Consider the following 72,089-nt stretch of genomic DNA (forward strand, 5'->3'; position numbering starts at 1 on the left):
TAGGCTATGTCACTATTTGTTCCAGAACACAGCTGAAATACCCTTTTTTTCTGGTGGACCTCTTCAGCTGAAGTAAAAGTTTCTTTAAAAAGCCACTGGAGAACACACTATGCCAAGACAAAGACCATGCACACTGTTTTACGCTTAGGGAATAATTGCCATTTTTTAAACAAGGAAGTACTGTATTTTAAAAGTAGTAACCCCTAAAAGTATGCATGAGTACTTCTAAAGCTCAAGGAAAATTGCAGCCACAAAACTCAGAATTCTGCACAAATCCTCCAAAAATCTAGATACGTTGACAAGGCAGTATGCTCTGACAACGTAGAAAGACTGTGTTAAAAATGGCAGCAGGGAAGCGAGGAGCCGAGACCTGGCAGCCCAGAGCTTCCGATTTCACCAGACTTGCTGGGACTGGGAACTTCATGAGTCAGCACTGCAAATGGGTCACCACAGGAAACCCGACAGTGGTGCATGTTGCCTCCATGAGGGGTCATCAGCTGCTGGCTCTGAGCTGACAACAATCTCCAGGAACTCAAAATGCCTGCACTAGTTCATCGGTCAGGGTGGGGAAGTGTGGAAATCAGAGCTATTTAGAGTCTCATCAGCAGTCCATGTTACACTGAGTCCACTGCACCTGAAAGACCATTATGATTTTCTATTCCACTGGAAAGAGCACACTTCCTAATTGTCAAAATCTCCATAGGTGTGTGTGTGTGGGGGGGGCTATTGTAACAGGAAAGATCAAGGACAACTGCTTCTTTCTGAAGAAATACAAGTAGTATGCATTTCAGGAGGAATACCAAGGATTCATGCTGTGAGTAAAGGAAGACTTGGAAGATGCAGGGGTGTGAGTTCTGTTGTGTCTCTGAATAACTCAACTCAAATACAGGGGCTTAGTCAACCTTGGATGATGACAGTAGATTACCATTAACTTTATCAGAGTGATGGCAATCACAGCTATCACTGCAAATACGGTATTTTTCTGGTGCAAGTCACCGGAGCCCCTTGCACCAGGTATGCATGTGTGCACCTGTTGAGTGAGTGAATATTTTTTCCTCAATTTAAATTCATGAAGACCATGAGAGGGTGATGGCTTCTATCTGGCAGGTGCAGCAGAACACCCTCTCTGTCTTCCCTCAGGCTTCTTCATATTCTCCTCATCTGTGTCTTCATGGAGTCTACAGAGGCCTCTTTGTATCCCAGAGAACATCATGCTAGCATTTAAAGTGATTGCATTATGCTAATTCGACCTGGTAAAGTAGTGTTCCATTAGTAAAACTTAGAAGGACAAACACATGTTGACAGGTGATGGACAACCCCATGAATAGTCAGGGCCCTGCCATATCAATAAAATTGCCAGGGTTCTCAACCTTGTCAAAATATCCCCTATAAAGTGAGAGAAAAGTAGAGATAGCTTTTTTAGTGTGGCTAAGCAAGCTGCACATGAAAGATTCACTTCAAATTTCCCATCCCACTAACCTTTTGAATATCTTTCTTTACAGCAGAGGTCAGAAACTTTTTCTCCAAAAGTCCAGGTAGTAAATATTTTATATTTATGCACCATATTCTCTCTTTTGCAACTGTGGTACTCAGCTCCGCCATTGTAGCATAAAGCAGCCATAGGCAAGCAGCGAATGGGCATGGCTGTGCCCCGATAAAACTTTATTGATAGGTAACATGCTTTATTTGGCCAGTGGGTGGGCATAGTTTGGTGATCTCTGTTTTACGATATGCCAGGAAGTCCCAGCACACCAAGCTTACTGACTATAGAATTATAGTTTAAATTAGCCAGGCCCTCCCATTGGAAGAAACTGAAGCCAAATGAATAGCAGGCTAGGTAATGTAGTTCTCAGACCTGCCTCCCTGGTCTAAGCTAAATGTTTTACAGATGGGGCACACTATCAAATGATTTAGAGACCACGTTTTAGTAGTTGATATTCTGTGAGTACTGAGTATTAATTCTTAGGATTTCTGACGTATAATGTTCACATAGAGGGATAGCATGTGTATGCACACACACACACTATTAAGCACTGGAAACACTCACATCTCAAAGTTTCAATGCTTCTTGCTTTATGGCTAGGTGAAATATTTTAATGAAATGTGCTTTTGGGGGTGACACTGAAATTTGTTGGGAAAACATAATGATTCCCCTTCAGTTTCACATATCTCAGCATGAAATTTCTATGATCCTTCTAGCACTGTTCTCCAAATCAAAGTTTCCATCACTTATAATGTTAATGATTAAATAATCACAGTTCAGTGTGTGTATTTAGCTGACTCTGTTTTCATCATTATCTTGCATATCAGTATTGCACATCTTGAATTATCGGTGTATCATACCTGAAGCTCACATCTGTTCGTCTTGCACTGAATACAACTGATGCTTAGAATAATGCTCAGCAAGATTATCAGCACAGATCTAGATGACTGTGATTTTCTGTGACAGGGACCTCTCAACATGACAAAAGAATACAAGATCATCATTTTACCTCTAGACAGACCTTACAATACTTCAATCACTCCCAGACAGGTAACAAATTCCTTTTCCCATTTCTGCTGGGATGTTGTAAGTCTTATTACTTCTTTTTTATAGGCCATTGATTTTTCTTACGCACTCCATGTCATCATTACTGTCTGAGGAATGTGAATGCACCCTTGTTATTATAAACTATTTTAGTTTTGCTTTAATGAGTTTTCCCCAGCAAATGTTAAGAATCAGGAATCCTTAAACTTTCGGCCTGCTCTTCTATTTACTGTTTGTATGACTTTAGGCAAACACTTCCCCTTTCTGGGCCTTAGCTTTTCAGCTATAAAAGTAATAAACTGTTACAAACATTCCACAACAACACTCTCTAAATCCATGAAACCCTGTCAGTGGTATTAAACCACTTGCTCTTTCCTATAAAGTTTAACATGTCCATCTAGAAAATGAGAAGTGTTTAAAGTTGTGATTAACTTAAAGCTAATCATCATCATATTTTTCTTACAATACTTGAAGACATTTCATTTAGACCTTGCATTGCATTCTATGTTTTAAATAATGTGGGGTGTATTAGATAATGTTGACTACTTCATCCTTTTGCACTCCTTGGGTTTCCACAATTATGCTACATGTCTAACCACTCCTTCTTAGGTCTCTTTTTCTAGCTCCTCAACTAGCCTTCCCCTAAATTCCACAGGGCTCTGCCCTAGATCTTACTACTTATAGTCCTCCTGGACAGGCTTATCTGCACATGCTTTCAGGTGCCAGCTATACGTTGATGACTGCTAGTCAACATATCCAACTCATATAGCTCTGGAGTTGTACTGTAACAGGGTGCAGCCAAGAGGGGAGCCTCAAATAGGGATCTGTAATAAGATCCAGAAGAGCATGGAGATAATTGGCTCCACACCACAGGGCCACACCTGCCCAGAATCTGGCAGCTGTAGCCAATTGTGAGAGGAGCTGGAAATGGGGCTTCAGAGGAAGATTGGCGCTGGGATTTAAACCAAGACGCGGCAGCCATTTCAGGGGGGAGAACCATGCGCAGCCCTGCAAGACAGAACCACACAGCTTTAGCAGAGTGAAAACTCGCAGCCCTGAGAGGGAGAACCACGTGGCTCTGGCAGAGTGGGGACTCCCGTGGTGCGGGGAGAGAGGACCATGGGCCTTTGCCAGAGTAGGGACCCCCGCAGCTTTAGGAGATACGGTACTCTGGACTGGGCAAAGGGGGAAGGAAGGAAAGACTGTGTCTGTTTGTGGGTGCTTTAAGGGACTTTAGGATTTTTGGTGAAGACATTAGGTCCCTACTTTAAGTTTGCATAGCATTAATTAAACGTTTCCATTCCTTTTCACAAATCTCTGGCATTGAGTGACATCTTTCCTCTGGCAGCAGACATAACGGACCTGGGGGCTTCTTTATATCGTCTCAGGCTCCCCCCTTGTTTGTTCTGTAACAGTACCTCCTTGTTCTGCTGCCTATGAGATAAGGACAATCGTGTATAGGACAGGCACCTCAGAGGCTGTACATCTCATGCCAAACTCATTACATTTCCCCAAGATTCTGCTTCTTTTCTGTGTTTCCTGTTCTTATTAAATGTTTCTGTCATTAACCCAATTGCTCAAGCTTCACACCTGGAAGTCATCTTTACATCTCATTATCATTTCCTACATTCAACTGAAGTCTCTGAAGAGTATGACTGTGAGAAGTTAAAAGTTAAATAGCTTTGCTTTCCATCACCCCAAATAAAACAGTAAGTTTGGTTCACAGAGAACACAAGCTTGTGAATTCCCTTTGTAAAGGAAGAGTTAACATTTAAAAAGTATGTTCTTCTCCAAATTTGTAATCTACTTCCAGCCTAAAATTAGTGAGATGACTTAAGTGAATTCTCAACCTTCTTGGCTGCATTTTTAAAAAGGTGGACACACTCAAATTCAACTAGAAATACTCTTACTTTTATACAGGTTAAAACAACAAGCAATATGTATTTTGATCTAATTCTAGTCATTTGAAAGAAACAATCTAAAAAGAGGTCCTCTGAGATTTAGTTTTGTGCCAAATAAGAGGATTATGAAGCAATTCTACTGTGTTAGTTTTAATACTCAATTTCCTTCGTACATATAAGGTCAATGATTTGTCACCTATATTGATCTATTTTGTGCCAAATGACTGCAAAAATTCAAAAACACAAATACAGTCTCCCTTTCCCTTGCCTCAAGTTTTGGTTTTCTTTTACTGTATGGGACCCCCCATCAGAAAAATATTTACATAGGAATATACATAGAAATCCTACAAATTCCAGCCACGATGAACAGAATTATAAAGTTTTCTTCAAATTTTTACATAGTGTTTACTATGAGCTAGGCACTCTTCTAAGTATTTAATAAATATTAATATATTTAATTCTCAAAATGAGCCTATAAAATAGATGTCTATAAAGAGGGACAGTGCCCATTTTAAGAGATTAAAAAAACTGGTGTGCAGAGAGGTACATTGCCTAAGATCATGTAACCAGCAAGTAGTCCAGGTGGGATTCAAATCCAGGCTCTCTGGCTATAGAGTGCCCATGCTTAGTTATAATGCCAAAGTCACATTTCTTAACCTGACTTTGATCAAACTCAAATGGCACACGCTATACTTCAGAATTTTTCAGGATAGTCCATTGTTTTATATGAATTTTCAGATGCATAGAGAATCACTATAAAAATCTTCACAACCTCTATACAAATTACTCCTGCATAGTCTCCTTCCTTCTACTAGGCATGAGAGAAATGGTTTCCCTGAGTTCCAACTATCTGTCAGAAATTAGTTCCTGCAAGATATACTTCTGTCTTAAATTTACCTTCCACAAGATCAAGGTGATATTCAAAATGAGATTATTTAGAAGTGGCTCAGGACACAGCACTAGAATGAAATGTAGGGTTCTGAAAAGACTCACAAAGAACAGAACTTTTGTCCTAAAAAAAAGAAATGCTGGGAAATGCAGAACACATGCATTAACAACTTCCAAAGAAATCTGTAGCGCTGCATAAAATGTTCAGAGCCAGAATCTGACCTTGTGGCTTTAAACGCATTTGCGGTATATTTTTATAAACATGAGGTGTGTCTGGTCTGTGAAAGGAAGCCACACAAGAGCATTTACACGAAAGCAATTATTCTAACATATGTTCTAAATGGTGACATATACAGAAAAACAAAAATCAATCTTGGGGACAATGTTTCAATTTTGGACATTATTTCTGATTCTTAAACAATTATTTTCTATCTCCCTAGGCCACTGTACAGGAGCTCATGCCATTCTGTAAAATTTAAGCAAGGCCATTTATATAATTTAACTCATAATAAGCAGGGGAAAGCAAATTGGTAGAATGTAAGTCGACATACGTACTTAAAACAGACAAAACAAATCCTAATATATTATCTTAAAATACTGTGATTATAACAGGGTGCTGCCAAGAGGGGAGCCCCAAATAGGGATTTGTAATAGGGTCCAGACGAGCTTGGAGATAATTGACTTCACACCACAGGGCACACCTGCCCAGAATGCGGGCAGCTGTGGCCAATTGTGGGAAGAGCCGGGAATGGGGATTCAGAGGAAGATTGGCGCTGGGATTAAAACCCAGCAAGGCAGCCATTTGGCATCTCTCTTTTGGGACCACGTGTCTATTTAGGACCACACGGCTTTGGTGTCTTGGTTGGGACCATGAGGCTTGGGTGAGAGTCAGGACCACGAAACTTCGGAAATGTTCCCTTTTGCCACGTGGAGGGAGGATGCTGGGAGGACTGTGTGTATTTGTGGGGAACTTTAGTTTGTGTTATTTCAAATGAATAATAAATTCTTTTCCTTGTCACGAATCTCTGACATTGACAGACGTCTTTGCTCTAGCTGCAGACGTAACGAACCTGGGGGGTTTCCTTTCGGGTAGTAGTATATTGCCTTTGAGGCCCCCCCTTGTTGCTCTGTAACTTGATGTCACTACTGTTTAGCCTATCAGGTTTACACAACTTAAAGAGGGAAAATAATATGACTTTTGTTCACCTTCCTTGTAGCTAACGTTTTGGCAAAACACTTTATACGTAGCTCTTCTCTATCAAACAGATTTTTAAAGAGTCAAAATCAGAGTCCGAACGTTAACGGTCAAGGCTAAGTGACTAACGGCCGGCAGGAACGAAGGTCATCCTGCCTGGCGGCTTCACCAGCATGGAGGTGTGGGAGGAAGGGATGAGTCACTACCTGCGCTAGAGGGAGCAGTCCTGGCAAGATTTCATCCCGACGCAGAGCGGTGGGCATCTTACAGAGTATGTCTTGCAAAGCAGCCTTGTGACTGAAGTATCGGCTGGTCTGCTATGCCTGCTGCCTGCCCAGCGAGGGCCATTGGCGCCTCTTAAATGTCACTACCCCGAAAAGACTAGACATTTTTTTCCCTATGTATGAGGGCTTCAGAATAGTGAAACAGACTCCCCATGGAGTCAGCACTGTGTGCTTCACAAAATATTACAGTACAAAATTAATACATCCCATACGCTCCGACAAAACTCAGCACTGAGTTTCACTCGAACACCTCAGCAGAGAGCATCTTCCAATAAATATTTAATTTTAAGGCACTCTTCTTGACCATCAAGAATTATCTGGATCATCATTAAACAAGCCTGCACTCGGCAACCTTGCTGGTTCCTTATCCAGACTTCTCCTACAGTGCTGGTCAATGAAAGCAAACTCTCCTGTTCTCTACCCACACATTCTCTGGCCGTCCCTGCCAGCACCCTTGGCATAGAGGAGACGCCTGATGCACCCCTGCTTGTTCCAGCCAGCGCTCGCTAACTGTGCGCTCTACACCCGACCTTCTTCACAACGAATGTTAAGACCACAAAAATAGCCCTGTCTTCAAAAAGCTTACAAGCAAGCAGAGGGTATTACCACAATGTAGAGTAGTCCCCCCTCACTCTCCAGGGGCCGTTCCAAGCCCCTGGAAATGCCTGAAATCTCAGATAGTTCCAAGCCCTGTATATACTATGTTTTTTTCCCCCTCCGTATACGCATACCTATGATCAAGTTTAATTTACCAGTTAGGCACGGTAAGAGATGAACAGCAATAATAAGGAAACAGCAATTATAACAATATACTATAATAAAAGTTAGGTGAATATGAGTCTCTCTCTCTCAAAACATCTTACTATCTGTATTTACCTTTTCACTGAAAGCGAACACTTCACAGCTTTTCTTCATACCCGAGTTGTCAACATCCCTGCCGACGCACTTCGGAGCCACACACATGGTGGTACCCAGACAGAGGATGTGGTCACGGACAAAGCTGAGGGACTAACGGCCGACTAACGGCCTGCAGGGACGGCGGTTATCGGGTTATTGGGCGGGGCTGCGTCACGTTCTGTTCCGGAGCGTGGAGGTGAGGGAGGAAGGGACGAGTCACCACCCGGGCGAGAGGGAGCAGTCCTCGCGAGACTTCATCACGACGCCGAGTGACACGTAATGCAAGGCTGTCTCGAGTTATTTCGGGGACTTTCCATTCGATATTTGCAGACCGCGCTGACTGACGGAGAGTAGTTGAATTTGTGGTAAGTGGAATCAGAGATAAGGTGGGGGGTTGGGGGGGTACTGTTCTAGATTTCTGTGCCAGAGCCTGCGTAAAATCCTGAGAGGGTGCGGACAAGGCACATCTACCACAGGTGGCAGGAAAGGAGGCGCCTCAAAGTGCTTACGCCCGACGGGCAGTGGGGCATAGAAGGGAGTGGCAGGTGCAGCATTACCAAGGCATGCGAGAGAAGAGCGTTCAGGGTTTCAAGTAATTTCATTTCGTTTTGAATTTTTTAATAGTTCATTTGTGTTATGTCTTTTTCATTACCCTTTATCCCCCTGTACCACCGCCCCCTCCCCGCTCCACGCAGTCACCACACTGTTGTCTGTTTCCATGTGTTCTTTTCCTTCTTTTTCACTCAAGTAATTTAACAAGAGAGGATAAATGGGGCAAGGGTGGTAGGATAAGAGGAATGAGTAAAGGACTGGAGTGGCCACCCAGGGAAATTTTGAGCAAAGTTAAAGTGTTTGGATTTTATCAGGAACGCTGCAGGAAGGGGCTGAGAGTTATTAAGGAGTGGAGGCCTCCCTGGGGCTTCAGGAGGAACAAGAACGTATAGATCAGAGGGACCTAAAAATTGCTACAGTGACTCGCGGTGGGGGAGCAACAATGGCCTGAGTGGCAGTGAGAAGGGGGAAATAAATCATTGTGAGAGGGACTATGAAGATGGAATAAATAAGACGTGAAACGGGTTAATCACTAAAGAATGAAGAGCCAGTTTTGTCGCCTAGGATTCTGATCTGCGCCACTGAGTGGATCCTGGGTGCCCACCACCAGGAAGAAGGGTAGGAGGAGAGGGGGGCATTTAGTAGATTATGAAAGAGGAAAAAGATTGATGATATCTGAATGTGCTGCGCTTGGTTACATTTTTGGATTATTTGGAAAGGAGGGACAGGACAGAACAATGGAGAATGCATGCTTTTCATAAAAGGGGGTGGTTGTAATTGTGTTTGTCCCATCGTGTTCCTGAGAGAGGTACAGAGTTAATACATGCAAGTTCCTACAACAGGGCCTGATAGGCAAATGTTATTTAGTAATATTATTTGCTGTTATATTTTTTATCCAACTGGAGACGCCCAAGTTTGAAATGGATGTCAAAGCTCATTGGACAATGCTTCTCAACCCTGATTGTGATAGGAATCATCCAGGAGCCTGACTGTCCATGCCAAGCCCTGCCCCTGGTGGTCCCCACGCACAGCTAACAGTGAGAGCACGGGTAGGTGGAGGTTGTAGGTGGGATCATGTACTAGATGAGGTCCCCCCTAATGACTGGACAGAATGGGAAGAGTTCTTAACCCTCAAGGCTCCTGGACCAGGTTCATCATCATTCTAACATGACTAGCTGTTTCTTCAGATTCTGTCATTTTACTTCTCATAATGGGACTATGGACAAATGTAAACCACAGCATCCTGGAAAAATGTAAAGATGCTGGAGTCTTTTGTTTTATATTACCTGTTATGAGTCATGGGAAATGTAGGCAGGCAGTAGCTATCAGTCATGCTGAGGCAGAATTCAAGCAGGCTTTGAGAATCCTGGAAACTGGAGAAAATTCAGATTGGGATCCTTCTGTTGAGGGTGAACCACAGTAGGACATGTGGCAGGGAGCTGAAAATTCTAGAAGCACCATCAAGCTGGTAACTGCAGTAGTGATAGAGCCTTCAGCCTCAAAATAATGTATTTAATTCCTGGGCTCACTGACAAAAGGTAGAAGAATGATGACTAGCTCTTTGGATGTGAAAATAACTAAGCATCCTCCTTACATTTTGAAAAGAGGTGTTGGCTCCAAGTGAATGAGACAGCTATCCTTACAGTATTTTTTTTTTAACCTGGCCCGTTAGATGGCCCATAGGTCATGACATAACTGTTTTTCTTGAAGAACATTGCCGTGAAGACCTACTATGACATGGACTCACCTGAGCTGAGAATAATAGCAGCAAAAAGGGACTTCCTCTTTATTTTCTACCTTCTTATATGTGTACATGAGATTATAGGCCATGTGTGGGTGGCAGTACCTGCTTTGGAGGTCAGAGAGATCCCTATAAATGTCATATGGAGTACACCATACCTCAGGCCCACATATTGTCAACTTAATGGAAAAGCATTAGCAAAGAACACTGTTCCTTAGGCAGGTCTATGTAACTATGCCTTGTTCTGTTATTAGTAGGAAAAAACAAGGCTCAACTAGGCAGAATTAAGTTCGAAATCCATTTAAATCTAAAACCAGTATTTTCCCCACTATACTATGGTATACATTTAAAAACCACAATTACAGCAGTCCAGTTTGGCTAGTTATAGAGTAAATACAGGAAATAAACCAAAAAGAATGCTGAGGGAGATGGTTTGGAAGACTACTCTTTATACCGTGAGTCTTAAGGAAAAGAGTTAAAACTATATTCAGTAAACAATGGAGAGATTGGTATTGCCCAGCATCAGTGATTTTTTAATAACTCATCTACTCTCTTCCACTAACATTTCATAAGTCCTTATGATCTACCAGACCCTGTTGTGGGCTCTGAGTATATGAGTTAATAAAAGTGATGAAGTATTTGCCATGATCAAACCTAAATTCTAGTAGAGGGAGGCAGAAAGTAAACCATGTTAAATTTGTACATCCAGTACTGGTAATTGCTACAAAGTAATGTAAAGTAAGACAAGGAGGGAAGAAGATACAGTGAAGGAGGTGTCCTGTTGAGTATGGTACTACTTTATACAGATGGCTTGTCCCACAAGGGGACATTGGAACCTGATGCCAAGTAAGGGAGTGAGCTATGGGGACTTGCCAGGGGAAAGCAGGAAGAGTGACAAGTGCACAGTTCCCTAGAAGAGAAAGAAGGCACCCACTTATTTCCCTAATTTTGTGATTCTGGCTGCCTACCTATTTCCTTACACAAATGTCTACATTATTGATACAGGATTGCATGTGTGCATGTGTGTGTTTTGTTTTGGATAGATATGATATTTTACAACATAGCCTCTTTTGCAAGAAGAAGGAAAAAAATTAAAAGATATTCTCTATCCTCTTTGTCCTCTAGGAAGATTAGGGTTAAAATAACTGTTTAACAAATCTACCGCTACCATCCCTATCTCCTAAGCTCTACTATTACTTTTTTAGTAGACCAATTTTCTCTTTTATTGTCTGTTGACTGAAGATCTATGGGAGCAGCCCTTTATTGTTATAAGAAACAGTTGCTGCAATTTGGGAAGGCTGAGTTTTCTTTTTGCACACCTAATTATGAAAGGGACCCTGGATGCAGAATGATCAAGGATACCAAACTGCTGTGACGAACACTTCTCTGAGACGTTCAATTCATTAAAAAGCATAACTCACACCTTTCTGAGTAATAGCTCCTTAGAATTGCTGTAAGACAATTATATTCTGCCAAGGTTGATAGTTTCATAGGTACACAACTTTATTTTTTCAGCATTTTGAATAAAAGCACAGAGTTACATGACTTTCTGGACATTTTAAAGGACACAAAGCACCTCAGAGGAAATTGCATCTTGGTTATAGCTTCTCTGAAGCTAGCAAGAGTTTCAGGTTTATTAGTGTCTCTTCAAATTTGGGATATTGTGAATTTGATTTTTTTTATCGTCATATCATTGTAGGTCTTACTCTCTTTACTCTCTTGATACTTTCTCTATTGAATCTAAGTTCAGTGCAACAGGAACACTTCATAATTTACAGCTCTCCTGGAAACAGGGCAAGGGAAATCTGGCAGCAAGTACCGCGGCACAGCATTCTTTCTTGCCTCTGATACAGTAACTTTCAGAAAGATATAAAAATGAATCAAAGAGGAGAAATGTCTTAAATTCAGCCTTGACCCAACTGTTGAACTTGAAACAGGACCAGTTTTATAACACGGTAATGTTGGTAGGATAAGACAGTATGATATGACATTATCCACAAGGCACAGGAAACTTCCCTGCTTAAACTACTAACCTTTTCACAGATGCTTCATTAGTAACCCATGCCATTGAACTACTAAATGTCTCTTTATCCTTACAGTTTTCTTAAAGCACCATTATGGAAGGGCACACATGTGAAACATGGGTTCCTTTGACTTAAGTTTATGTGGCACTTCTCTCTCGAGTACTAGGGTTATGAGATCATGGCAATAGAAAGGAAATAGTAAGAAGGGATAGTTAAAGGTCAGAAAATGATGGCTAAATCACAGTAAATCCATTTCTATAAAGTTTTTCCTAGAGGTAGCCCTATATTAGACAGCAGATGGTTAAAATTCTTGCCATTCCACAATACAACCACCAAGGACAGGAGAAGGCAATCAGGCATCCAGCAAACAGGCTCCTCTCAGAAATACCAACAGAGCACCAACCATTCCAGCCATTTCCATAAAATTACACCTGAATGGAACAGCCACCTGGATGGTTTCCGTCCATAGTAATTCTAAGTGCATGTTTTATGTCTTCTCTGAGAGCACTGTAATAACAAGGTGACAATCTGAATGCAAGTGAAAAGTAGCAAATTAGTCCAACCCAGAAGAATAGGTGTTTTGAAACTAATATTAGGATAGCTGTCTTAAAGGAGGCAACAATTTGAAGGTCTAAGTCCCAAAGAGTAAAAGATAGCCTGTATAATGGAAAGACTGTGAAATAATTGCACATGACCACAAAAGTTTTCACGGCATAAAAAAAATTTGTTCCTTCACTTTTTCCCTTGCTCACACCATGTGTCAGTGAAAGATTATTTTCACCATTATTTCTGTAGCCTTGTTCATTATCCACATGCTTTATCGACATTAATTAGTTAACTGTATGATCCCTGCCAGAGAGGTCAGTGTGATTAACCTCAAGGCAGAGCCAGAGTGCCCAAGGTTAAGTGATTTATCCTTTCCTCCAAGGAGATCAGTGGAGGACAAGATCTCAACTCTAGACTTCTGTCTAAAGCTGTTCCTATTCTGGCTGACATATGTAACAATGAAAACAGTTTTCTTCCCTAGTATGAGGGATTTCAGAAAAAGCCGGAAATTATACATACTTATTGGTAAAAAATGAAATGTTTCCTTGGTGAGATTCTCTGTTCATTTAGAATGAGTACACTTGGATAAACTTTCTAATGTGTGGCCAGTGGAGGAATTTCAGGTTAGAGATCATGTATCTTTCTACAACAGTTCCTACAGTACTTTCAGTATTTATTGAGATCCCATTATGCCACCACAGGAATTTACTAGGCTGCAGGGATACTGATGTGAATTTGAGAGCCAAGGTCTGGTGCTCAGGAAGCTTCCTTTTTAGTTGGGTGACACCAGCAATAAAAACATTAAAGAAACAAGAATGTCAAATAGTGGTAAGAACAAAGAGAGAATTAACACACTTGTAACTGTGCCTGAGTGATTTTTGGATGGATCATTAGGGAACGTGTCTCTGGGAAGGTGGCATTAAGAATGAATGACAAGAAGGAGCTAGCTAGCCATGGGAAGAGAAAACCACAGAGCATTCCAGAAAGACATAAAAGCTAAAGGAAAAGTCTGAAAGTAGAAATGAACTAAGCATGACCAGGGACCTGAAAGCAATTCAGTGTGTCTGGAGTTTCTTCCAGGTGCCTTGCAAAACCCTTGGAGAGCTTCAGTGGTGATGTGACAAAATCTTACTCCTATTTGCAAAACATTACTTTGGTTGTTGGGGAAAGAGCAGAAGAAGGGAAGCCAGTTAGCAAGCTATTGCAGTGGTTCAGGTGACACTTTGATGTGGACCCCAGCTCGTGGGGTCCACGTCATTATGGGTGAAAATGAGACATTCACAGATTACCGAATCCGGTGGAGGAAAAGTGATGGCATGGCTTTTCTCTCAAGGGGAGCAAAAGCCTTAGCCCTCACTCCAATGACCTTTTATTGTCTTATTGGGCACATTACCAGAAGGTCCTCATTAACTATGCACAGGATCACTTTAGGTGGTTGCCTTTTACAGAAAACAAAGGAGAAGATGCTGGTAATCACATCACAGAAGAAGGATAGTTGCAAATGAAAAGGCAAAAGTAGTTGGACCGGTTACACTCATTCTTGGAAGGATTAGCATGGTTTTGGGAAGTTGCTTTGCAGTAAATGTCCTCAATTCAGGGTGAGGGAGTTTTCGCAAAAAGCAAGACTCATAGTGGCCTAGGCACATTGCAGGCCTGATTCCTCACGGGAAAACCTATCTGTGGGCATGGGTCCTGTGCATCTCCAAGTGGGAGCTGGGCCCACGCCATGCAGAGCGGTCTCCCACAACACATGACAGTGACCTGAACTAGAATGGTTGCAGTAGAGATGAAGAGTTAATTGGATGGATTTATATAAGTTTTCATGGTAATATTGACAGGATTTGCTAATAGATATGGACAAATATATATGAAAATATAGACAGTGTAGAATTAAAGACAACTGCTATATCTTCAGTTTGAAAAATGGAAGAGAATTACTAGTAAGTGTTTGAAATCTAAGGCTTGTCACAATGCATTGTAACTTAGGGAATGCATAGCACCAGAAAAATAAAATATCAGGAGCTTCTAACATAGTGTTACAGGGTGCAGCCAAGAGGGAGGACCCCAAATAGGCATTTGAAATGGGGTCCAGAACTCAAGGTGTCCAGGAGATTTTGAGGTGTCTTCACCCCTTCCCCCACAGGCATGAGTTGGGGGAGGGGACACGCAGAGCGAGAACATGCAGGGCAGCTTTGCAGCTAGTCCATGGCATGGTCATTTAGCATACCTATAGCCTTTGGCTGGTCACTTGGATATGCTAAATAGCTATGGCCATGCTCAAGGCCAGGGGGATGGAATGGGACCTGGTAGGCAGGTCCCCTGAGTTACAGTGCCTGTGTAGGAGCTGGGAGAAAATTGGCTCCATGGCATGGGGAGACACCTGCCCAGACCCACGATGGTGACCAGAAAAGCTGGAGAAGACAGCAGATTGAGGGCAAGTGTGCCCAAGTGTAGGAGGAGTCGGAAATGGGGCTGCAGAAGAAGATTGGCGCGGGGGATTTAAACACGGACACGGCAGCCATTGAGAGAGAAACCACGCGGCCTTGACGGAGTGGAGACTCCTGCAGCCCTGAGAGAGGGAGAACCATGTGGCAGCCCTGGAGGAGAGAACCATGCAGTTTTGGCAGAGTGGGGACTCTCCCTTCCTGCAGCCCTGAGAGACAGGACATGCCTGGCAGAGTGGGGACCCCTGCAGCTTTAGAAGGGGGAACCACCACCTGGTTTTAGCAGAGATCCTTGGTGACTCAGCCGAGGGTGCCAGGAATCCAGGGAGGTCTCCCAGTCGAGATGGAGTTCTAACTGGAAAGAACCAGAAGACTACCTAAGCCATGGACTTCTATTTCCTTTCCTGAGATACGGTACTCTGGACTGGGCAAAGGGGGAAGGAAGGAAGGACTGTGTGTTTGTGGGTGTTTTTAGGGACTTTAGGATTTTTTTGATAAAGACATTAGGTCACTACTTTAAGTTAGTATAGCATTAAATAAACATTTTCTTTCCTTTTCATGAATCTCTGGCATTGAGAGACGTCTTTCCTAGGGCGGCGGACATAACAGACCAGGGCCTTCTTTTAATAATAGTATATCGTCCCAGGCCCCCCCCCTTGTGTGTTCTGTAACAATAGTCTAGGATGTCAGCAAAGGCTTCTTTAGGGAGGGACATGTAAACTAAGATATGAAGGGATTAGCTGGAATGGTGCTGTGACAATCACTGGGATATAAAGCCATAGTTCATATCATCATCACACCACAATTTACTGACTACAGCCATTCCGTCTCCTTCAGCTTCTGGAGAGGGAGCATTTTGATTGTTGGGAATAAGGAAATTAAGAACTGAATTTCCTCTAATAGACAAGAACCACATTGTAGCTAAAAGGAAATGATAAGGGAGACACAGGGCAGTTAAGCAAACATCCTGTGTCTAGCAGACGCTCTCCCCTGAGTAGGCTAGATAAGTAGTGCTTTGTAGTTTTTAATGAGAAAATAGAAAACTAGCTAGCTAGAGCCAGGAGATTACTAGGTTAATGAACAAACAGCCTGCCTTCCCGCCTTATGCAAAAATGCTTGGTTTGAAATTCCCGCGCGGTCTCTGTAAGCGAATTGCTAACTGCCACGTCTGCTTCTGTATAACGCTTGCTTGCCCGCCCCTATATAAGAAAGTAGTTGTACGCGCTCGCGGCGGCTCTCGTTTGCAGCTCCTTGTGGGCACTGGACACTTTGAGAGTTCGCCCCTGCGCAGGTTAAACTTGGCCAATAAAATAACATCTTTGAACCCCTGAAAGTCTCCGATATTGGTTCTTGCGTGTGCTGGATGCTACATTGATCAAGTGATTGTCCTTCGGGCAGGTGTCCAGCTCTCAGCCATTCACTTGTGGGTGGGGGAGTGAGCATGTCACGGAGCCTGTAGTTCCCTGGACTGAGAGCGAGACTGTTATGCTAGAAGAGAAGTTGAGTATGACAGCACATTGACTTATGTGTCTAATATAATCCTCCATTCACCTTTGCATTCCCAGAGCTTAACAGACTACTACCAGGCATATAGGAAACTTTCAATGTCAAGTGATTCAATGAATAGAGGCGATTAAAGAGACTGGAGGCAATCTGGGGCTTCTCGTCAGTAGTGAGGAAATGTTTCCCAAAGCAACTACAGCCATCTTCCAAATATTCTACTCCCCCAACTCCATAATCTTTGGAACTGTCTCTCACTACCAGACAGGAACAATATTAGGTTGTAAATAATTTGGTTATTGTTGACACCAGAAATTGTTCATATATGAATCCAGTGCTTCTGAAACTTTATAGAATCTAAGAATCACGTGGGCCATATACAAGTATGTTAAGATACAAATTCCTAGATCTCACCCATGTCAAGACAGCCAAAGTAGAACCTAATCATATAAAATTTGATATAATCTAGCAATTCCATTTTGGGGTGTATATCCAAAATTGAAAGTAGAATCTTGAAAACTTACTTGTACATCTCTGTTCGTAGCAGCATTATTCACAAAAGCCAAAAGGTGGAAGAAACTCAAATGTCCATTAAAGATAAATGGATAAAGCTAAATGTCGTATATACTTGCAAAATATAGAAAGGATATTATTCAGCCTTAGAAAGGAAGAAAATTCTGACCTAAATCACAACAAGGATAAAGACCTTGAGGACATTATGCTAATCAGCTGGTCACAGAATGGCAAACAGTGTATGACTCAATGAACAATTACTTGAGGTCTCTAGAGTAGTCAAATTCAAGACACAGAACGTAGAATGGTGGTAGCCAGGGGTGGGGTTAGCAAGAAATTAAAAGTTGCTGTTCATGGGTATAGAGATTCAGTTTCAAAAATTGAAAAAGTTCTGTAGATGGGTTACACAACGCTAAGTATATTTAATGGTACTGAACTGTACACTTAAAATGGTAAGTATGGTAAATTTTATGTTATGTGTATTTTACCACAATTAAAAATAAAACAATATCCCAAGTGATTAAGATGCAAATGAGGGAATTTACTTTGAGAAACACCACGCTATAGTCAGTCTCTTCCCCAGTCCAGCCTATTGCATATCTAAATAGTCTCATGGATCATTGTCACTGACTTCATTTGGACTTCATCACTTATCTTTTGGATTCCAACAGCCACACACCTATTTTTTGGCTCCAGTCTCATTCCTGTCCCAATCAATGTCCCAACTTTAAAATTATATTCCCCAAACAATGATTTCTGTTTAATAAAGATGGATGATGATTCTGATAGAAGAGCAGAATAGAATGAGTAAACAAAAAACTGCGGAAAATTGTCAAGCGACTACAAAAAGTAGCAGAATTTAGTGTGCTCATATTGGAATGAGAGATTTGAATTTTATCTTTTCTATATTTTAATCTCCTCAGACTTGAAGTCCGCTGTTTAACGTGACCTACAAAGTAATTCTACTTATCCGCTTCACCTTCTGTACTGAAATACAAATGCCGGTGCCTCTCACAAACATGCTTCATGTCCTCTACTCACCTAACTCACACTTTCAGTCCCCTGTTTCATGTGACATGATACCCCACCCCCCCAAAAAAGGAAGTCAAATATGAGAAGAGTCAGGAAGCCTGGTTTCAGTCCAGTCTTCCCCACAAACTAGCTGTGAGAATATAAGCGATTTTCTTAATTTTTCTGGGATCCATGTTTTCCTTCTATAAAGAGAGAGAACTAACTTAGACCAGCAGCTTTCAAACATGACTACCCACAATCAAAAAGAGGTTTTGCATAACAAAGAAGTTTCATAAAACACCTTTAGTGCATGTGATGAACTCTGACACTTTAATTTCCAATTTGTTCTATCCCATATTGTTTCTTAAAAAAAAATCATGGGGGTCCTTGCTGGGTAGTTCAGTTGGTTAAGTGTCATCCCAATGCTCCAAGATCGTGGGTTCAATCCCTGGTCAGGGCACATACAAGAATCAGCCAATGAACTGAATGTATAAATAAATGGAACAGCAGATTGATGTTTCTCTCTCCCCTTTTTCCTTTCCCTCTCCCCCTTACCCCCTTCCCGCCTCCTCTCTTTCTAAAATCAGTAAATACAATTTTTTAAAAATGCTGGTCACAACCCCCTAAGTTGCTTTCACAGCACTCTACTAAGTTATAGCTAAACTTGAAAACCACTAACATAGGTGACATTTCTGGTCTGCTCCAGCCCTAATGCTCTGTGGTAATGAATAAATATGGAACTTCTCTTGCATGTTTGTGTTATTACTGTTATAGATAAATGCTTGGGGAGGAGGTAGGTTGCTAAAGTGCCCTAGCAACTCTGATAAAGTAGCATAGGTTCGTATTAAAATTAATATAAAAATTTATTCATATTAATTAGGAATATTAAAATTTTATAAATTAATAATCCATGCATTAAAAAATGTATTTAAAGATAATACAACCCAATAGAAAAGAAACTGTAGCCCTGGCTGGCATAGCTCAGTGGATTGAGCGCGGGCTGTGAACCAAAGCATCACAGGTTCGATTCCCAGTCAGTGTACATGCCTGGGTTGCAGGCCATGACCCCAGCAACAGCACATTGATGTATCTCTCTCTCTATCTCCCTCCCTTCTCTCTCTAAGAATAAATAAATAAAATCTTAAGAAAAAGAAACAACCTAAAATAAAACTGTGCTTAAAAAAAAAAGAAAAAAAGAGAAATTGTATTCCTTTTCTCATTTTGCTACTGAGCTGAGAATGAAGTACATCTCAAATATTTTTCCCATGAAGAAGAGGAGATACCATGATCGAAGTGATGTCCCCTCCTATCTTGGTTAAATCACTGGTTCCCAAACCTGACTTGACTTGACTATCACCTGAAGAAGTAAAACAAACATCTGCCCACATTCTAGAAGTATTAATTCAGAATATGAAAGGGAAGAACTGAATCACCGATATTTTTCATCTCTCCAGTAGAGGACTGTGAACAATTAGACTAGTTGCTGCAACATGAAAGTTACCACCCTGTGGGTATCTGGTTTCGTGAGTGGCAGAAAAGAACTAGGCCACTGTTGATTTAGCTTTCTGCTTTAATTCTCTTGCCCCTCCCTTCTTTCCTGTTCTGGACTGAATGTTTATATCTCCTCCAAAATTTATATGCTGACGCCCTAACCTGCAATGTGATGGTATATGGAGGCGGGGGCCTTTGGCCGGTACTTAGGTTTAGATAAGCTCCATAGGGTGGAGGCCAGGTGATCAGGTCAATGCCCTTGTAAGAAGGAAAAGAGACTGAAGCTAGAGTCAGTGGGCAGGTGAGAGCCGGGAAGAGAGCCCTCCCCGGACCCCATCCTGTGGGCAGCCGACTTCCAGCCTCCAGAACTAGGAGGATTGAATTTCGTTGGTTCTAGCCATTCGTCTGTGGTGTTTTGTGTTGCAGACCGGGTTCACTTAGATACTCCCCTGTGCCTCACACCTTAATCTTCTCCCTTATCTTCATAATCCGTAGTTGAGAACTGCTATCCAATGAAGTTTCTGAGTGCAAAGGCAGATGAGAAAGGTGACTCTGTCAAGAGTTGATCTAGTTCTGTCAACTCACTGGGTGGGGTAGACTTGTGAACAGCTTGTAGGGGTGTGGGTGTCTCTTTGAAGAACTGATAGCAGAAAGTGGGGGAGGAGGAGGAGTAATAGCCACGTCTCATCACACAGGTAGTGTAGTGAAAGGCGAGCTAAAAATATAGGGACTTCAGCAAACAAACAAGCAGACAAAAATAGCGATGGGCTCAAAAACCAAAGGGAATTAGAAGTTACAATTTGACTTTAACATCAAAAAAACCTAACTCTGGGATAAATTAGACATTTTTAAAAAACCGTTGGAGGGGGACTATGGAGAGGAGGGGAAAAATATACCAAATAATTAAACAAAAAACTTTAACAGACGTTGAAGGGTTATGTTGTTTTTGCTGTTTTGCTCTGTAGATGTGATTTTGTTATGGTGATTAACTTTTCTTAATAATCACATTAATTGAATTTTGAGACACAGGAGGGTTTTTTTAAATTCATGAATTCTCTTTTCAGATGAAAGCTGCTAGCTTTTATGTGCTTCCTTACCGCCACCTGGTGCCTGTTAATATATTGTAAGAGAAAGACAACAGGGTACTACTTAACCAATGTAAGATCAAAGCTAGCAGCTAGCTAATCAGTTTATTAACGAACAACTTGGATGTAGCTCGTTGAGTTGCAAATAAAATTGGGAGCATCTTCATTCACTAACATGGCTTTCTCTAGTTTTCAAAAACTGGAAAAAGGGTTTCCTTTTGTTTTAAGATTAAGATTTTTATGATGTTAAAACATAGTTATATTTTATTATATTTTAATTACCTTACTTGGCAAAAAGGAAGAAGATGGGACAGGTGATCAGCCTTTCTGGAGAAGGCGAAGCCAGCTGTTCAGAGACCCCCAGACACTGTCTCTTACGTTTGTCCCTCCCCACCGAGAGGAGGGAGTGGGCTCGTGCTCCGTTGGTTCAAACTGTGGACAGTCAGTACATCAGAAGTAAACACTCTTTAATGGCAGTGATGGATAATTACAGTAGCTGCTCCTCGAATGGTGATAAAAATGCCATGAAGGGCTTATGGTAAAGCAAGAATCAGGCCTCATTCTCAATTGTGGCAGGTTCCGACCAGCCAGAAAGCCTCACGAGGCAGCCTGTGTCCAGGCAGATAGACACAGATGCTTCATGAGAAAAAGGGTTAGGGAAATGCCACCCTGAAACGTGCTGCGCCCGTTTCTGCCCTGGGTAGGTTGCTCATATGTACTAGTTTCCATACCATTGGGTAAATGCATTGGATTTTATAGCACATGCGTGTGTGCATGTTAGCACACATGTCCTCACATTCTCTTCCTATTAGTCCCAAAACACCAACCTGATAGTTCTGTTTTACTACCTCCCCCACATTCCCATCTTTGTTATTGTTGACATTTTACCGGACTATAAAATCCACATGTCTAGAAACCATTGATAAAATGATGAAAATAGCAGGATATAAAAAGAATGAGCTGTTTTGGAGCCTTGTTCCCTTTGGTCTCTTACCAATATGAGTGCAATCTGTTAATTATGAAACACAGACGATAGGCCAGCAGATCCTGCTGAAAAGCCAGTTTGGGAAACAGCGTGGCTGGTAAGGGAGGTTGGTTCATGTGAAGACTGGGGAGGGAACATTACCGGTACTTGAAGTTGGAAAGAGAGGCTAACATGGGAAACCAAGACTGAGCCTGATTCAGTTTTGCTGAGAAACAGGTGTGTACATTGCCTTTTACTGAGCAATGATCTGTGAGAATGGGTTTATGGACACACTTCTTCAGCAAGAGACAAATGCTGGAAAGGTAAACCTTAGCAAAGGCATAAGTCACTGATTGGGCTCCCACTTTTCTTACCTCTCAGGTTTTATGTAATTGTGGCATCAATGGCTAGGTGTTTTTTCTCTTCTTCACACCTTTTTTCTTTATTTTTCTCTCCCCACCATGTTGAAGATTTATTGATTATAGTGTTTTTTCATTATTGTTTTTTTATATTTTTAAAATTACACTTGGCATATAATATTATATTAATTTCAGGTGTACACCCTAGTGCTTAAACATTCTATAACTAAGTGATCATCCCAATAAGTCTAGTGTCCATCTGACACCATGCATAGTTATTATAATATTATTGACTATATTCCCTATGTTGTACTTTATATCCCCATGACTATAGTTTTCAATTAGTCAACATTTAATATTATTTTGTCTTAGTTTCAGCTGCACAGCATAGTGGTTAGACAATCATATACTTACAAAGCTCATACCCCTACTTAATCAAAATGATAGTAAAGGCTAAGGAGAAAAAAATAAGAAAAACATTTTATCAAACTCTAAATATTTGCCAAGCCATTAAAATAAATACATATTAAAGTTCTTAGACATGAATAATTCTTAAAGCAGAGCCTGATTATTCAAGAGATGCTAACTCTTCCCTCTTTGAATACTTCAAGTATCTATTATTGGCAGAATTCTGACAGCCTCCAAAGCTCTAGCAAAGCTCGCTAAATTGGTGTAATTGAGGAGGAGCCTCATTAACTTAACTAGATCAGAGAGAGTGTCTCTGCCAAAAAATTAACCTCTGTAGCATGGAAATAGGTCCTCTACTTGTAGCTGTCATTCTCCCAGATCACTGGAGTCAGAATGTCACTTGCTTTTTCCTCCACCCACGAAGACTGAGACTCTTGCAGCTTATAGAATGATCTTGCATTTACAGTATTTGGATAATTTTAGTGTCCGTGTACATATTTCCCCAATTATAATCTACACTGTCCCAAGTAGAGCTTTTGACGGATGGATTTTATAGAAATTATCTGTCTCTAAAAATCTGACTTTTACCACTAATGCTAAAGTGCAATCAGTAACATTTATTTTAGGTCTTCAAAATGAGTAGTTACTGCTATTTGGATAAAACAGAGAGGCAAGTTGCTAACTTACTCTTTCAAAGGGGACTTATTTTTTTGTGCTACTGATTCATACAGTGATTGGAAAGAGAAATATAGCATGCAAGAAAAGCTATAATTGTACTTTCTTATTTGGGAATCTTTGGAGAGTGGGGAATTGTACAGCATTTGATTCTTTATTAATACTTATAAAGGGAATATGTCAAATTTGAATACTTTTGTTCACTTCCATCAAATTGGATTCTCATTGCTTTTTTTTTTCACCAGCACTGGCTTTAAAAGCCTACGTTATATTTATAAAATGGGCAGTTAAGTGTTTTACTGATGAGAAAATTTTAAGTTGAAATGAAGATATGTTACTAATAATTATAGAATGATTGCACTGGAAGGCAGTTTAGAGAAAATGTAATCAAATGCTCATTCTGACTCCTCATTTTATTGTTTCACAGATGAGGAAATTGAGTCCCAATGAATTGTTTAATTCCACAGAACTGATCAGTAGGCACAAGCATGGCCTTCTTTTTTAAAGAAGCCAGTAATACACATTGCCTTAGATGGCTTGTATATGCTTTCATGCTACAAAAGCATAGTTTATTTTTAGCCTATCAAAAATGGGTATACTCAGTATATGTCTGGGGTTTAATAAGTACTGTTTGCTAAGGTCTTATGATTACAACATTCGTCATAAATAAAATGGATAGTAAATGAAGCCATTTACATTATTGAGTTCCTTATAGACATTAATACTAGAAATGAAACCAATATTTAAAAATTATTATTGAATTGATTTAATGTTGCTAAGTAGCTTTTTAATAAGTAATTGACACTTGAGATGGAATTATATTTTTATAAGCAGGAATTATTGCAGAAATACACAGGAGCCTTCACAACCAAAGAGAAGACCTCTCAGACTTGAATCCAAGAGGCCAGTCAAAGGCAGAGCGAAGCACTTATGGTGACCTGCCTCTTTTTGAGAAGAGAAATACCCTAACCCCTAGCTCACTCCTTGCAAGAGAAATGTTGTATCTGTGTCATTCTTGAACAAACTGCTTCTTTCTGTAGCTTCAGGATTTATTACCCTGGGAATGGCCCTTGAGAACTATCGCAGCATTTATTATGTGGCCTTATTCCTAAAAGTTTCAGATCCCCTACACTTCATCACGTAGCATGATTTGGTGTGTGTTTTCCTATAGATAAAATAGACTTTACTAGCTTGTATTAATATAACAGAGTTGAGATGAATTCTGGCCTTTTGTTTTAGAAATAAAATTTCCCCTTAGAGGACAGAGAAATAAATTCAGAGAAAAGTCATAGTAGTGTTCAAAAGCACAATATATAAACTGTAGAACATGGTATGTATAGTCGACAGCAATGTACTATACACTGAAATATTTCTTGAGAGTTGATCTCATGTTATATGTTCCTCCCACCATCAAATAAAATTCAAATAAAGGAAAAAAAGAAACATTCTTTAAAATTGCTCCAACAAGTTAACAGCATACACCAAATGAAAACCCCTTCATATTTTCCCTTTCCTTCCTCTCTTCCTGGAGCTGTCTCTGGTGTATTGCAAACCAAGTTGCTTGCGAATGTTCCCTCCAGCTTCTATGCTTAGAAAAATCTCTGTCTCAAGAGCAGGGAGAAGGTCCAAGATGCCTTCCTACAAGCAACTGAGACGTTATTTTCTCATAGAGCACACATTAACACCTTGCTGTATTTAGATCTGCCAAGTCCAATTTCATCAAGTAAGGCCATAGACTCCCCATCACCAACAGTGTTCCATAAGAAAAATTAGAGCATACCCTTTTTCTCAAGAGAGACGCTTGCTGAATTAATTGAGCCCAAACCAGATAAGATGCATTTGGTTTACCTGGAATGACCTGAGTTTCCTTACCTGACATGGAACAACCAGAAGACTGAGTTACAGTCATTTGGTTGGTCAATATCAGTCTGTATCTGAAGTTATGGTCACTTTCAGTGAAAGATAAATTCCAAGGAAAATTCTTACATAAGAGATTTTTTTAAATTTGTAAAAAATGTTTAATAGTATTGAGGATACCTTTGGAGAATATATGTCATAGGAATGACCCTAATGATTTCTTTTTTTCCTAAAAAAGTCTAATTATCCTAAAAATTAAATTAAAATTAATAAGACCTTAACATTTACTTTCATGGGTTGGGTTTTGTGTTTTCAGGTACTTGAGTTCTCCTGTCTGCCATTAAATTTTAGCTCACAATTGCATAGTGTTAAATACCATTTCTAATGATTGAGTAAAAAGAAAAGGAAATTAGAGGTCAGTGTGAAAAAATGTAAACTGTATGATGAAACAGTTTAGTTTTTCTTAAAAATTCTCGGATGGATTTGTGTATTTGATCAATTCAAGGCTGTTACATGTTCTACAAATATTGTCTGAGTGTTCATGCCTGGCAGTGTTCTAGGCTCTGAGACTGCAGCAGGGATCCAAATGGACATTATGCCTTCCTTCATGCACTGTGCATACACTGGAACAGGAGTGAATGTGAGCATCAAGTTAATAATAATCAGATAGCGAGGTGATTAATACTACATAATTCAAAACACAGGTCTGACAGAGAGGCCCCTAGGTGGAAACAGTTATGTATATCCAGAAACGGAAAGCACAGATTTAACAAAATAGTGAAGTTGAGGGAGAAAGATATAAAATGAAGTATAAAAGGCTTCCATTGCACAGAAGGATTTTGGTTTTCATCCTGAATGTAACAGGAAGTCATAAAAGGGATTTTACAGAGCAGAGAAACTCAGTCCTGTCTGTGTGTTTTAAAATGTACATCGTTTTATCCAGGTCTGCATTGCCTCTGTGGGCTCTAGGCACCCATGCCTTTGTGGATCCCTTGCTCCATGTTATAGATATACTTTATTTTACATCAATAAAATACATATATATGTATGTATTTATAGGCTTTATGTAATCACTGTTGGCATAAATATGAATATAATTTAGGATGGACTATATTTGTTTTTTCTTTTTTTTCTAAAATCCAGGGTAGACTATATTTGTTTATCTGTATATATACATATATATAAATAATATATCCTTGTGTTGGTATAGAGATGAATACAATCTAAGCTGCACTATATTTGTTTTTTTATCTCTGATATTAAAACATTTTCATGAGCCCCTAAAATTATCATGTCCTCAGGGCCCTGTGTCTGCTGTACCCAATCCACAAGGCAGCCCTGGTCTTATCAGGAGAGAACAGAGTTTAGTCCAGGTGAACTAGAAAGCTATCCCATGACAACTGGCAAGAGAAGGTGGCAGACACAGGCAAGAAAAATCAATAATACATTAATTTAGTGTTTAACTAAAAAAAATATAACATCAACTCAAACACTTTAAAATATATATCAAGAAACGTAAGCCAATATTTGCTGCTAAAGCAAAACAAACAAACAAAGAAACAAAATTTCACTGTTGTGTGTTTAAAAGGTAACAGGAGGGAAAAGATAAAATGATGAGGAAGCTCAGAAAGGTGCGTAGGGTGGAAAAGATGACATGCTTACTCTTTCAAAAAAAGAGGTTCTCCAGCTATACCCTGCGCAATTGAGAATTCAATTGCGCAGGGTGTAGCCCAGAGGAGGGTAAAAGGCAGGACAGTGGAAGGAGAGGAGGGAGAAACACATGGGAAACAGAACAGGAGAGGGTGAGGGATATTGAGTGGGAACAGGTGTGCAAGTCCTTTGAAAGGTAAGCATGCTGGGCAAACCTAGGAAGCGTAATAAGAACCCAGGGAAAAAGTTCCTCAGGAGCCTGGAGCCAATATATTAAAAATCTTCTAACGATTACCCATAGATAGTCCTTCAGAAGAAACCAACAGAATGTGGGCCATCATCGAGATAGTCATGTTAGGGTGGAGCTTGAAAAAGTAGCATGGGTAGGGTGGTAGACCCCAACTTTGCAGAAGGGTGGGTTAGCAGGAAGCCAGAAGGAGTTTTTAGCTGGAATCACATGTGTGCTTGCTGGAGAAGCTACTCATGGTGGGGAGTGGGGTTTTTTTCCTGTTTTTTTTTTTTTTTTTTTTCTCTAAGTCCTCTGCAATGTTATGTGAAAAACATTCCAAAGAATGTTTTATAAGAAAAAAAGTCAAAGTATTCTCACAGCCACTCTCTTCTTCCCTCTCAAGAGAGTTTGGTGACCTCTGTGCTCTGTTGGGAGAGTACCTTTTTATGCCCTGTCCTTCTTGGAATAGGAGTGACCCCCTGTGAGCACAGCAGGAGATGTGGCTGGCTGCGGTGGGGGCCCTTTCGTCTCTTGACACCTCTGTCTCTACTCTGCAACTGTGGTTCTTCTGATGTGGCAAGTGGGCCAGGCCATAGTGCCCAGGGATTCAGTCTACCACTAAGCTAGCTGTGGTTAACACATACAACCATTTAACTTTAAATAAAGATTATTTTTGATAGTCAGAGTGGGCTTCCACCAATCAGTTGGGGGAACAACAAAGCAAAAAATGAAGCTTCCCTGAGGAAAAAAAAATTCTGCTTTAAGATTGAGATGCCAAGTCTTGCCTAAGACTTTCCATCCTGTCGGCCTGCCCTATAATGTTCAAACTTGCCATTCCCTACGATTCTGCAAACCGGTTCCTTGAAATAAATGTTTTAACGTACACATCCTAGTGATGCCATTTTCCTGGAGAATCCTGCCTGATACAGATCTTGGTACTGGGGATGGTTTTAGAGGAACAAAATCTCAAGGATGAGTTTTCTGAGTTGGTTCCGGGGATTTGGGAATTGGTTCCCTAAGCTAATCGGATTGAAAGGCACTAGAGTTAAGCAGGGTGCTGCTAGTCCACAGAATGAGGTGTGCATAAAGGTAATGCAAAATGCCACCGCTGCACACCACTAATCAGGTGTCTATAAAAGGTGAGGTTCTGGGTGGCCATGTATTGGGTATCTTAGCATGTTTTTGTCGAACTAATCAATATAATAATGAAGGTGACTCATTGCTCCTAATTGTGCTGGAGGAAGGGGGAAAGAATAAGTTCAGTGCTTCAAATTCCCAGCTCATTTGCAGCATAAATGACCTGAAAGGTTCAGTGTATGACCTGAAATGTTCAATGTGTGCCCTGAAAGGAATTCTTACCTCCTGTAGCTAAGGGGCTGAGATTTCTGAAAACCAAACCCAAAGACCCATCCTACAAGTGGCTAAATTATAACACATATTGAACTCCTAATCTTGCAAGGTGTAGCTGGAGAACCTTTTTTGTTTTTTGGAAAGAATCAGCTTGTTGTCAGTGAATTCAACCAACCATCTCAACAGAAACCAAGAATAAAAATAGGCTTGTCCAGGGATGATTTCTGGAAGGCTCTCGTCTGATGGCTTCTATCCCATTCACTGCATAAAAAAATGAACACGGTTTTTGAGAATTTTATATCAGCAAAATCACTGCCAGTCTGGACTGAAAGGTGCCCACACTCAGAAGGCACACTGGGAAGAAGAACATATGATGCGAGTCAGAGGTCGGGGTGATGCAGCGACAAACTGGGAACACCAGGGGTTGCTGGTAGCCGCCAGTGGCCAGGAAAGGACAAGGAAAGATTCTTCCCAAGAGCCTTCAGAGGGAGCATGACCCTGCAGATGCCTAAATGTCAGACTTTCAGCCTCCAGAACTGTGACAAAATAAATTTTTGTTGTTTTAATCCAGACTATGGTCTTTTGTTTGAGCTGCCCAAGGAAACCATTTTAGCAACCATAGCTATCGAGTAACGTGCTTGTATTGTTATCCCCATTGTGGGGGGAAACTCAGAAATACATAGAACTTATTCTTTTTGGAGTATTTTGGACTTCAGAGGGGATATGGTTGAAGAAAAGGCTTAAACTTTACTCACATTTTCTCAAATTTGCCAAGACTCATAATGAAGCCTGGTGTATCAAAAGACTGATTTGTATAAACATGGCCTGAAAAGATAGATACCAGCTTTCTTTCTCTTGACTCCAGTAGTATTACTATTATTAATTATCGCCAAGGGAATAGACAGAACTCGTAGAGAAAAGGTTTAGGAGAGGAAGTGAGGAAGGTTTTTATAAATGACCTTAATAGTCTAGAGACAGAGTATTTATCCAGATACACGATACAGAACAACATTTCAGCATGCCCAGCACATGAGCAAATGTAGATCAGGCCCCTGGGGAATAGAAACCACTGCGACAGATGTGCAGCCCTGATGTCCACACCCATCAAGCTGGAGGACAGCCTGGTGGAGGCAGCAGGGTTCTCAGTCAGTGGTGTGGCTCTCTTCAACTTAGGCCACCACAGTTTTTGTCTTACTGGGTTGTGATGATACTGTTTCAGAGACACCTTTCATATGGAAAGCTGAGCTGAGCAAGCTCTGTACCGTGAATTAGAGCTATCTAAAGCTACATGTTTCAAAGAAAGGGCTCTTTTTTACCGTAATGTGATCAAGTATGAATGAGCTTGGTAAAGGCAATGAACAGTTCCAAAGAAAACAGCGCAGTGATGATGTGTTTAAATAGGTCCAAGATAACAGAGAGAGAATTGTTGGCTTTTTGTAAGATGTCATAACGAAGTACTATTTATGTTGTAATTAAACCTAATCTTTCAGATTATTTCAGGAGACTACCAATAAGTTAGCATACGCTGCTAAAATTTGTAAGATTTCAAAAATGTTGAGAGCTACTTCAATAAGATCTTTGAACATACTTTCAGACTCATGGTGTGAAGTACCACCAACCCTGGTTAGCTATGCTGTCAAATTGTCATTGATTGAAAACATGCAATTAGAGGTGGGAGGACGAAAAGGCACAGCCACACTAACAGCTGACAGCCTGGCAATAGGGAAGTAGGCATCTAAACCACTGTTTAGCTACCCAGTAGAAAGCTAATTTGTAGTAATAATAGCAACTCTTGGGTGTTTCTCTAGTGCCTTGAGTCTAAATGGTGTTCCCACTGAGATTCAGCCATGTGTGGGCGTACCAGAGGGGCTCGGGAAGCACACACAGGTGATCTATTTGAAAGAACAACCTTAAAACACCCTGGAGAAAAGATAATTTGGGGAACTCCATAGTGTCTGTTCCTTGTATTATCCTTTAGCCAAGTCGCCACTCATCTATTCCAAGGAACAATAAGGCTGTAAATAAAAAGTGAGAGACCTGTTTCTGCTTAAAATCTCCAAGTTCTTATAATAAAAGGACTCAAAAGTGTGGGCAAATATCTTCCTCATGTCTAAAATGCAGCTTCAGAGATACAACCCTGCCCTAGAAGGAGCCTGCAGATATCACAGAGAGTGGTACTGGAGTTAGTGTGTCACCCAGGGGAACAGCGCAATGGCCTTCACTTCTTCATTGGTGGCAGAAGCAGTGGCCAATTATGAAGTATCAGTGGGCAATGGTCATTGTAGTGATATCTTACCTCACTACAACAGGGCAGTATGAAAGTTACAGCTGGCAATGCCTGGGGGGCAGGCAGTGGCTGAGTTGCAGAGACTTGGAGTGTCCACATCATCTAAGAGATCAGGGGCAGAAAAAGGCACCATAGAGAATTTGAAAGGAATTACCCCTTTACTCTTAGAACATGGGTCATACCCTTGAGGTACTTGCAGAAATCATTGAGGAAGAAAAATCCTTCAATAACAGATGGGGAATCTAAGTAAAAGTACAAGTATGTATTACTGTTACTGTAACTATTTTTTTCCCTGCACCAGTCTTGGCCCCATCTGGTAGTTCCAGGAAAATATTGACTACATTAAGAAAAAGTGTTAATTATTTGGCGTATGCTATTTAAGACACCAGGTGTTACAGAATACATTTTACAAGTGTTTTCATCAAAATTGTTCAATACTATGCTGCCATAAAAAATAAGGAAGTCTTATCTTTTGCGAGAACATGGATGGGCCTGGAGATGATTATGCTAAGTGAAATAAGCCAGTCAGGAAAAGACAAAATACCATATGATCTCATTTATATGTGGAATCTAATGAACAGAATAAACTAACAAAATAGAAACAGGCGTGGATACATGGAACAGATTGACAGCTGTCAAAGGGAAGGGGGATGGGAGGACTAGATGAAAGAAGTTGAAGGGATGAGCCAAAGAACATAAATGCACAACCCATAGACAGACAAGAGTGTGGTGATGGCCAGGGGGAAGAGTGGGTGGGGGCTTGGTGGAGGTGGACAAACAAGGAGAAATTTGGGGGCATCAGTAATAGTGTCAACAATAAAAATAAAGCTTTTGCACTTGAGATTGTATGCTTGTTATTGTATACTTGATGTAGGGAAATAACAGTGAGTTTCCCTAACAGATTCAGATAAATAAGGTATTGCATAATAATAGAACAAATTCAGTTCAAGATGGATTTAAGAACACGTATTAAGAAATACTCTTGGCTTATTTATTTTTTAAAATATTTTATTTATTTATTTTTAGAGAGGGAAAGGAGGAAGAGAGAGAGAGAGAAACATCAATGTGGGGTTGCTGGGGGTCATGGCCTGCAACCCAGGCATGTACCCTAACTGGGAATCGAACCTGCAACACTTTGGTTCGCAGCCCACGCTCAATCCACTGAGCCATGCCAACCAGGGCTTGAAATACTCTTGGTTTAATTAAGAGCAAAGGGACTTCTATTTTCAATAATTATTTATTAAAGTTGGGCCAGATTTAGTGAATGATACATTTTATTGCTCAATGCCTTTTCAAAATTGTTATTCTTCTTTTCATCCCTGCTATAGACTAGATGTTAAAAATGTATGTTTATGTACATCAACATAAGAAAGGCCATATATGACAAACCAAAAGTCAATGTTATACTCAAGGTGCAGAAAGTAAAAGTATTTCCTTTAAGATCAGGAACAAGACGGATGTCTGCTTTCACCACTCTTACTTAACATAGTACTGGCCATAGCAATCAGACAGAAAAAGAAATAAAAGGCATCCAAATTGAAAAGGAAAAGTAAAACTGCCATTATTTCCTGATGACATGATACTATTTAGAGAGAACCATAAAGATTCTATCAAAAACTACTAACACTGATAAATGAAATCAGCAAAGTAGCAAGATACAAAATAAATATCCAGAAATCAGTTGCATTTTTATACACCAATAATAAACTATCAGAAAGGAAAACTAAAAAAAAATCCCATTTACAAGTTCATAAAAATAAATAAAATTAAAACAAAATACCTAGGAATAAATTTAACTAAAAACATAAAAAACCTATCCTATACTTGGAAAAATTATAAGGCACTGAAGAGTGAAATTGAAGAAGATATAAATAAGTGGAACCATATACCGTGTTCTTATACAGAAAGAACAAACATCATTAAAATGTCCATACTACACAAAACAGTCTATAAATTCAATACAATTCCTATCAAGATACCAATGGCATATTTAACAGGACTGGAGCAAATATTCCAAAAATATATATGGAATCACAAAAAGAAAACCCAAAGAGTATCAGCATTCTTGAGAAAGAACAACAAAGTTGGAGGAATCACCCTACCTGATATCAAACTATACTACAAGACCATAGTAATCAAAGCAGTATAGTACTAGTATAAAAACAGACATATAAATCAACACAGCAGAATAGAGAACACAGAAATAAGCAAAACCTTTATGATCAATTAATTTCTGACAAAGGAGGCAAAAACATACAATGGAGTAAAGATAGGCTATTCAAGAGTATGGAGAAAATTGGACAGATAACATGCAAAAAAAAATGAAGCTAGAGCATCTTTTTACAACACACACAATAAAAACACTCATAATGGATTAAAGACTTAAATATTAGACTCAAAACCATAAAAATCTTAGAAGAAAACATAGGCAGTAAAATATTGGACATTCCTCTTAGCAATATTTTTTTCTGATATATCTCCTTGGGTAAGAGGAACAAAAGAAAAAAAATAAACAAATGGGAGTACATCAAACTAAAAAGTTTTTGCACAGCAAAGGAAGTGATCAACAAAATAAAAAGACAATCCACTGAATGAGAGAACATATTTGCCAATGAAATATCTGATAAGGGGTTAATTTCTAAAATGTGTAAAGAATTTATACAACTAAGCACCAGGAAGACAATCCAATTAAAAAATGGGCAAAGGGTCTGAATAGATACTTCTCCACAGAGGACAGAGAGATCACCAACAGACGTATGAGAAGATGCTCAACATCACTAATCATCAGAGGAATGCAAATTAAAACCACGACGAGACATCGCCTCACACCTGTCAGAGTGACCGTCGTCTATAAGTCAAGAGTTAAGTGCTGGTGAGGATGTGGAGGAGGAGGGACCCTAGTGCCCTGTTGGTGGGAATGCAGACTGGCACAGCCACTGTGGAAAGCAGCATGGAGATCCCTCAAAAAATTAAAAACGGAACTACTTTATGACCCAGCAAAACCACTTCCGGGAATATATCCTAAGAAACCTGTAACACTAATTTGAAAGAATATATGCACCTCTGTGTTCATTGCAGCAATATTTGCAATAGCCAAGATTCGGAAGTACCCAAGTGCCCATCAGTAGATGAATGTATAAAAAAGCTGTGGTACATTTACACAATGGAATACTCCTCGGCTGTAAAAAAAAAGAAAAAAGAAAAGAAAGAAAGAAAGAAAGAAAGAAAGAAAGAAAGAAAGAAAGAAAGAAAGAAAGAAAGAAAGAAAGAAAGAAAGAAAGAAAAGAAAAGAAATCTTGCCTTTTGCAACAACATGGAGCAAGCCAGTCAGAGAAAGTCAAGACATGACCTCACTCATGTGGAATCTAATGAACAAAATAAACTTACAAAGAAAACAGAGATTCATACATACAGAGAACAGACTGAGAGCTGTCAGAGGGGAGGGAGATTGAGCAACTAGGTGAAAAAGGTGAAGGGATTAAGCAAAAAAAAAAAAAGCTCATAGACACAGACACAGATGTCAGTATGGTGATTACCAGAGGAAAATGGGGGTGAGGGAGGTGGAGGAGGGTAAAAGGGGGATAAACGGTGATGGAAGGAAAGTTGACTTGAGGTGATAAACACACAGTACAATATACAGATGATGTATTATAGAATTGTACCCTGAAACCTATGTATTTTATTAATCAGTATCACCCCAATGAATTCAATATACAATAAAAAACATTTAAAAAGAAAAAAAGTAAACTTATGAATGATTGCCCCTATAGCATAACTTTTTAAGTTCTGAAGTCAGTGTAATTGCCTCAGAACAACTTCCGTTTCCTTTCACAGGGGAAGACAAACATTTAACTGCTTCACAGCTGGCGGCCGTCTGCCGTGTACTGCCTCACCAGACTGTAAAATGAACAATGGAGGGGTACGACACTCTGCAGAGCGCCGTGCATCTGGCCCAAGGAAGCATGTTGGAGAGCAGTGACATGGGTAAGTGACTACAGATCGAGATCAGATTCCCAAATTAGATTGACCTTGTTTTTTTTTATTTTTTTTGCAACGACAGCTCTCCTATCTAATTTGCATACTGTACATTATCGACCTAAATGCTAATAAAATGTGCCCTGAGCAAATGATTGCTTTGAATAGCCAAATGATGTCTGTGAAAAAAACAAAAAACAGAGAAAGTAGTAGTGGGGAGAGCTTGCTTATATGTACACTTATTGTAGAATAAATATGTTTGCATGTTTTCCCATGAAAATATTGGGTTTTCCTTAGGATTTTTTTTAATGATAAAGAGCTGTTTATATTTAGACTTCAGACTGGCTGTCTCACATCTGAGGTCACAGCAGAAGGTAGAAGACATGCTGACTGAATCACCCCACGGGTCTCAGCCTTGGATAGGATCACTAATGAGTCCTTCCTGAAAAACTGCTTCATAGAGAAATACATCCTCCTAAATATAGACAGGCAGTATATCATTTCCCAAAAATGATGTGGACATCTCATGCCATGCTTGAGGAGAAAATTGCATGTAAACACACACACACACACATACACACACGTTAGATATAAATGCTTAGCATGGTACAAGCTCAGGGTACATATTTTGTTTGTTTTACAAGGAACAAAAATCAGCGGTAAACAGAAGTCCTGGAAAGTTTCCATGTCTCAGAAAAGAGAGAGGAGGGTTCAAACACCATTTCTGCTCTCTGTTGGTCGGCAAGAGGTTTTCTGGTGTCATCTACTTTCCCCTACGAAATAGATTGTAATCTTAATCCAAAAGCTATCTTCAAGGGAGTTAAAAATTCTGTATTTTTGCCTCAAGTCCAGATGTTTTGTGAAAAAATAGAGCTTAAGCAAAAATAATGTGTCTTTTAAATGGTTCTCCCTTCTGATGCCTAGAACTAACAAATGGCCCACGCTGTGCGAATGAAAATTAAAAGTTCCAAAACATACTCATTTCTTCTCTCACCTTCATCAGTGACTATGACGGTGCCAAAACAGGCATCACCTGTTTTCCTGGGACCCTTCAACAAGCAGAAGGGTCTTAGGAATCTACAGAAGGGCTGATCATATTTCCCCAAGGCTTCTCCAGAGATCGAAAGAGTAGAGAGAATAAAGAGAAGAAAATAATGAAGGGAAATACCAACGTCCCTTCTGGCTGGTGGGATGAGACCAACTTCTCTAAGCAATGGGTCATGATTTCAAAGTTACTAATGCCACTCTATGCTTTATCAAACTAACTTTAATAGGTTAAAAATACAACTATCAAATATAGTATAAAAATATGTCAAGGATATATTTGACTCATTAATGAGAAAACCAGCAAGATGGTAAAGATGGTTCAAAGCAAAATTTAAAAGATTATATGTATACAGGCCCCCCAAAAGAGCTGAAATCAGTTTTCTAGGTTACATGAAGAATGATGTTATGTCCTGCCCAGCAACAAAGCCATAAGTTTCAGAGTCATCTTTCTGTGGAACAGAAATCTTGTGCATCTTTACAGAATAAAATCTGAATGTTGACCACATGTAATTTCACACAGGCTTGTCCCTAATATATAGTAAATAGTAAATCAAAACAAAAGTACATTTGCAAAAGAATTAGATAAGAATTCAGACAATGTCCTGTTACAACACTGAGAATACAACCTGTTGGGTTGTTTTTTTTTTTGCCTATTTTCAAGATAATTTTAATAGCATCTAAGTTCTGTAGATAACTTGGATTTCCCCTCAAGAAATATTCTTTTGCTGTCTTCAAAGATGATTTAGGAAAGAAGTACTGATTTAAATCTCTTTCATACTTTGAGATATGCCTTCCATCTTTGAAAACCGAGTTCAAGAATCCCAAGAACTCCTCATATGAGAGTGAATTGCTACTCACGGTGTGCTCTCTGCACTTTTCGGTTATAACAACAGTGATCATAACTCATTTCTGTGTCTGTCTCCCTGCAAGACTGTGAGTTCTCTGATAGAGATTACATCTTGACGATTTCAGTATCCCCAAAGCTCCTCACATACACTATACTGAAGAACAAACTTCCTAAAATCATCAACATTGGTTGTAAACAGAGGCCAGATTCCAATGATTTTATATGATAATTCTTTATTGTAGGCTACACTGACCTGCCCAAAAGATGATTAGTTAGTAGTAGATTATCCAGTGGACTGAAATAATTAGCAAAGAATTACCAAGAACTAATGCCACATAGTTCCTTCTAATACATATTAAAATGCACAGTCCATAGTCACCTCATTTCATTTACAATATTCATAATTACACATACATAATTGGTTTAGATTTATTCTTCATTTTGTACAAAGGGCTGTTGTCAGCCACGACTGGATGTGGCAAATAGGCACTCATCTAGGATTTACAAGGCACTCATGCCTTAATTAACAGGCCTTCTATCCAATGAGTAGTAAACTCATTTAAATTTCAATAAAATTAAGTGTCCATATTTATGCAGCCCTTTATCTAAATGCTGCCATTCGAATAGCAACATCCATTTCATTTTTCCCTTGGTTTCCCTTGATTAATCTTGTAGTAGATTGCATTGAGGCTGAATTATCCAAAAAAGAGCTCCAATGTCAAGTTCTTGGCATTTATTCAGTGTAGCAGTACAGAAATACTAAAGTTTTAGTGGTGATGACATCTGAGCTTCTGCAAGACTTCAGATTTCCCCAAGATGAAAAACAGGATCAGTTAGATTGAGCTCTCCTCTACAAGCTCGTATCCACCCAAAAATGTATGTGATGTGCTTATCAAATTGCATGAACTTTTTAGGCTGTAGACACTAGATTTAAGCTATGCCCAGTAAGCCAAGACTGGCTTTTAAGTGGAGCATTTAATCCATGTGCATGATTAATATGGGTCATTGTAAACAAGCGGTCTAGTGGCCCAAATTTTTAGAAGAAACAAAGAAGAAGAAAAAAGTGTTGAGGTGTTGTTGTTGAAAAATATCATGGTTTTTGCATATGTATGGTTAGAAATTTATTTAGCATCCAAAAGTGAATATTAGTATGTAAGAAAGGGAACCCACTATGTCAAGGAAGCATAATGAGATAAGCAAATGACTCTGACCTGAGTCCAAGTTCGGTCATTGACTCAGCATTGGCCGTGGAGAAGGACAACTCGCTGTACTACTCTGGGCAGTGTCGGCTTCTCTGCAGTTACAGAGAAATTTGCACCAGATATTTCCTGATGTCTTTTTCAGTTTTAGTAATCAACCTGCATCTAGGTAGGGCCACGTAAGTATAGTTTGGGGGTATTCTTTAAAAAAAAGAGTGCTTCCTGACCTCCATCAAGCACTAAACCCTGAGGATTTTCCTTTCTAGATATTTATGTCAAATCCTTTCACTTCTCTCCAACCTACTGCCTCCTTACTGGTTTAAGGTACGATGGATTGCTACCTTAATTTGAGAAACGACCCCTGCTGTGACTCATAAATGCGTTGTTTTGCCCAGCTTCTGCACACATGCACACACATGCTCAATTCTTTGCCCCACTGTAGCCAAATTATATTTTTAGTAAACAATTATTCTTTCAAATTAAATTCTTTCAAATGTAGAAGGGTCACTCCTTTCCACTTCTCTTTGGATGCAGCCCAAAATCCATAACATGGCCTTCCAGCTGTAACTCACTGCCTTTCTCTTCCTATTCTAGAAACCCGTTGACTTTTCTTAAACCCTCAGGGTCATCGGCAGTGTCCCCACATCTTCACCGAACTAATTCCATCACCTCGCTTCCTCAGGAAATCTTCCCCCGATTTACACACACCGCACTGGATACACGGCAACCCATGTTTTTCTCCCTTACAATTTAGTACCATTATTATAATTGAATTCTTTAATATACTATCTCCTCATATGTGCGTGCACTAGTGGATGATATGAGAGAATTAAAACAGGTCTCCAATCAGTTCCTCTCCCCTGAACACTAGTTTGCTGGGGTGGGGGGCACAAAGACTTGCCCACGGCCTGTTCCTGTGTGTGGAGTCCCACTCGCCACACCTGGGCCCTCTCATGCGCACGGTGCTGGGCAGCTTCCCTCTGCTCACATATAATATTTTCTCTGCAGTCTCAGCCAGCCTTCGTGTCCGATCTGCAGGCCGCCTTTTGTTAACTGGCGCAAGCAGAACCGGAGTTTGCAGGCCTATGTGCTATACTGCCAAGCTGGCTGGTATCGTTATTCCTCATCTTTCTTAAGATTATACTGGTTTCATTTAAATTCACCTCATTTCCAAAACCCTCCCTCTGGGCCAGGAGGCTGGGTTGGAGGGGCTTCCTGCCCTCCTGACAGGTGTTTGGATGGCAGTGGCTGGACACCGGCACAGAAGAGGCTGTGCCCCAGAATCAGCCTGGGGCCCAGTCTTCTGTGCATCAGTGGGAAATGCAGTGGGTGTCAGAAAAGGATAACCAGAGGGCTAAGTTCTCTTCCTTTTAAGCCAAATTGGCTTACTTTACTTCAAAGGAGAAACTTGAAATACAGTCATATGTCACTGGCAGGGATACATTCTGAGAAGTGCGTCCTTAAGCAATTTCCTTGTTGTGCAAGAACATCATAAAATGCACTTACACACACCTCAGTGGTCTCGCCCACTACACACCTAAGCTGTGACGTGGTCAGCCTGTTCCTCCTGGGCTGCAAGCCTGTATGTACAGCAGGTCACTGTACTGAGTCTTGCAGGCAGGCGACACACACTTGTAAATATTCGTGCAGATAAGCATAGCAAAGGTGCATTAAAAATACAGTATAAAGTGTGTGTGTGCACATCAGTCCATCACAGGTGCAGGGAGAAGGTGGTGGGGAGAGAGTGGTGGCCTGGAGGAGGGAGGGCAAAAGGGAGAGAGGAAAGGAAGGGAAGGGGGAAGCAAGGAAGAGCTGAGTTCAGAAGAGACCCAGAGAGATAAACAGTGGGGAAGTGTGGGGGGAGAGAGAGAGAATGAGAATTGAGAACCAGGCATGAACTGGGAGGAGAGGAAGATAAAGAGAAATAAAGGAATGAGAAGTGTTTGTGCGCATGAGTGTGCATGTGTGCCTGCAGGCGCAGGCCAGGTGGCGGGAGGCTCCCAGGCTCCCCTCCTTCCCGGCTCACCCCTCTTGCCACCTGCCAGCTGTGGGCCCAGCCTCCAGTGGGAGCCCTTGGTGTGCAGCGTGCTGAGCCTCACCACCTATGTACATCACCCTGAGCTGGCAGTAAATTAAACACCATCTTAGTCCGGTCCAGCCCTTTCTTTCAACATCACAAACAAACGTTTTATTTATAATCCATTGTAATCTTATGGGACCACCATCATATGTGTGCTCCATCCTGGATGGAAAAGTCTTTACTGTAGGTAAGGCTACTGGGAAGGGCAGTAAGTGTGCAAGTCGAAACAAAGAGGTGATACCTCATCACTCTTGCAAAGTGACCAGTGGTTCTTTCCTGATGCCTGCATAACTAAGGGGGGCCTTTCAAGGGACTCTGCCCAGAACAGAGGAATCCAACTCCAAAATGACTTCTTCCTTCTAATAAAAGAAACAGCAGCAATAATGATAGCAATGATGACAGCAAAGATGAATTTAACTTCTGTCCACCCCACAATGCAAGTCCAAATCTTTCCTAATAGTTTGTCTAGGAGTCACTGGTATTAAAGATAAGAAAAATGTCCTATTATAAATGAGTAAATAGATCATTGTACGGGGGAGCAAGGGGAGAATGTACATGTATTAATTCAAGAACAAAAATGCCAAGAATGATTCCAGATGATCAAATAGAAGATCCAGAGGAAGAGTTGCCCCTTTCCTCCCTATAATTCATGTTTGAAGTTTATCTTATTTGTTCATTTCTTCAACAAACAGCATTAAGCGTGTTGCAAGAACTGGACTAGATCCTGGTTCAAGGATCAAAAGCCATAGCACATGTGAAAGTGTTTTGTAATGTATTATATGAATATTAGTTATTGTTTCTATGGTCAAAGAACAAAATTCAGCAGAGTAAATTTTAAAGATCATCTTGGTTTTATTCAGTGACTCATGAGTCAGGCAGCAGCCAACCTGACAGATAGAAATGAGCTCCAAAGAGCTGTAGAAGTTGAGAGACTTTGACAGCCCAAAGGGGGCAGGAACAAGGAGGCCATACTGGGCATTTGCTGATTGGCTGGAGCAGGGTTACTTCCCTTATATGGACCAGAGAGAAGACTTGGAGCAGGTCAGGTAACTTGTGCTGAGTGAGCAAGCACAGACTGGATGACATATGCCTTCCTTTCCTGGGAGACTTACTTAAGTTTTGCCTTGCTGATGTGGGGCTTCGTGTGAACGACTCCAACTTGGGGCCTGAGCCAGTGACGTTACACTCCAGGGATGTACGTGACAGTGTATGTTCTGTTGTTGTAAGGGCTTATGGCTTAGGAGAAAGAAGGGTGGGGACCTATTGTCCTATAATGGCACCACTGAGACCTTCTTTAGTGTGGAACAGTTCACTGTAGCCCACCCTCTGTGACAGTCCCAGACCCCAGTCAGCTCCCCCACAGTGAAGGCTGGCAGATGCCCCGTGTGCAAGGTGCAGGTGTTTCTCAGCCGGCAGCACAGCTGCTGCAGCGGGCAGTGCCCCTGGAGGGGGATTAGCCTGCTTAAGGTGACTGCAGGGTGAGCCTCCCAGTAAAACCCCGCACTGCCGTTTTGATGGAATTTCGTACCTATTGTTTGGATTTCACCTATGCATATAACACTGCAAGGGGGAATTGGGGTTTGCTGCAAGAGATCATCTAATTTGAAGTATGAAATTTTCTTTGATGCTTACTTGTGGTTAGTGCACAAACGGAAGTTCCGTCGCCCATTCTACACCATTCTATCTATACTGTGATGATAGATGTTTTTTTTTTAATATATTTTATTGATTATGCTATTACATTTGTCCCATTTCCCCCCTTCTCTCCCCTCTACCCTGTACCCCTCTCCCACCCACATTTCCCCCTTTAGTTCATGTCCATGTGTCATACTTATGAGTTCTTTAGTTTCTACATTTCCCGTACTATTCTTGCCCTCCCCCTATCTATTTTTAACCTACATTCTATGCTACTTATTCTCTATACCTTTTCCCCCTCTCTCCTCCTCCCACCCCCCTGCTGCTAACCCTCCATGTGCCCTCCATTTCTGTGGTTCTGTTCCTGTTCTAATTGTTTACTTAGTTTCTTTTGGTTTTGCTTTAGGTGTGGTTGTTAATATTTGTGAGTTTGCTGTCCTTTTACTATACATGTCTTTTCTTTCTCTTCTTTTCTTAGATAAGTCCCTTTAGCATTTCATAAAATAAGGGCTTGGTGATGATGAATTCCTTTAACTTGACCTTATCTGAGAAGCACTTTATCTGCCCTTCCATTCTAAATGAGAGCTTTGCTGGATAGAGCAATCTGGGATATAGGTCCTTGTCTTTCATAACTTGGAATATTTCTTTCCAGCCCCTTCTTGCCTGTAAGGTCTCTTTGGAGAAATCAGCTGACAGTCTGATGGGAACTCCTTTGTAGGTTACTGTCCCCTTACCTCTTGCTGCTTCTAGGATTCTCTCCTTCGTTTTTACCTTGGCTAATGCAATTATGATGTGCCTTGGTGTGTTTCTTCTTGGGTCCAACTTCTTTGGGGCTCTCTGAGCTTCTTGGATTTCTTGGAAGACTGTTCCCTTTGCCAGATTGGGGAAGTTCTCCTTTATTATTTGTTCAAATACGTGCTCAATCTGTTGCTTTTCCCCTTCTGATTCTGGTGCCCCTATAATTCGGATATTGGAACGTTTAAAGGTGTCTTGGATGCTCTTAATCTTTTCCTCAATTTTTTGAATTCTTATTTCATCATGCTTTCCTGCTTGGTTGATTCTATCTTCCTTCTGGTCCACTGTATTGTTTTGAGACTCAGATTCCTTCCTTTCACTATTGGCTCTCCTCCGCGTGTCTTCCTGCATCTGTTTTATGGTAATCTGCATTCTTTCATCTAAATTTTGTCCAAAATCAACCAGTTCCGTGAGCTTTCTGATCACCAGTGTTTTGAACTGCGCATCTGATAGACTGGCTAATTCTTGGTCGCTCAAAAGGATGAGTCCTGGGGGACTGTTCTGCTCTGTTGAAAACATGGGTTTTTTTTCCCCCCTGTCTCTCCTTTTTTTTTTTCCGGTCTGGTCACTCTTGTTACGGTGGGGGTGCGGAGTCTTAGATGCACACCAGGGCTGGGCACCCCAGTCGCTAGATTGTGACGTTATATGTGGGGGCGGGGCGGGAGCGGGACGGGAGAAAACAATGGCGGTAGTTCCATTCCCCTGGACTCAGACCCTTGTCTGGGCTTCTGGGCCGCGAGTTCTGCCCTGGTCCACAATCGCTGCCCCTCTGGGTCTGCCAGCCGCAGCTTGGGTACTCAGGGATCACCGCTGCCTTCTTGCTCGCCAGATGGCTTTTGCGCCGATTTCGCGCCAAACCTTCCCCCAACCTCCGCGCCGCCGACCCGAGCCAGCCCCGTGCCCGCCTGGCTCGTCTTCTCCTACCAGTCCGGATGAACGCGTCTACTTCAACTTCTTGGCTGCCCGACTTCCATTCAGATAAATCCTCTGCCGGATCTGGGTGTTATTCTGATAGTGAATTATTGTTGTAAATTATTGGTTTTCTAATCTTGGTTGTACGAGGAGGTACGGTGCGTCCACCTATTCCTCCATCTTGCCGGAAGAGATGTTTTTTTTTTTATTTTATGAAAGGACGAGGTGAAGAAAGCCAAAATTATCTGTGGAGTCCTTCATGCCCCATGTTCATCGCAAATATTCTAATCACCTCCAAAAGACTCCACTTTAATCAAATAACTACATGAAGTGAAACTTTATGAGCAAGGAGAAAAGAAAGATACTTAGAGCTTTTTCAGAGCATGGATGAAAAATGCAAAACTCACATTTTTCTAGCTCATCCATTCATTCTACAAACACATACTGAGTGTCTGCTACTTGTGAGGCCCTGACCTGGCCCTCAGGATAAATTAGTGAACGAAAAATACACTCATAAAAAAGGCACTTACGTACCAGCTGAGAAGGAAAGACAATAAAAAATAAACAATAAATATGTTACAGAATTGTATTAATATGTGTAATTAATACTAGCAGTTTCAAAGTAAACACTTCACTATCTCAATGGCTGAACCAGGAAAATTTTCCTTTCCCTCTCATCACAGTCTGTTAGGTACTGGGTGGCCACTCCAACTATGAAAGTGACATCTGCAGTCACTGTGCTGAGACACCGAAGAAGAGGGAAAGAGAGGAGGCAAAGGCTGTGTTGGCTAAGAAATGACACATGCGGATCTACTTATGTTTGGCCAAGTTGGTCGTATGTCCTTACACTAATTGCTTTGGAAGCTGGGAAATTTAGAGTAGTGCGGACTTATCTGATGAGCGCTACAAGTACGTCTCTGCCAGAATATGTGAGAAGGTTAAACAAATGCGATGAAAAAAAGAAGGAACAGTGAAAGGGAGCATTGGGGGTGTGGGAGCACTGAGAGGGGAGTAGGTTGCAATTTTAGGCGGGACGGTTAGGGAAGACCTCAGTGAGCAGGTGACTTGCAAAAAAAGATTTGTAAGTTGGGGAACTTTCCATGTACCCTTTTGAGAGAAGAGATTTTTAGATAGAGGAAATAGCCAAAGCAACAGTCAAGGCAAGAGTGAATTTCCTTGTTGAAGGAGCATCCAAGAGGTTCCTGTGGTCAGAACAGACTGAGTGAGGGGATGCAGGGGAGGGGACCAGGTTTTAGAAGGGCTTGTAGTGCACTCTAGGAAATTTACACTTTACTCCAGAATGGGGAGCTTTAGCAGGACACTAAACAAAGGAGTAACATGATTTACATTTTAAATAATCGCTCTGTCTGGTGTGTTGAGAATAGGCTGTACTGCGTAAGAAGGGTTGGGAGTAGGAGGAGCACTGGGAGAATCCAAGATAAGCAGTGATGTCTCCAACCAGGGCGGGAGCAATGAGGATTCTGCGTATATGTTGGAGATAAAGCAGCAGAATTTCCTAGCAGATAGGGTGCCGCGTGTAAGAGATGGAGAAGAGCTGAGGGCTGATGCCAAGATTCTGACCTGAGCGCCTAGCAGGACAGAGTTGCTATGAAGCCAGATAATGAATGGCAGTCTGGGTCTCACCTAATGAAAACATGAAGCTCATATATTCAAGTTTGGATATATAAGGACTGACTTAATTACAGAGATCTAGGTTTAAAATATAGCCTGGAAAATTAATGCCATACCGGTGGCATTTAAGCAATGAGATTGGATGACCAGAGAAGTGAGCATAAAGATGAGAGATTGAGCCGGAGGCATTTCAGTATTAAGAGGTGAGGCAGAAATGGAAGGAAAAAAAACCCAGAGGAGGGTCAATCAGTGGTGTGGAAAAGAAACAAAGAGGCTGTGGTATTCCAGAATTCCAGAAACCCAGTAAACAAAAAAATAAAACAAGGGGGAGGAGTAATTAACTGTGTCAAATGCTGTTGATTATGTCAAGTAAGGCAGGAACTGGTTACTGGCCATTGAATTTATCAATAAGGAAGCAATCGGAGACCTTGGAGAGAGAATTTTCAGTGAGAAGAAACAGAACTTTTAGTGAAGATATGGAGCCAAAGGCTACTTTGAGTTAGGAGAGAACAGAGGTGGGAGGGAGAAATTGGACAAAGTGGGAATAAGAACTCATAGGAGAATTTTTCTTGCCAATTGTAGCAAACAAAGGAATGGGGCATTTGAAAAGATACATTGGGGTGAAGGGAAGTACTTTAAAGAGAGGAAATTAACTTCATTTTTATATGTTGATTTGAATGTTCCAATAAACAGAAAAATAATGTGAGAAAGAGAGGTGAAACTAGAAAGTGTCCATAAGCAAGAAGGATGGGGTCCAGGGTAGAAGCTGAAGGATTAGCCTTAGAAAGGAACCCGGATTGGGAAAGGAGAATGTGTAAACGGCTCTGTAAGGCAGAATAACGAGAGAGGTTGAACTAGTTGTCTAGGGGAGGACCCAGCCCCCTCCCATCTGCGTCGGGCAGCGTCCTAGTCACTCCTTCTCCCGAAGTTCTGGAACTTCTCAGAATGGACAATGCCACCGCCCCCTTCAATTCTCCTTCCTACGACCTCCGCAGCCCCTCCACTGTGCCGAGGGGTGCTGCTCCCCAGGCCTTGCTTTGCACCACTACCCAGGCAGCATGGAAGCTGAAAGCTAAAGAACAACAGCAACAGCAAAGAAAGCCACCTTGTGAAGGTTAGGGAGGAGTGTCCTTGGTTAAGAAGACACCTGCAAAAGCTCAGGAGCCAAGGACTATCTGACACCATAAGCGACTGAATCACACTGTGCTAACTAACCACAGCACACATCTGAGGGTCACTGCTCTCAGTGCCCCTCAATCTTTTTCATTGCCCGTCAATCACTCTTTAATAACTGGTCCCTAAAGTTGCATAGAATCTATAATCTTACTCTTTTAGATCCCAGAATTCACCATCTAATGTTCTTCTCTTTGAAAAGTAGACATTTGCAGTATTGTGAGTTCCTCAGATAACCTACATGGGACTCAACTTTACTTACAAAATACTTCTGATTTCTACAACACCATTGCTCCAGGTCCTGAACTCATTTAAAATGCTAAGAATCCTGTTAATATTTTATTTAATTATTAATAAACTTATAACTACCAAAAATAAATAAATAAAGATGGACCCAATATGTAACCAAAGTCTATTCAAATTCAAAGTTCATGTTTCTCCCACTAAAAAACCATAGGTTCTCATTGAGCAATAGAAATGATTTAATTTCACCCAGACTTTGATACAATTCCCCCTGACATTGAATTCTTTAGTTCCCAAAACTTATAAAAACTGCCAAACTATTCAGCCTCATCTACTGAAATATAGAGTGAATTTTTCCCTAAAATTATTCCCTAGAAAAGCAGTCACCTTACATTTGAGTTTTAACACAATCTATTACATTGCAGAGTACACTGTCAGTTACGTTATTTTGAATAGTAAAAGTACTGCTTGGAGGAAGGACCTTAGCCTGAAACAAGCTTTTAGTTTTGAGTGCTTATGGCCATCTGGTAGAATCTGTGGTTTCAAAGAGACAGAAAAAGCTAGCACAGAAATATAATGCTCATTTAGAAATCATTTTTGTGGGGATGTCTCCATATTCCATTCTGGATTTTGCATTAACTAGGGCAATGCTAGATTCTGTATACTTCCCAAATAACTTCCCAAATCCCAAAATTCTCATTGTTTCACACAATGCCAGTTTAGTGTTAGATTAATAACAAAGTGGAGTCTTTCTCAGGTGACCAGAGACCTTCCCCCAGCAGTAGTTCCAGTACCCACCTTCCTCCTGTTTGATGCCTCCAGCAACCTTTGGGGCCCGGGCAGCAGAGCCCAGCCCTTGGCACACGCCTTTGTGGATGTGTTGTCTGTCTGCTTTCCTAACACAGCAGCAAGATGGAGCAGTTACAACAGAGACCACAGAGCCAAAAATGCCCAAAATATCACCATCTGGCCCTTTACACCAACAAGTCCACACCTGGGGAGAGTATGGTCCAGGTGCTTCCCTTCCTGAGTCCCACCCAGGTGCAGGTGGCCCCTGCTGGTATTTGGGTGCCAAGACCTAGTCACAAGGCACTGACTGCCTCATTAGGAGGGGCTTGGAAATTGTGATTTTGGCCAGAAAGCTACTTTCTAGTGATAATTCTAAACAGTGCAAGGTAAAGCACAAATTTGGGGTGGATACCTCGCTGTTTTTGCTGCAGTTGTCACTTTAAACAAGCCTTTTAAAGCTCTATTGAAAAAGCAATAGAAATCACATACATGCACCCTCAGGATGAATAAAAAACCAAATGTCCTAAAGCTGGGACTTGAGATAACATTTCTGGCGACAGCACCATACCCAGATATAAAAAGTGCAATATCACACACTGGACAGCAAGATGAAGTGGTATGAAAAAAAAGAAACTGGATTAGATGGTTCAAAATGTTTTAGTGCCAGTAAAGGCACTGATATAAAAGCACATGTGCAGAGTTTGATTAAAAATATTTTATAGCTCTGGCTGGGAGGTTCAGTTGGTTGGAGTGTTGTTCCATACACCAAAAGTTTGTGGGTTTGATTCCCAGTCAGGGCACATACCTAGGATGTGGGTTCAATCGCACATATAGAGGCAACCGATGGGTGTTTCACTTTCACATCAGTGTATCTCTGTCTCTCTTTCTTTCTCTCTCTCTTCCCCTCTCTCTAAAAACATATCCCTGGGCGAGGATTAAAATAATATTTTACAAACATAAGTGTAAAAGTACACTTTTATACCTCATGTACCTTAAATGTTCAATTAAATTTTTAAAAATGAAATATATAGATATTTGACTATGCCATCCACGTACCTAAAACTTGACCTATTTGTCATGATGGTATATATTGACTGACAGTACCAATGCCACGTGGTGCAGCAATACGATCTACTGATGGAACACACAAGTGGGGAGGAGCAGGAAGGAGGACGGGACCCCCTAAACTCCCATGTCATGGGATTCTCCCGAACTCCTCGTGCAGGGTATGTGCCTTCATGCACAGAGCTGAGTGTCCATGAAAAGCTCTTCAAATACTGACTCCATAGAGCTTCAAATATTATAGGCTAACCAGAGAAGGGGACTACTGAGTCTTCTTTGAAGCCAGACAATGAGGGCTCTCCAGGCCAGGAAATACCCCTGGGTTGCCTCCCGAGATCACCTAAAGGATGAGCATGTTATTGGTGAAATATCAGCCCTAGCTTTGATGCCAGATGACAAAAGTGGTGATGGGGGAGGCATCCCAGGGCCTTATCTCAGAACCCAAAGCGGTGCCTTTCCTCAGGGCTCGTGTTAACCAAAAGCTTTTGTTGGGTGATAATGTCGTTGAGAAAATAGAAGGTTTACCATATACTTGAGTTTGTATGGTCTGTATACAATGGAGATTTTCTTACCAATGCAGGAATTTGAAAATTAAAAAAATTTTTATGAAAGTTGAGGTCAGAATTTTGGTGAAAAGGATTACTGTGCCTTATTATTCGAAAAGTTCTGACTGCTGTCTTTAATTTACACTAACTTGTTTTCCTGTCATTTCAAGTGCAAGTTAGAATGGTGGCTAGTTTTTTATTTTTTTACCTTCTCTTTTAATATTTTTGCTGTAATTCTGTGCCCACGTGACTTCTTTTCTTAGGTGATGGTGGCTCCACTTTCAGGAATTACGAGGAAAGGGAGTCAGAGCAGCAGTTTATTAACCCAGGCATTTGTTCTCCGGGCCTAAAACATAGGGTATTGTGCTCTGATTTTTATATTCCAGTGAAATAAATTACAGACATGGTTGTTTCCCAGTGGCGTCTAAGACTGATGCGAAGGACTCTCTAGGCCCCACTTGACCCCCTGGATCCTGTGCCATCACAAAGCACTTCACAAACAGAGGCCATCACGTTTTTCATCTTCCGTAATGGCTCTTTCTCCCTTCCGAGTCCTCTCTTCAGTTGCAAGACAAAGTTAGTGCAGCTGCTAATACTCTTTGCAATATCTTACTTTTTTTTTATGATACGAAAAGATTCTTATTGGCTTCGACTGTCTTCAAGATCTCAAATTCCAGAATGATTTCAGAAACTTCTGGAACCACTGCTCTTATAATAAGAATGTAGACTGAAAGCAAACCAGCACTCACTGAGCACCCACCACTGTCATTTCCTCACCTAAGCATTTATATACATTGGATTCCTTTCCTTATGACACAGTTATAAAAGGTATATTGTTATTGTCACTTACAAATAGGAAACGTTAGACTCGTGTTGGTAAAGTATATACCAGAGGTAGGATTTGAACCCAGGACAAGAGTACTTTTCAAAACATAGCCACAATGTGGGTGATTTCTGTCCTCATGCCCTCGGGTCCTACTGCAGACTCCTAGGATTAAAAATCTGGTTGACCTACACGGTGAGCTGTGGTCAAGGGGACAAGTCTCATAGGACAGCCACAGATGCTGGGGCTGCCCCCTGCCTGTCCACAGCAGTCCAGAAGGATTGAGGGGGGTGGCCCTCCAGGAAGTCACCAAGAGGAGCCTGCTACACTGGCTTCAGTACGCTCCCTCGGGCTGCTAAGAATAACCTTCAATACTGATCAGCCTGGTCCAGAGCTTCTGTCTTTTCTCCAGCGCTCAGTACATCACGTGTCACTCTCCTCCTCCACTGCTTCCCGACACAGAGCGAGTTCTCTCTCTGCTTCTCTGTCCTTCCTGGACCCCACTGCTAAACTCAGTCACTGTCCTGGGACTAGCCAAGGACATTTCCTCTAGCCATGGCTATTAATGAATCTTTTAAAGGGCTCTTCCCTTCCTTAACCTGGGGGCAGCCTTGTCATCAAGCCATGGTAGCCTTTACACCAGTGACATCCTAAAACAAAAAGAAATTTGGATCTTTACAAGAAGTCAGTAAGTTATACTCAGTTTACCCATTAAAAATTGCCTCCTCAAAACGATTTACTGAGTACTCATGAACAGCCCGTCAGCAGGAGTTCACGACACAAGCTTGCCGCCCAAGAGTCCCAGCTAGGAGCCTGCTCACCATCTGTTCTCCAAATAGGAAGCGCTCTCGCATAACACCGATGTCCCCCATTATTTTCTTATTATGTAAGGTGGTATAAAGTGATCTAATACATAACACATAAAGCACTGAAGAAATATTTGTGGATTTGATTTGAGGTCCTCTGGAGGAGATAATATATTATTGAAAATAACAGCATAAAATAACATTGCTTAAAAATTACATCACTTCTTTACAAAGTATTTTTTATTTATGTATGTGTGTATACATATGCATATATACATATACAAAACACGTTCAAATATATATAATGTTCCTTTGTGTTTATATATTTCATTTATATATACACACAAACATATATGCCATCCCTTCTCTAGCCTTATATAAAACTAACCTCCATGATTTCCCTTTAACAAATTTATTTTGTATTCATATCCATGTTATTTATTTTAATGCCTTGGAAGTCTTCTGAGATTTCAAGTAGTAACTCTGAAACACCCTTTACTTCAAAATAAAAAGCATATCTTTGGAGCTCAAATATCAGGAATATAATCATATGCAAATTTCAAGTTGGGAACAAGTTTAAATAAATCTTCCACCACATTTAGCCAGTTTACAGAATGATAACAGCACTATCAGGGTCGGGGAGGGCAAGCCTGCAGGTAGAAGTTGTTCACAGTCTTTGAAATACAGCTGCCCAAACAGATCGCTCATTCACAGCCCAGGATGGACAGAATGCTTGCACTTGTGAAAAGAAAAGCGCTTTGGATGGCAGGAGGGAGGCTAAGCGCATGCCACAGACAGAACATGCTCCTATTCAAGGCTGTCTACCCCACTGAAGGGCCCAGGACATACTGTAGCCTGAGTTAGGCCTTTGCGGAGAATTTGACATGCTTGTTGACAAATTAGATAGCACAACCGAGCTATGACTGATTATTTTCCCTTAACGATGAAGCATTTTCTCTTTGTACATTCATGCCCCACCAGAAGGATTTACAATAGCATTTATTGCCAACTCTTTTGAATTTGAATCCTCTTCAAATTTGCTTTCTGGAATGTTTAGCTTTGTCTTGAAGACCAAATAACATGAAGGACATAACAACAGAAAGGACTTAGGGAAGAAAGCTGGCCCGAGGTGAGGCAGTAGATTGCTTGGACATCGTATGATGTGAAATAAAAGTTTCGTCCATCATTTCTGGCTTTAATCAACCCTTAGAGCCTCCCCTCTGCACCCACACACAGGTCTCCTGTGTACTCAGGAAGTCTGCAATTAAAGGGACTCAACTAATTTAAAAAGTAATGCTAGAATTTGGAAGATAATAAAAGCAAACCTAAACCTGTTCATTCCCTTTCAAAGAGTTTTCCTATGTTCTCCAGCCCTGTTGCTAGACAGCATCTTAGCTTCACCTTTATCGGTACTATTTAGACTGATTGTAGCAGGTTGCTAACTCTTCTCTCTTTTTCAAGTTTCTTTTGTCAGAATCTTCCATGCTTCCAGCTGTTACCTTCCCCAGATCACTATGCTTAGCCCATCACTGCCAGGACATGAACCAACTATTTAATATGTAAACTCAAATTCCTTTTTTTCCATGTAGTCTCTGTTTTCATGAACTTATGACATTTCTTTTCCATAGCAGAAATTCTCTTATCTAGTCCAGCAGGTCCTATTGTTTGTCACAATCCATTTGCTCAGGAGCTGGTGTTGTCACCTCCGCCCAGAACACTCTTTTTCTCTTGACTTTTCCCATCTAAATCCTACATATTCTCCAAGGCTAGGTTCACTTCTCATCCTCTCTATAATGTTTGATCCTAATTTGACTGATGATTCCAGTTCCTAAATTGTTAACCTACGTGAGACACAGGGAAGAAGGTTTCTTGCTTAGGACCTTAAGCTCTAGATGTTCTGTGTATCACACACGTGTTCACATGCACATTCACACATACACAGACACACACACTCCATTCACCAAAGAACACATGAATACCTCTGTTCTTAGAACCCAGGCGTCAGCACCAGCACACGCACACCCGTAACCGAAACATCTGCTTTTTTTTAAGATTTATTTTTTTTAATCATTGTTCAAATACAGTTTTCTCCTTTTTACTCCCAATCCAGTCCCCCCTCCCACCCTCCCCACTTCCCTCCCATTACCACCCTCCCCTTAATTTATGACCATGTGTCCTTTAAGTTTGTTCCTGTGAACCCTTCCCACTGTCCCCTGAAATTCCCTCTTCTCTCCCCTCCGGTCACCGTCAGCCTGTCCTCTATTTCAGTGTCTTTGGTTATATTTTGCTTGTTCCTTTGTTTTGTTATTTAGGTACCTGTTAAAGGTGAGATCATATGGTATTTGTGTTTCACTGCCTGGCTTGTTTCGCTAAGCATAATGTTTTCCAGCTCCATCCACACTGTTGCAAAGGGTAGGAGCTCCTTCTTTCTTTCTGCTGCATAGAATTCCATTGTGTAAATGGACCATAGTTTTTGGATCCATTCATTTACTGATGGGCATCTTGGTTGCTTCCAGCATCTAGCTATTGTAAATTGTGCTGCTATGAACATTGGGATGCATAGGTTCTTTTGAATTGGTGTTTTAGTATTCTTAGGATAGAGGCCTAGCAGTGGAATTGCTGGGTCAAAAGGCAGCTCCATTTTTAGTTTTCTGAGGAAGTTCCATACTGCTTTCCATAGTGATTGTACCAGTCTGCAGTCCCACCAACAGTGTACTAGGGTCCCCTTTTCTCCACAACCTCTCCAACACTTGTTGTTTGTTGCTTTGTTTATGATGGCCATTCTGTCTGGTGTGAAGTGGTATCTCATTGTGGTTTTAATTTGCATCTCTCTGATAGCTAGTGATATTGAACATCATTTCATGTGTCTTTGGATTTTCTGTATGTCCTCCTTGGAGAAGTGTCTGTTCAAGTCCTTTGCCCACTTTTTAATTGGATTCCTTGTCTTCTTAGAGTGCAGTCTTGTAAGTTCTTTATATATTTTGGAGATTAAACCCTTGTCTGAGGTATCATTGGCAAATATGTTTTCCCATACAGTTGGTTCTCTTTTAATTTTGATACTGTTTTCTTTAGCTGTGCAGAAGCTTTTAATTTTGATGAGGTCCCATTTGTTTATTCTTTCCTTTATGTCCCTTGCTCTAGGGCACAAGTTAGTAAAAAAGTTTCTTTGTGAAATATCTGAGATTTTCCTACCTACGTTCTCCTCTAGGACTTTAATTGGTGTCACGTTTTATATTTAAGTCTTTTATCCACCTTGAATTTATTTTTGTATGTGGTGTAAGTTGGTGCTCAAGTTTCATTGTTTTGCACGTGGCTGTCCAGTTCTCCCAACACCTTTTGTTAAAGAGGCTATTTTTACTCCATTTTATTTTGCTGCCTCCTTTGTCAAATATTAATTGACCATAGACACTTGGGCTTATTTCTGGGCTCTCTGTTCTGTTCCATTGGTCTATGTGCCTGTTTTTATGCCAGTACCATGCTGTTTTGATTACAGTGGCCTTGTAGTATAGTTTAGTGTCAGGTATTGTGATCCCTCCTACTTTACTCTTCTTTCTCAAAATTGCAGCAGCTATTCGGGGTCATTTATAATTCCATATAAATTTTTGAAGTGTTTGTTCCATGTCTGTGACATATGCCATTGGTACTTTAATAGGTATTGCATTGAATGTGTAAATTGCTTTGGGTAGTATGGACATTTTGATGATATTAATTCTTCCAATCCATGAACACGGTATATGTTTCCATTTGTTTGTATCTTCTTTGATTTCCTTCCTGAGTGTTATGTAGTTTTCTAAATACAGGTCATTTACCTCTTTGGTTAGGTTTATTCCTAGATATTTCATTTTTCTTTTTGCTATTTCAAAAGGGATTTTTTCCTTGATCTCTGCTTCTGCTGTTTCATTGTTGGTGTACAGAAATGCCTTTGATTTCTGGATATTGACTTTGTATCCCGCTGTTTTGCCAAATTCATTTATTAGGTCAAGCAGTTTTTTGGTAGAGTCTATAGGATTTTCTATGTATACTATCATGTCATCTGCAAACAGTGACAGTTTTGTTTCCTCCTTTCCGATTTGGATGCCTTTTATTTCTTTTTCTTGTCTGATTGCTGTGGCTAAAACTTCCAGTACTATATTGAATGCAAGTGGTTTAAGTGGACAGCCTTGTCTTGTTCCTGATCTTAGTGGAAAAGATTTTAATTTTTGCCCATTGAGTATGATGTTGCTGAAGGTCTCTCATATATGGCCTTTATTATGTTGAGGAATGCTCCCTCTATTCCCACTTAGCTGAGTGTTTTTATCATGAATGGGTGCTGTGCCTTATCAAATGCTTTTTCTGCATCAATTGATATGATCATGTGGTTTTTGTCTTTGCTTTTGTTTATGTGATGTATTACATTTACTGACTTGTGAATATTGAACCATCCTTGTATCCCTGGAATGAATCCCACTTGGTCATGGTGTGTGATCTTTTTAATGTATTGTTGGATGCGGTTTGCCAGTATTTTGTTGAGGATTTTAGCGTCAGTGAACATTGACCTGAATCACTGATCAGTGATATTGGCCTGAAATTTTCTTTCTTTGTTGTGTCTTTATTTGGTTTTGGAATTAGGATGATGTTGGCCTCATCAAAAGAGTTTGGGAGACTCCCATCTTTTTGGATTTTTTGGAATAGTCTGTGAAGGATAGGGGTTAGCTCTTCCTTAAATGCTTTGTAGAATTCTCCTGTGAAACCATCTGGTCCAGGGCTTTTGTGTGTTGGGAGTTTTTTGATTACTGCTTCAATTTCTTTTGTTGTTATTGGTCTGTTCAGGCTTTCTGCTTCTTTTTCATTGAGTTTTGGAAGATTATATTTTTCTAGAAAGTTGTCCATTTCACCTAGGTTTTCAAATTTCTTGGCATACAGCTCTTTGTAGTAATTTCTTACAATCCTTTGTATTTCTGTGGTATCTGTTGTAATCTCTCCTATTTCATTTCTGATTGTGTTTATTTGGGTCTTCTCTCTTTTTTTCTTGATGAGTCTGCTTAAAGGCTTGTCGATTTTGTTTATCTTTTCAAAGAACCAGCTCTTGGATTCATTGATCCTTAGAATTGTGCTTTTAGTCTCTATGTCCTTTAATTCTGCTCTGATGTTGGTTATTTCCTTCCTTCTGCTTGCTCTGGGCTGCCTTTGTTGTTGTTCCTCGAGTTCTTGTAGACGTAGGGTTAGGTTGTTTGTTTGGAATGTTTCTAACCATTTTAGGTGGGCCTGTATCACTATGAACTTCCCTCTCAGGACTGCCTTAGCTGTGTCCCATAAGTTTTGGGTTGTTGTGAGTTCGTTTTCACTTGTTTCCAGAAACCTTGAAACATCTGCTTTCGTAACTAACACTGTTCAGGCCCTAGAGACATTCTTTGCCGTTTTTTCTTTACAGGGCACTCGGCTATTGATGAATATTTTAAATGATTCAAGTTTTGTGGCAGCCATTGTATGATATGAACACTGCGTATGAGCACAGGAGCGGGATGTGCTTTGATAAGAGACGGGAGAAGTGAACTTGCCAAACTCTTTTTCTTGATTTGCATGCTTTCAGTGAAGTGCGTATCAAACGTCATTTCCCAGGACGACCACGTGCCTGTTTCTTTGCCTCAGGTACCGAGCGGATGTGTAGTTGTGGAAGTATTCATGATTGAGAATAGCTCCTGCTACAATTACCAAGAGTGACTAGAGACATTGTGCAATGTTAAAAGTTTATATTGTTCTTTTTTTTAAGATTTTATTTATTTATTTTTAGAGAGGGAAGGGAGGGAGATAGAGAAACATCAATGTGCAGTTGCTGGGGGTCATGGCCTGCAACCCAGGCATGTACCCTGACTGAGAATTGAACCTGTGACACTTTGGTTTGCAGCCCGTGTGCTCAATCCACTGAGCTATGCCAGCCAGGGCTAAAAGTTTATATTCTTCTTAAACGTGTTTTTTTAAATTATATTTTTATAGAATGTATAAAATAAGAGATATTCTTTCCATGGAGAACTAGGCGAACACTATATACTATAATTAAAAGTATTCAACAAAATTTAGTATCGAAAATATATATTAAAATTTTAGCTTTACTTAAATGCTGATATTTTTGTATTTATTAGTGATAATTTGTAAAAATTTGTGTTATCCATCATTAAAATAGATAATTTTGAATGTGTTAGGATAAAATATCTTATTGAAAAAATTGACATATATTCTACTTTAATAAAAATATTTTTGAATTCATTATCCTAATACAATTATATTTATTTGTGTTTTAAGTAATTATTTTAACAAGAAAAAATTATGTGAAAATATTAACTGTGATTTTTAGTAGTTTTTATTCATTTTGCTGAGGGAAATAAAGGTAAATCTTATAAAATAAGTATATAGTGGATTATAAATTACAGGCATATTTATTTTATTATCCTGTAAATATTAACCAGACTATCCAAAGGACACTTAGAGACACTCACTAATAACTTAAATTAGTCATCATTGGTATTTTGTCAACTTTCAATCATGTGAAAACTGAAAGCTTGACAGAAATGTTTTGATTCCATCATGGTAAAAGAATTTTGCCAATGAAGGTGGAAAAATGCATCCTATTAAATTGTTTGTTTGGTTATTGTTCTTTTAAAAAATTTAACCTATAAATACGTAGAACTTTATTTGTAATTCCTGCTTCAAAACTTACAGTTATTGTACCTGGCCATAAAACTATGAACCCAAAACAAATTCTTCCCTGTTATCACTCCCCCTTGAGGTGTGTGTACTGTTCTCCTTCCCACTGAACGGTCAGTTAAAGTGCAGAGTCCATATGTTACAGGGTGCAACCAAGAGGGGGGACCCCAAATAGGTATTTGAAATGGGGTCCAGAACTCAAGGTGTCCAGGAGATTTTAAGGTGTCTTCACCCCTTCCCCCAAAGGTGTGAGTTGGGGGAAGGGGCACACAGAGCAAGAACATGCAGGGTAGCTTTGCAGCTAATCCATGGCATGGTCATTTAGCATACCTATAGCCTTTGTTGGTCACTTAGATATGCTAAATAGCTATGGCCATGCTCAAGGCCAGGGGGATGGAAAGGGATCTCCCCCCCCCCCGCCCCCCCCCGCCCCCCCCTCCACAAGATGTGACTGGGGGGCAGGTCCCCTGAGTTACAGCGCCTGCGTGGGAGCTGGGAGAAGATTGGCTCCATGACATGGGGTGACACCTGCCTAGGCCCACGATGGCGACCAGAAAAGCTGAAGAAGACAGCAGATTGAGGGCAAGTGTGCCCAAGTGTAGGAGGAGTCGGAAATGGGGCTGCAGAAGAAGATTGGCGCGGGGGATTTAAACCCAGACACAGCAGCCATTGGGGGAGAACCATGCGCAGCCCTGAGAGGAGAGAGCCATGTGGCTGTGGAGGTGCAGAGAGGATCACGGCCATTGGAGAGAGAGCCACACAGCTTTAGCAGAGTGAAGACTCCCGCAGCCCTGAGAGAGGGAGAACCACGTGGCAGCCCTGGAGGAGAGAACCACGTGGCCTTGACAGAGTGGAGACTCCCGTGGCCCTGGGAGAGGAGAGAATCACGCGGTAGCCCTGGAGGAGAGAACCACGCGGCCTTGACAGAGTGGAGACTCCCGTGGCCCTGGGAGAGAGGACCACGTGCCTGTGCCAGAGTGGGGACCCCCACAGCTTTAGAAAGGGGAACCACCACCTGGTTTTAGCAGAGATCCTGGCAACTCAGCCGAGGGTGCCGGGAACCCAGGGAGGTCTCCCAGTCAAGAGGAATTACTAACTGAGAAGAACCAGAGGACTGCCTGAGCCATGGACTTCTATTTCCTTTCCTGAGATACGGTACTCTAGACTGGGCAAAGGGGGAAGGAAGGAAGGAAGGACTGTGTGTTCGTGGGTGTTTTTAGGGACTTTAGGATTTTTTTGATAAAGACATTAGGTCACTACTTTAAGTTAGTATAGCATTAAATAAACATTTCCTTTCCTTTTCACGAATCTCTGGCATTGAGAGACGTCTTTCCTAGGGCGGCAGACATAATGGACCCGGGGCCTTCCTTCAATAATAGTATATCATCCTAGGCGCCCCCTTGTTGTGTTCTGTAACACATGTCCCTCTCCTTTCTCTGTCTCTCCTGGTGCCCATCACTATGGTGAGCAATAAGCTGACTCTTAAGTCACTGCCAGTTGAGAAGAAAGAAGATGAGAGAAAAGAAATGGTAAATAACCAGTGTTCCCAAGCTGAGTCCTGGGTGCAGGTTGGAGGCAATGGCAGGCAGGTTGTGTCCACCCAAGAGGACGACAGCTTCCCATGGAGCATAAAAACAGCATGCAGAGCAACAGGAGGCTGCTTTAGTGAGGTTTTCTGTAGTTCCCGCCTGGCAGAAAGCTGCTGAGCAAGAACCTTCCTGATGCAGAGGCAGAGGTTTACAGCCACCCAGCCACACTCAGTGATGTTGAATTTGGAAATGAGGGAAACATGAAGTGAATTCTTAGAAAGCAAGTCTGCAGTCAGTCTTTTTTGTTGGCCAACTTTGCAACCATGTCAAAACCTTTCGTCTCAGACCTTCAGTGAGTTCACTCAGAATCAATTTTTGTGAAATCAAAATTAAAAAACTGCCCCCTACCTACTTTCACTGAAGAGAAGGGGCATGATATTTAAAAGTACACTGACATTTAACGAAAGCCAGTTTGCTATTAACTAATAGCTTTCGTTGTTAAAAATTTAAGCAAATACTGAAATCATCATTTTACAAAGACATTTTGGTTTCATTGTTTGAAAATTATCATTGATCACCCGCAAAATAGTTCAGTTAACAAGATTCCGTGAGTGTGGAGAGCCAACCACTGCAGAGTATGTATTGCGAAATTCCTGAATGAAAACTGGCTTATTGCTCTAGTTGGGCATTTTATTTTCTTTATCCTCACCCAAGGACATGCTTATTGACTTTTTAATAGTTCATTCTTATATTTTTTCATTACATTTATCCCCCTTATACTCTCTTTTACCATGCTTGTTGAGTTTAGAGAGAGGGAGAGAAACATCCATGTGAGAAAGAAACATTGATTGGTTGTGTTTCACTTGCACCCTGACTGGGGATGAAAACCGCAACCTGACCGTGTGCTCTGACCGGGAATTGAACCCATGACCTTTCAGTTTATGGAATGATGCTCCAACCAACTGAGCCACACCAGTAAGGGCATCTCCTTGTAGTTTTGATTTGTATTTTCCTGTTGATTAATGATGTTGAGCATCTTTTGATGAGTCTGTTGGCCATTTTGATGTCCTCTTTGGAGAAATGTCTATTTAGTTACCCTCTCGATTTTTAATCAATTTTTTTCTTTTCTGATTTTCAGTTGTTTGAGCTTTTTATATATTTTGGATAACTTCTGCAAACTATCTAATATATAGCTTGCAAAATTTTTATCCCATGCTGTAGGTTGTCTTTTATTTGTTTCTTTGGCTGTGCAGAAGCTTTTGAGTTTGATGTAGCCCATCTGCTGATATTTTCTTTTGTTGTTTGCTTTTAGCATCACACCCAAAAAGTTATTTCCAAAACCATTTCAATGAGCTTCTTCTCTGTGTTTTTTCCTAAGAACTTTTTTGGTATCAAGTCTTATGTTTAAGTCTTTGATCCATTTCAAGTTAGTTCTTGTGAGTGGTGTGAGTTACAGGTACAATTCCATTATTCTGTAGGTATTTCTCCAGTTTCCTCCACTTGTTAAAGAGACTGTCCTTTCGTCATTGGGTATTCTTGGCTCCCTCGTCAAATATTAGTTGACCATATGCTGGGGTTTAATCTGGTCCCTGTCTTCTGCTCCATTGGTCAGTGCGTCTGTTACTGCGCCAGTACTATACTATTTCTATTACTATGATTGTAGTGTAGTATGCTCAAGATTGCTTTGACTATTCAAGGTCTTTCGTGGTCCTATACACATTTTAGGATTATTTCTTCTATTTCTGTGAAGAATGCCTTTGGTATTCTTATAGGGATTGTGTTGAATTTGTAGATGGCTTTGAATAGTATGGTCATTTTTACAGATTAGTTCTTACAATTCATGACTGTGGAATGTCTTTCCATTTCTTTGTGTCTTCTTTGGTTTTTATTTTCAGCAAAGTTTTGTATTTTTTATTGTATAGGTCTTTTGCTTCCTTGATTACATTGATTTCTGAGTGTTTTATTGTTTTTGATGCTACTATGAATAAAATGGTTTTCTTTCTTTTTCAGATGTTTCATTATGGGTATAAAGGAGTGCAATTGATTTCTGCACGTTGGTTTTGTATCCTGCCACTTTACTGAAATCCATGATTAATTCCAGCAGAAATTTTGGGGGATTTTCCTTTAGGGTCAAATCATCAGCAAATAAGGGCAAGTTTATGTCTTTCTTTTCAGTTTGGATGCCTTGTAGTTCTTTGTCTTGCCTAATTGCTCTAGCTGGGACTTTCAGTACTACATCGAATAAGAGTGGTTAGAGGGTGCATCTTCACCTTGTTCCTAATCTTAAGAAAACACGGTTGATTTTTTTTTTCTTCTATTGAGTAGAATGTTGGTGGGAAGTTTGTCATATAGGCCCTTTCTTATGTTGTGGCATGTTCCTTCTGTCTCCAGTCTGTTAAGTGTTTTTATCGTGAAAGTATGTATTTTGTCACATGCTTTCTCTGTAACTACAGAGATGATGTTATTTTTATATTTCATTTTATTGGTGTGATATATTACATTTATTGATATATGTATATTGAACCATCTCGGCATCCCAGGAATAAATCCCCACTGGTCATGGTATATAATCTTCTTAATGTGTTTTTGTATTTAGATTGCTAATATTGTGTTAAGAATTTTTGCAGCTGTATTCATTAGGGATCATAGTCTGTAACTTTTATAGTTTCTGTAGTTTTCTTGTGGTATCCTTATCTGATTTTAGTATCAAAATAATGCTGATCTCATAGAATAAGTTTGAAAGTGTTCCCTTCTCAACATTTTGTAAGACTTTGAAGAGAGTTGACACTAACTGTTTTTTAAATGTTTGGTAGAATTCTTCAATGAAGCAATCTAGTCCTGGAGTTTTCTGTGTTGGAAGTTTTTGATTACTAATTCAATCTCTTTCCTCACTATTGAGCTCTTCAAATTTTCTATTTTTTTGTCTGTCTTGGTACGTTGTATGTTTCTAGAAATGTATGCATTTCTTCTAGGTAATATAATTTGTTCGCATATTATCCATAGCAGTCTTTTATGATTCTTTGTATTTCTGTAGTATCGACTATAACATCTCCTCTTTCCTTTCTAATTTTATTTGTCTTCTCTCTTTTTTCTCAATTAATATAGCTTAGCTTTTGTCAATTTCATTTATATTTTCAAAGAACCATCTCTAAATTTTGTTATCCTATTGATTTACTGGTCTCTATTACATATATTTCTGAGCTGATCCTTATTATTTTCTTCCATTTGTTAACCTTGGGCATAATTTATTATTTTTGTAGTTCCTTAAGGTATAAAGTTACATTGTTTATTTGAGATCTAATTTCTTAATATATGTGTTGTTATAAACTTTCCTCTCAGAAGTGCTTTTACTGCATCCCATAATATTTTATACTATGTGTTTCCATCTTCATTTATTTTGAGATTTCATACTATTTTTGTTTGATCCAATGGTTGCTTAGAAATGTGTTGTTTAGTTTCCACATATTTGTAGAAACTCTCACTTTCCTCTTGTTGTTGATTTGTAATTTCATTCCATTGCGATTAGAGAACATAGTTGATATTTTAATCTTCCTAAATTTGCTACATTTTTTATGGCCTAACATATAATCTATCCTAGAAAAATTTCTCTGTGCACTTGAGAATAATGTATATTCTGCTGCTGATGGATGGGATGTTCTTTGAAAAGGACAGCAGGGGAAGCCTAGCCCAGGGTGTCAGAGCCCGAGTAGAGTGGTGAGGGCAGTCCCAAGGGGGGAGAGGCAGCGGCAATGGCAGAAGACTGGTTATGGGAAGTGGGGAGCAGTTTCAACCAAAAACGTAAACACATTAAGTATAATAGGAGATAGTTTCTCACCATCAAAGTGGAATAAATGTAAGGCAAAAGGAAAAAAAGTCAAATAAACTCTGTGGCATTGGGTTAAAATGGAAGATATTTCTGTGAGTACATACTTTTCAATATACAGATGTAAATATACAGAAATGAACCTAGATATAAATGTATCTGGGCACGCATGCATACACATTCATACGCATATTCCTTAGTCTATCCAACAACGTCCCAACAGCAGTGAACATACCCAGTACTCAGATCTGTCTTGGAGTACAATTCTCCCACCATCCACCAAGGAACCAGCTCCTTGGGGAAATGGTTGATTCCAGAGCTTGTGCAGGGAAAATGTAAGATGAGGCTTGAAATTCTGGCTGTGCTGGAAGTAAGGAACTGCTCGGAGAGAGATGGATACATACCAGAAGGGCACAGAAGGCTGCTTGAAGAGACTATTAACAGACAACTCTGGGAATTTAAACATGAAAATAAGTGATAATATTGAATTAGAACACATTCCCAAAATTGGAAACTGAATTTACACTGATAGATGTAAATAATGGAAGGTTTGGTGGGGAACAGGATATTTTCACTCTCAAAGTAACTTCTCACGAAATACTACTTCGTTACAAATGAAGGAGAGTATTTTTACAGAGAAGTGTGGCAGACACCACCTAAATCAAGCGATCCCATGTATGACAGGTAATGAGACAAATCAGAATTGTATGCTCCTTAATAGGGAAAGAACACAGTATCACCTCTGGGATATCATTGCCAAAGATGCATACACCAACCACAATCGTGTGAAGCATCAGGAAAACCCAAATTAAAATAATTCTCCTGTAATCTCTGAAGTGTCAGATTACAATATGGAGGAAAACGTTCATGTTTAAAGAGAGTGAGGAAACATAAAGCCAATCCTGGGATGTTGTTACGAAGGATGTGGTTGGGATGGTTGGCAAGGTTCCTGTGGACCGAGGAGAAGGTGGTCCTAGCACATTCTTCATAACTCCACCCCAGTGGCGTTCTTATGGTGCGTATACAGGAGGATTTCCTGCTCTGTAGGAAAAATACTCTAAAAGTTTTAGGAGTGATGGGTCATCAATCCAGCAATTGACTCTCAAGTGATTTAAGAATGAAAATATGCTTTCTTTGTAGTATCCCTGCCTCTTTTTTCTTAGCCTGGAATTGTCCAAAAAATAAAATCTGAGCCTGAGCATATAAAGTTCTCCTTAAGAGATAAATACAAAATAATCTGAGAGAAGCCCTGAACTAATTTATCAGAATTCTATTCCCTCACCTGATTTTATTCCCATTTTTCATTTAGATAATGTGATCAGAGACCACCTCGTGAATTTATATAGTAAGTTATTACTGATACGATATGGAAAAGTCAGGCAGACTCAGTGACACCAGCCTTCTGGTGAGAAGGAAGGAAATGAAGGAAGGAAGGAAACATCAATGGGAAATTTCTCTAAGTGGAAAGTCTTTCCCATGGGCTAAGATAAGCTTTTAACAGGGCAGTGATAAGATATAATTTCCTGGATGCCACATGAAGAACTACTGAGAGGAAAGCGCACATAAAAGCATATAGGCAAGATGGACTCATGTAATCCTTTTCTTTGTCCAAATTTATTTTGAGGATATGAGGAACTAAAAGGAAATGTCACATCCCAGGAGAGAAACTGAGCCACAGTGTGGCTAGGCCAAAGTCTGTGAACAGAATAGAGCCAGCAGTGCAGCCAGAGACCCATTCAATCAGCTTGGTCCAGGTGAACCACTGGTCTGGGACCAAGTGGGTCTGAATCACCCACAGCCATAAATTGATTTTACCTAAGAAATAAAATAAACCGTAAAGTGGGTGATAAGCATGAAGATCAGCCAGCCAAATGCAGTTCGAAAGCCAGAGAACCAAAAGTAGAAAAATGGATTTCAAAAGCAAGTACATAGATGAAGCTACTATGAAAAAATTAAAAATAGAGCTATCATATGATCCAGCAATTCCACTTCTGGATGTTTATCCAGAAGAAATTAAAGCAGTATAGCAGAGAGATACCTGCACTCCCATGTTCACTACAACATTGTGCACAGTAGCCAGACATGGAAACACCCTAAATGCCTGTGGGCGAATGACTAGATAAAGAGAACGTGTGTATACACATACACCATGGGATATTATCGAGCCTTAAAAATGAAGTGAATTTTGCCATTTGTAATAACGTGGGTAAACCTGGAGGGCATTATGCTAAGTGAAATGAGCCAAACATAGTCAAGTACGGCATGATCTCACTTATATGTTTAATCAAAAATAATCAAACTCACAGAAACAGAGAGCAGAATAGTGGTTATCAGGAGCCAGGGAGAAGAGGAAATGAGGAGATGTTGGTTCAAGTATACAAAGTTTCAGTTATTAAATGACTCTGTTCTGGAGACCTAATGTGGGGCAATATGACTGCAGTTAACAATACTTTATAGTATACTTAAAATTTGCTAAGAGAGTAAATCTTTGTTGTCACTAGAAAGTAGGGAGGGAGGGAGGAAGGAAAGAAAGGGGAAGGAAGGAAATGAGGAAGGGAAGGAAATGAAGGAAGGAAGGAAATATCAAGTTCTTAAATAAGTCTTTGGAGAAAATGATATAACTGAGTGAATCAAACATAATTCTGGGTGAACCATACATGAGTTTTCTTTGCCTGGGTAACTGAGTGATGGGTATACGTGGAAGTGATTTCAGTTTTAAATTCACAATAACATCTCTGTAGGCAGGTAACCCTCTGATAATCACATGTAATTAAAGTTAGATTTTTCGACTGTTTTAAAGCAGCCTCTTCTGTTCCAAGGTATGTTTTTCTTTTATTGAGTTCCACCCTGGCTTGCTCCATCTGTCGGGTCACTCTTCTGTGATATAAATGATCTAAACTCTCAGACCCCTTCCAGACTTATCTTGAGTCCTGTCATAAACATCCACATTTTATCTACTCTAAACCCCAAAAGATTGGTGCTTGTATTTCTCTTAATTATTTTCCCTTTTGACCTGTGTATCTTTTTTCTTTGCATCAATGTCAAAATTCTTCTGCATGACACAGAGGAGGAGAATATTTCTTCTCTCTGAAAATGGGAAATGTCATGTATTTTCCCATTTTCCCAGAAAACCCATACACATTTACCATGTATCTGAATAAAAGAAAAAGAATAACATTTGGTAAATGTGTTTCATATTATGATAAAGTCTGTTGGTTGAATTGTCTTTCTAATGCATTCCCTGAAGAAACTCATATAGATCATATGAGGACATACTGACTGAATGACTTCATTGCCCTTTCCAAACTTGTAAGCGGAGACAAACGTATGTAGGAAGATACCTGTGCCATGTGCTCCACTCCGATGCAGTCACCACACCTGCAGAACAATTCTTCCTGGAAATGGCTGTGTGAGAAAGGGTCACGTCATCAGAATGGGCTTAACCCATGTGCTAGAAATAGATCTCTGACAGGATTTTTAAGCTCTACATGCTGTCAGAGGAAAATCTTTTGAGCTATTAGCTGTTCATATTCTGACAGTAAAAAAATATTCTCTTGAGACGGAGGCTACTCCCTGTGAGCCTGACATCACGGCACTGGCTTTATCCCTTAATGGATGCTTTCTGTCCTCTGTGCGATGTCAGTCCTTAAGATTCAGGAGGGGAACGTGAAGAATTGTGATTCCTTTTTTTAAAATATATTTTATTGATGATGCTATTACAGTTGTCCCATTTTCCTCCCTTCACCCCCCTCTGCCCTGCACACCCCCTCCCACCCACATTCCCCGAGTTTAGTTCATGCCCATGGGTCGTACATATAAGTTGTTTGGCTTCTAGATTTCCTATACTATTCTTACCCTCCCCTGTCTGTTTTCTACCTACCATTTATGCTCCTTATTCTCTGTACCTTTTCCCCCTCTCTCCCTGTCCCACTTCCCTGCTGATAACCCTCTGTGTGATTTCCATTTCTGTGATTCTGTTCCTGTTCTAGTTGTTTGCTTAGTTTCTTTTTCATTTAGGTTTGGTTGTTAATAACTGTGAGTTTGTTGTTATTTTACTGTTCATATTTTTTATCTTCTTTTCCTTAGATAAGTCCCTTTAACATTTCATATAAGAAGGGCTTGGTGATGATGAACTCCTTTAACTTGAGCTTATCTGAGAAGCACTTTATCTGCCCTTCCCTTCTAAATGAGAGCTTTGCTGGATAGAGCAATCTTGGATGTAGGTCGTGCCTTTCATGACTTGGAATACTTCTTTCCAGCCCTTTCTTGCTGGCAAGGTTTCTTTTGAGAAATCAGCTGATAGTCTTATGGGAACTCCTCTGTAGGTAACTCTTTCCTTTTCTCTTGCTGCTTTTAAGATTCTCTTATCTTTAATCTTGGCTAAGGTAATTATGATGTACCTTGGTGTGTTCCATCTCGGGTCCAATTTCTTTGGGACTCTTTGAGCTTCTTGGACTTCCTGGAAGTCTATTTCTTTTGCCAGATTGGGGAATTCTCCTTCATTATTTGTTCAAATAAGTTTTCAATTTCTTGGTCTTACTCATCTCCTTCTGGCTCCCCTATGATTTGGATGTTGGAATGTTTAAAGATGTCCTGGAGGTTCCTAAGCCTCTCCTCATTTTTTTTTTGAATTCTTGTTTCTTCATTCTTTTCTGGTTGAATATTTCTTTCTTCCTTCTGGTCCGCACCATTGATTTGAGTCCCAGTTTCCTTCCCATCACTGTTGGTTTCCTGTACATTTTTATTTATTTCACTTAGTATAGCCCTCATTTTCCCCTCTAATTTGCAACTATATTTAACCAATTCTGTGAGCATCCTGATGACCAGTGCTTTGAACTGTGCATCTGATAGGTTGGGTATCTCTTCATTGCTTAGTCATATTTTTTCTGGAGCTTTGATCTGTTCTTTCATTGGGGTCATTTTTTTTTTGTCTCGGTGCACCTGTTACATAATAAGGGACAGAGCCTTAGGTGTTTACCAGGGCAGAGCAAACCACATTGCTGGGTTGTGAAGCTCTATGTGGGGGAGGGGTCTGAGAGGGAGCAATGCCACTTGCTCCACTCTCTGCCAATTTTCAGTCACTTCCTGAGCTACCCACAATCAAATTGGGCCCATCTGGTGCTGATTCCCAGGTGGGTGGGTTTCTGTACATCCTAGGACCCTGTGGGTCTCTCCAAGGAACTCTCCTGTGAGGCTGGGAGTTTCTCCCACTGCTGCCTCAACTGCAGAGGTTTTTTCAGTCAGAGGCTTTGAGGCTTTATTTCCCTGTGCTGGAAACTTGTGTTGCATGGTCTGTTTCTCTCCCAAGTTGTTCCTCCTGGTTTATCTGCACACAAATGTGGGACTGCCCTCTCTGCCAGCCACTACTGTGCTAGGTTCGCCAGCCACTCCCCGCCTCTGTTCTCTCTGCCCTGCTGCCCCTCACTGCTCCTCCTACTGGTCTGGATGAATGTTTCTTCTTTAACTCCTTGGTTGTTGGACTTCCATACAGTTCAATTTTCTGTCAGTTCTGGTTGCTTTTGTTTTTAAATTTGTTGTTGTCCTTCTTTTGGTTGTGTGAGTAGGCACAGTGTGTCTATCTACGCCTCCATCTTGGCCAGAAGTACCCCTAAACCTTTACTTTCTTTGCTGCAAACTGTTGTTTGTGTTTGATTGGGCTTTAATTTGCACAGATGAATGAACCCCTTCAGTTTAGTAATATTTGTTATTTGTAACTTTTATTCATAATTTGTTATTTGTAATTTATAAAATTATATAATTTGTATGGTGAATATACATTCACCATGTAAACTGCAGATTATCTAAATACATATAATTAGTTTTAAAAGCGTTGTTTGTAAGTATAGAAGGGAAGGGAGATGAGGAGGAAAGTCAAGAGCTCAGCACAGGGCTGACAGTGCTGGGCTCCATGTCTGGGCTCTGGGCAATGACTTGCACACCTTCCCCCACTCCTCACTCAGGGCGCTGCCCTCTGTGGAGGCCAAGTTGGGTCTTCCCCTTCTTCTGGGGCGTGGTCATTCGTATTTCCTCAATGCTCTGTTGCTTTTAAGAAGTTGGTTTTTGTATTACACATGCCATTTTTAGCTAATTTCAGTGGGAGGATTTGTCTATAGATTCTATCCAAGTTTGTCAGGAATGGACTTTCTAAGGCAAATGGTTGGTCTTAGAGAAGAGGATCAGAGTCTGAATCTTAAATCGTGATGTGAGGATGGTCTGTCAGGAGTTTTCTAAGTGAAGAGATTTTATGTGACTTGTTCTTTGAAAACATTATTCATGCACATACAAGTGGTTTCAAAATAGACTCAAGAATATACAAAATTAAGTGAGTCACGTTGTCTCCCTGCTCCCTCAGTCACCTGAGTCCTCTCCCAGGAAACCATCCCAGTGAGTCACTTCTGATTCTTCCTCCCAGGAAAATCTACCTATTCATTAATGTTGCTGTTGTGTGTGTAAGAAGAGCTCAGGCCACAGACTGGGAGAAAATGTTTGCAATTCAATCCTTTTAGAATATACATAAGAACCCTCAACTCAACAATCAGAAAACTATATCTCAATAAAGATGATCAAAATTCCAAACAGACTACTCCATGAAAGAATTTATGCTTGCCTTGTCCAGGTGGTTCAGTTGGTTAGAGGGTCATGAGTACCAGAATGTTGTGGCTTTGATGCCTGGTCAGGGTGCCTATGATGGGGAACTGATCAATAACTCTCTCTGTCTCTCTCCCCCTTCCTCTTTCTCTCTCTCAAATCAGTTAACATGGCCTTGGGTGACATTTTCTTTTTTAAAGCTTACTGCAGAATGAACAGTATGCTTTATAATGGCTACAGCAGCCTCATATGCATCTCTTTACTGAGTCTCTTGATGTCGTTTTCTCCTGTGCTGATTTATTGTACAAGTTGTTTTGTGCAGTAATGTGCTTGCAGGCTTGCAGCCCAGGAGCAACAGGCTAAGCCATGCAGTCCTGGTGAGCAGGAGGGAGACCATCCAGGTGTGAGTGCCTCTGTGTTGTTCGCACAACCACAACATCGCACAACCACACATTTCTCAGGGTGGATCACCACAGTTAGGTGGCACATGAATGAATGTAAGTGCATCAAATAAACACGCTGGGCACCTTACACTTACATGAGAAAGTGTGTCAATTCTATTTTAACTTAAAAATAATGTTCATGGTGGATTTTGTGGACAAACCTGGCATTCAGTGAAGGATCCCTAAACAGTGGAATTAAGAATATTGTGAACACTGACACCCACAGATTAGATTGTCAAGAGTCACTTCCAACAGTTCATGACCCCAGGAGCTCTAGGATCCCTGAGCATCCACAGTGAGGGGCAAAGAGCAGGATAACAGGAAGCCAACTAGGGGAGGTCTGGACCCACCAGAGATGAGGCCCACTCGCACAGTGATGTAAAAAGTGAAAACGGATTCCAGTATGTAGGAGGTGACACAGGTGACCACCAGCGTCAGGATGGTGTGGGTGGCTCTGGTCACTGGAGGGCATTGGTGGTGGCTGCAGGGGTGTGAATGTGCTGCTGCCTCTGGAGGTGTCTGTGTAGGTGAAGTACCAGGGAGATGCTGCACCAGACCGTTAGGACCGTGAATGTGACACAGGACATAACCACAGGATGGCACCCTCAGGCAGGTCTGGTGACCATGGATAGAGATGGCAATGACTGAGATGCCTTCAGGAGCAGTGGGCAGGAGACACAGAAAGTGTCCCCTGTTCCCTGGGTGGAGCTTGAGCCTAGAGTCACATGTCATTGGGGTGCAGGGACATCTGCACTGGCAGCTCCCATCACAATGTTTCCCGCCGGGCCCTTTCCTTCAGCTCCTTCTCTTGTCTGAACTCTGTCCTCAAGTCCCTCACACTGTCCCCCTGTGACCCGGGCTGGTCTTCCTGTGCATTCAAGTCCCACAGTTCTCGCTGCTCACGGCCTCAGGTCTGTTCTGTGGCTTTTCTTGAAATAAAATAAGCTCCCAATATCCCACATAAAAATGTTTTTATGAGTAAGTAGAATTTTTTGGATTCCATTATTTCTTCCAAGGAATCAGTCAGAGGGTTAATCGCCGAGAGCGAGCATTTGAAGATTTTCATTATGTTGACTGAGAGCCACTTTCTAAATCCTCTGCTTGACTTTACCCCACAGTAGAGAAAACAGCATGTACCTTCCACCCTCGTATGACAAATTATGAGCTACCTTCCCTTCCCAAGGGTGGGAAGAACATTGAAATGTGGATTCAAGGCCTTTCCCAACCTGGGTCTTACTGCATCACAGAATTGTGTGCATCCAAGTCTACTCGAGACCAGGGTAGCTCGTGGGCTTGTCACAAAATACTCAAATTTCTCCCCAAAACTGCTCTCAGAATATTGGGTATGAAGTCCAAGTTACAACTTTTTCAGCTTTGAATATTTTTTTATTTTTCCATTACAATTGCTGTACAATATTATACCAGTTTCAGCTGGAAAGTACAGTGATTAAACATTTACATATCTTATTGAGTAATCTCCGTGATAAATCTAGGACTCATCTGACACCATAAATATTCACAACAATACTACTGACTGTACTACCTGTGCTGCACTGTACATCCTAGTAATAAGTACTCAGGGCTGGTACACGACAACCATCATATTCTTGTTGACTGGGTGGAAGTTATGAGAGGGGGAAAGGAAGGTGAGTGTAGAAGTGGTGAAGAGCACAGCAGGACAATCTCAGAATATGTGCCCGTAAGTTACAAGTGAATGACAATCACCAAATGCTGAATGTATGACAGGGACACCTGACTGTCACCAACCTGGGTGAGTCACCAGGATGAATGTCCCCACTGTTGGGACAAGGGGGTACAGTGTCCAGTCCTTGTTCTTTCCTCTTCCACAGTCCTGGCTCCCTTGGTGGTCCCATCCATGCTCACAGATTTAAATGTCATTTTTGTAGTATCACCTTCTAGTCTATGTCTCCAGATCAGACATTTCTCCTCAAGGTCCCCACACTCATCTGTCCAACCTGACACCTCACTGGTGTTTCTAACACACATCTCACCTTGACCTCTTTACCCCTCCCCCAAACATGCTCCTGCCAGAGTCTTCCCCCTTTCTGGTGATATAAGCCCATCTTTCTGCTGGCACAGTGCACCTGTGGGGTGCTCTTCTTGACTCCTTTCCCACACCCCAGATTGAATCCTTAGGAAATGCTGTGAAATCCATCTTCCAAATGCCTTCAGGGTCCAGTCCCTTCCCCCTGTTTCCACCACTCACAGCCCCATCAGAACACCCAGCACCTGCAGCCTGGAACCATGGGAGCTTCCCCACACCTTTCCCTGCTGCCTTGCTGGTCCCTTGTCTCCTGATTCTGTTCTCAGCTCAGCAGCCAGACTGACTCTGTGGCCCAAAGGCTCTCCCTTGAGGAACTCTCAGAGGAAGCCACTAAAGGACATGGGCTCCTTGGCCATGACCTTCCAGGAATCGGCATACACAGAATGAGAGCAGTGTCTGCAGTGGATTAGGGACAGTGGACACTGGAACAGTTCCTGCTTTAAGCAGGTGTACTACCCTTAGATTGGTCAGCTCTCTGACCACCACATGGACACCCCTCAAGTCTACAATAAGGGGCCTTGGAAGCTTGGGGAGACTCCTAGGCAAGAAAGCGGTGCTAGATTATAATTAGGGGACTCAACCAGCCATTGCCAGAGGTTCTAAAAGGCCACATTCAGATGTGCGGAAGGAAACCCTTAATTACACATGGAGCACAGGTAGTCCCAGGGAACATAGGTGGGGAGCTAGGCGGTCCCCTTGTCCCATGGCACACAGTCTGTCCCTCCCGGATTGTCTCCACACCTGATTGTAAGTTTATGAAGGTAAAGTGACTTAGAACAGCTTAACAAATGGGCTGAAGGTGTAGATAGAATAACACCTACCAGAAACTATTCCCCTTGGAGTTTTTAATCTAATTCACTTATAATATATATACATGGTACTAATTTTAGAATAAATCTTTCTATAGCTGAAAAAAGTTAAATAAAAGGAAAGTCACACTGTATCTATGTTTGCTCAAAAGTAACTCACTCAACATCCTTCCATCGTCCCCCAGGCCTGCATGATGTGGTTGGAACTTG

The sequence above is a fragment of the Phyllostomus discolor genome, chromosome 12 (assembly GCF_004126475.2).
Source record: "Phyllostomus discolor isolate MPI-MPIP mPhyDis1 chromosome 12, mPhyDis1.pri.v3, whole genome shotgun sequence".
Classification (NCBI taxonomy): Eukaryota; Metazoa; Chordata; class Mammalia; order Chiroptera; family Phyllostomidae; genus Phyllostomus; species Phyllostomus discolor.